This window comes from Elgaria multicarinata, chromosome 1 (genome assembly GCF_023053635.1).
Source record: "Elgaria multicarinata webbii isolate HBS135686 ecotype San Diego chromosome 1, rElgMul1.1.pri, whole genome shotgun sequence".
NCBI classification, from domain to species: Eukaryota; Metazoa; Chordata; class Lepidosauria; order Squamata; family Anguidae; genus Elgaria; species Elgaria multicarinata.
Window position 1 is genome coordinate 70,425,830 of NC_086171.1, and position 72,089 is coordinate 70,497,918.

General features: G+C 42.4%; 1 protein-coding gene across 1 annotated transcript; it reads left to right on the forward strand.

The window, feature by feature from the left end:
- Positions 1 to 3,619: 3,619 nt before the first annotated feature.
- On the forward strand, positions 3,620 to 35,682 carry DCLK3 (doublecortin like kinase 3). The gene is made up of 5 exons (XM_063116178.1): positions 3,620 to 3,704; positions 22,361 to 24,252; positions 30,244 to 30,376; positions 32,303 to 32,470; positions 35,486 to 35,682. The coding sequence occupies exons 1-5, from the start codon at positions 3,620 to 3,622 to the stop codon at positions 35,680 to 35,682; spliced, it is 2,475 nt and encodes an 824-aa protein (XP_062972248.1).
- Positions 35,683 to 72,089: the final 36,407 nt, after the last annotated feature.

The following is a 72,089-nucleotide window of genomic DNA, read 5'->3' on the forward strand; positions in this document are numbered from 1 at the left end:
GTACAGCCAGTGTGCCATCATCACCAGTTATTGTACTATTGGTAGGGTCAATATCACAGCACCAAAAAGGATTAGAGCTAGCTAGCATTCATATTATGTGGAGGCATAAATGCTGCATAGGAAGCAATGACATTCCCACACAAATAGGACCATAGGAAGTTGCTTATACTGAATCAGGCTATTGGCCCATCTAGACCAGTATTGCCAGCACTGACTGGAAGCAATGGCTCTCCAGGGTTTCAGGCAGAATACCAGGGATTGAATCTGGGCCCTTCTTGCATGCAAAGTAGAGACTCTACCACTGAGCTGCAGCCCTCCTAAAAGTAAGCATAGTAGTCCGAATAAATTGGTTTTACTGCTGAACTAAATATTAGGGACACCACTATTACATTTATTTTTATACTTTATTATGTGTCAGGTGTTTGTTAATCAGCAGTACAGATGGTAGGTCCCAGGAGTTGCTGAAAATAACTAGGCTAGCTTTAAAGGAGTGTCTTGCATACCCAGACAGCTGTTAGTGTACTCTACAAATCAAATCAAATCAAAACATTTGAGTCTGGTAACTCTGCAATCTGCTTCCCTCCCCTTTCCAAATAACTGTTTACAATGAGGGTGATCACAATAGAGTGAAGCAGGAATAAGGATGTTCTTGGTTCTCCAGACCACAGGCCTGTTTGTGCAGTAGCTCATCGTTATAATTCTGTCACCCCGTCTTGATTCTTAGATAAGCCTGTCCAATATCTAGGTCATGGTTCTGATGTGGGGTTGGCAAAGGGTATATTCTGTCCTGTGCTTTCACTGTTCTGTTTGAATTCTCCCAACTTTTGATGATGATCCTAAAGAGAGATGTAATTACTGCTTTCCTTAGCCCTCTCTGCCAAAGCAGACTGGGATGTCGCACTAACAAATAAATTATGTCGCTACTTTCATTCCAGCCATCCTTAATGAGTGGGAGGTCACAAGCCAGCATTGCTCCATAATTACAATGCTCTTTGCTTGACAGTATAGTACAGAAAGGGGGAGGAACAGTTAGTCATCCTTGGTAGGAAATGAGAGTAACCAAGTGACCATGAAAGGCTAAACGGAGAAATAGTGGCAGGTGATCACTATAGCAACCAAGTTGGCCTAACAACATCATGGCCAAAATTACCATTCGGCAGAGAAGGCAGCCCACCTCAGATGACAGATTTTTGGAGTATTAAAAAGAAACTGTTTACTACTATTGGTGATGCCATTGAGCTGCTCTGGAAACACTTTTGGGGCAGAACAGCAGTGTATAAATACATGTAAATAAAGTAATGTCTGGATTTTCTACTTCAGTCACAAAAATGTCTTGCATTGTCTCCGCAGCAACATGAAAGAGGGAATTAATTTTTTATTAATATTAGAACTCTATCCCTTTGAGTTCTAATTAAGTGTCTAAACTTAAATATTAAAGTTTTTTATGTGTTAAAGCTTGACTATCATTATTACCTACTCCCTGATTACCAATAACCAGATTCATTTTTTAAAAATCACCCACAAAAATCTCAGTCCTGGAAAATGCTTATACTAGTTCATCCAATGTTAGTCCTACACATTGGGTAGGACCTATTGAATGGGTAGACCCATTGAAATGAAGGGGTCTACCCACAGGATAAACTTTTAAAATGTTTTCTGTATAAGCATTTTCCAGGACTGTGAGATTCTGGATAAATATTTATTTATTACATTTATATACTGCCCCACAGCCGAAGCTCTCTGGGCGGTTTACAAAAGTTAAAAACAGTGAACATTAAAAAGTATACAAAATTTAAAACCATCAAAAACAAACAGTATAAAAACAACAGTATCCATTTAAAAACAACAGTTCTGGGGTCTGTTAAAAAAACAAACAAACATAGCATTGGATACAAGTTTTCAACTGGCAATTGAAAACATTTTTCAAAATGTCTCTCTTTCCAAAATTTTGTAAGAGAAGGATTTGGGACCCAGGGGATTGAAAATATGGAGGTGGTGTGTGAGTAGATCAAAGAGAGCACTTGCACCCAGGAACAATCCATGGGTCTGAGGTCTATGGAACTCTTCCTTCACTCCCATTCTCTTTGGCAATGCTCTTTCTCCCCCACTCTTGGTTCAGGACTGAAGAAAGGCAGTGGGACTTAAATGATGGAGGACTGGAGTGAAAAACAGAGTGATGGTGAACAGGGAGGAACTCCACCCCTCCCATCATTCCCCACTCTGCCTATGAAATTTCACAGACCTTTAGTTGGATGAAGTTTAAAGGTCCTTTCATCATGGTCCAGTGATGCTATCGGGGGGACTTTGGAGCAGAAGTGCAGGACCCCACTCAGCAGAATGAGTAGGACGGTCCTCAAACTAGCATAGCACATTTTGAAGGAATGCACATGATCATCTAAAGGGTATGGATGTAAGGCCACCACACCCAGAGTCTAAAATTACCTAACTAAATAGTTCAAACACAAGGAAGTACGCAGTTCTACTAAATTTCACTTGAGCAACATTTACTTCATTTATTAATCCTTTCATATATATAGGATTTCTGTACTGTGAAATCTTCTGTTGGTCTCATGGTCTGGCATTTTAAAATGACAGCACAGCTACAGAGCAAAAAGAGGGCAAGAGGAAGACATTGTGTTGTGTCTTCGCTCCATCCTGTATCTTTCATGCTGGCAACATGACAGGTAGACACTCAATATGTGAAGCTTCCCCATAACTGCATCTTAACGATGGGGAAGCTGCACTTGCTAAATGTTTGCCTCACACATAGTTCTTGAACACAGGAGCCAATACGAAGTTGCCATATTATTCCCTTGAAAATGGGTGCCTGCCTTCAACCGCTGCATTTCAGGCAAGAATTCCACTTTATTTATTTATTTATTTATTTATTTATTACATTTCTATACCGCTCAATAGCTCTCTGGGCGGTTCACAAAAATTAAAAACATTCAAAGTATAAAACAACAGTATAAAGCCATAATATAAAATACAATATAAAAGCTCAACCAGATGAGAAGCCTTTCCCAAACATTGCATTGCTAGGAAAGGCTGTGCTGCTGACTTGTTGAATTTCAGCCTGCCACACTACAGTTGAAAGATACCCAAAACTTGGCAGGCGGTAAATGATGGCAGTCTTAATGCTTAGAATGAATGGGTTTCGATTCCATCAAAATCCTCTCTCTCTCTACAAGTAGGGATACTTTCCAGCTGCCAAGGGTTTGTGCATGAAGAGCAGGCAGAAATTCAACAGGCGCAGAAGAGCAGCCTAAATCGGGGTGGTGTAGGCTGAGCTTCTGCGGGTAATAAAGTTCGGGTCAAGTGGCGGGAAAGGGCCGGCCGCGTCTGGGAGGTCGAGTTGAGGGCGGAAGGCGGCCGCGAGGCACGCAGGAGCCCGGGCTGGGGCGGGGCGCGTGGGGCTTTGGCGCCACCTCTCCCGCCCGGGCGCTCTGGGGAGCGGACCAACCTCCAGGGCGGAGGAGGCGTAGCTTTGCCGCCGCCTCCTCCTCAGATCCGCCGCCGCTTGCTTCGCCACAGTTGCCAGAGCGCGAGGAGCAGCGGCAGGAGTAGCAGCAGCAGCGGCGGCGGCGAAGAGGAGGGAAACGAAGGCTCCGTGCGGACCATGCCTGCCGCCGCCCCGCCGCCCCCTCTGCGCCCTGCAGCGGGGCCGGGGGGCTCCTGTGGCTGCCCCTACGCCCACCATCCCGGTGAGTGCCCCCCTTGCGCCACGAAGACTTCCCGCTCGCCTTTGATCCGTCCCCTCGGCCGGCTGACGGGCAGCCCAGCGCCTTCCTCCTGGGGCCCCCATGGTCCCGTCCCCACCCCGCTGCACCCCCAAATTTTGCTGCGTGGATTTTGCCCTCGCCCCCCCCCCCCAAGGCTCTGTCTAGGGTGACCATATGAAAAGGAGGACAGGGCTCCTGTATCTTTAACAGTTGCATAGAAAAGGGAATTTCAGCAGGTGTCACTTATATATATATGGAGAACCTGGTGAAATTCCCTCTTCATCACAGCAGTTAAAGCTGCAGGCGCTATGCTAGTGTGACCAGATTTAAAAGAGGGCAGGGCACCTGCGGCTTTAACTGTGGTGATGAAGAGGAAATTTCACCAGGTTCCCCATATATACAAATGACACCTGCTGAAATTCCCTTTTCAATACAACTGTTAAAGGTACAGGAGACCTGTCTTCCTTTTCATATGGTCACCCTAGCTCTCTGTTCCTTACCAACTGCGATGGGAGATTGGGAAACGTGCCGGCGGAAAACGTGCCAGAGTAAATTCCCATCCCGCCTACAGATGCTTTATGTCTTTGCAAACATCCCGCCACTCGCCCCACATTTATTGGTTCGCACACAAGTCCCCCTCTCCCATTTTATCATTACTTCTGATGACTAACCCTGGGGCGAGAGGTGAGGTAGCGCTTGGCAGAGTGTCAACAGGATTCTGAGAAGCGAGAATCGCCGCCTCGGCTTCAGAAAGTGGGGGCGGGCGGGGAGAAATACAAGAAAGGTGTGCGATGAAAGAGGGTAAAGGCGCGATCCTGGGTATGTTGAGACAGCTAAAAGCCCTACAATCCCCTAGAGTTGTAGGACTTTTTTCTGTTTGAACAGGCATGGAATTGCTCCCAAGGAGGGTTGAAGCCTTTTGGCATCCCTAGCTTGAAGCCATGCATGGGAAGGATCCTTGCCTTGAAAGCAGGGCTGTGGAGTCGGCACATAAAACCTCCGACTCCTTTGAGACAAAGTGTAACTCTTGAACTTGCTTCCATCTCTGAGTACTGTGATTTGTATTGCACCTTTTCTGCTGGGGTTAGATCAACTGGGGGGAAGTGACCAGAATACTTATCATCTTTTAGTTCCTTTTCTGGGAAGAACACAGAGTAATATTTTTTTGAAACAACAACAATGCGTTAAAATTATATGACAGGTGCTTAAAAAGTAGTGAGTATTGTGCAATGGGGGTATAAAACTAAATGTCACCCCCCTTTTTGGGGGGCAGTGATGGAGAGAGTGTGGGTATGTTTTACATCTTCTCAGTCTTAGGGTCTAGTGTTCTGTGATATGAGAAACAAAAAAACTCCAGCATTCCCTGATTCTGAGAGCATTTAGATCCCTTTCCCCATCTTTCTTCTCCTGGTGGTTAATGGTGATCAGATATAATAGCTGGCCAGGCTTTGTGAGTAGGTCTGCAGGAGTAGAAAATAGAATATTTGCAGTGGATTCTTGCAAAAGAATTCCAAATCAGGTGAACCTTGATTTGTTCCAGCAAGGTACTTCTTACATTATACAAGATTACATACTACGCCTATCTGCTAAAGAGATCCTTAACATGCACCCCTCTTTGTAAAATTTACAAGATAGTGGACCACGTTGGTTCTAAGTTTTCTTTAAAAATAAAGTATGGAAGACTGAACTCAGCCTACCCCTGTGTTAGATAATCTCTTCTCCACCCCTTCAACCAGTGGGTCTCTTTCTACACCATATATGCATGATAAGGTACCTACCCTTTAGGGCAATGTTTTTCAAACTTCTTGGAATCAGGAGTCTCTTTACCTTTAAATTTACTATATCATCTCTCTCCCCACACTCCCGTACCACCAGCCCCCCCGCTCCCATCTTGACTTCTGCCATCTGTTATACAAGCAAGCATGCAAAGATTTGGTATGCTTTCATGTGTGTGAGGATCTGTGCATTGGGTGTGATACTAATCCAACACTTACATTAGAAGAGAACAGGGAATCTCTGACATGCTTTATATACTGGAAACTTCATTGGAACAAAGCTGCAACGTTTTCCTAAATAAGGTTGGGATAATGGGGCAGTATCCCCACCAAGCCCGTGTGCAGCTATGAGCATCCATTGCTAGGGAATATTCAAATTATCTAGGTCTTAGCTGGAAAGGGTGATGGGGAGGAATACACCTGCTTCAGGATCCTGTCCTATCCTAAAACCTTCTACTTCCCAAAAGAGGGTTATCTCTTTTCCATAGTTTGAAAACCATTGCCTTAGTGGTAGGTCATATGGCTGCAGGGTTGTTCAGGGGTGTGTGAACTTCTGCTGAAACACTCCATGTGCAGTATAGTGGATGTACATGGTACTTACTTCAGTGTGGGATGCAACATATTGGTAGTTGTTCAGGATGTACATTTGAACATAGTCTTTCAACTCTAAGCATTCACCAGGCAGCCTGGCAGCATTCACCTAAACATGTATTAGGACCCTAAGAAGTCCTTTTAGATGTTGCCTCCAGCTGGTTCTTCTGCATTTTAAAAATCATTGTAAGCAACTGTGTTTTTGTTCAGCTTTGTGCTTCCCTAATGAGTTACTTTCTCCAATTATTTGTATGCTTTTTCAAAACATGAATAAAATTAGGGTCTTGCTAATAGTGCAGTGGTCTTCAACTAGTCCAGACCTGAGATCCACCTCACACTCCCAATCTGCAAGATGGGATCCACTCTCACAATTGCCCAATGTGGCAGTAACAGCTTTGCCACAACCCATGTGGATTGATCCCGCGATCCACTGGTTGAAGACCACTGTAATAGTGTTTGGTGAAAAAAATAGCGCTCCACAGATTTGTGACTCAATTTTCATTCAAAGTAAAACTATACACTCTTCTTGTTTGCACAGTTTCTGATGTAATAATTCTTTTAAAATTCTCTTCCTCTTCTTTGTCTTTTGACCCTATCTCCACAATTAACATCAGATCTGAGCCAGGGATGCATGCCTTCATGGTGTTTGAAAACACAACTTAAAACATTGATTGAGTCTGTTATCATAGTACACCTGTCAACATAATAGGACACTAACATATTGGTGGCTTGCGATTTTTTGGGTGTGTATTGGTTGGACCCTTTAAGTAAAAAGTAAATATTTCTTTAAAAAACATTTGGAGGAAAAAATTAATCTGGTTCTGTGTATGCTCTATGGGGACCCATCTTGTTTCTTTAAAATAAAAAGGGAAATTATGAAAGAAGAGGCTTTTAATAAAAGGTTCATTCTGCAGGAATCTGGAGGTGCAAGCAAACCTTAAATAACTTCTAGTTATTTCAAAGTATGGGGCAAATCAGGTATATCTTCATGTTGGAATTCTGTTGAAAATAATCATTTTTAAAGGTATGGCTGATCTCAAATTGAAAGACTTTAAATGAGAATACACTATGCCATTCTCAAATGAGAATGCAGCAAGTGTCGGATTCTACAGGTGGTTTTTGTTTTGATTTTTGGCTATGTTTGTTCTCTTTGCCTAAAACAGCTTCACTCTAGTCAGTTGAAAAATAAGCAAACAGGCTTTGTGAAGTTGCTAGCACCCGCGATGTTTTTTTCAGTCATGCATATCTATCTTTAGAAGAGGCTTAAGTGGTTTGTTTTGGCTTTCTCTAGAAGTTATGTTGGTATTAAATATTGACTGACCTAGAGAAACACTTTGGGGACTGAAGGGGTAGGCCTTACTGAGAGGGAGCAGAGGTGGCTTCTCTGTGCCAGTCTTCCACAACCTGGTGCCCTCTTGAGATTTTGGACTTCAACTCCCATCAGCCCCAGACAGCAGGGCTAATGGCAAGGAATGCTAGGAGTAGCAGTCCAAAATTTTAGGAGGGCACCAGCTTGGAGAAGGCTGCTCTATGCCATCCCAACCCTAGCAGTTTCAGCCTGGGACTTTCTCTTCTCTTTGACCAGCTTTGTAAACTGTCTTTATATTTCTGTCATTGCCCTTCAAAGGTTAAGAAGCAGATCCTCTCCCAGTATTAACTCCCCCATTCCCCCCACTACGTCTAGTAGAGCCAAATCTGGCTGCCGGCTGAATAAGCAGATGCTGGATACCCCATAGTTGTGTGTATGACACCCTTGTGTTACATTTGATGTTGTGACATAAGGAAATTTGTCACATTTTAAATATCACAGATAACTGAATATTAAGGAATTGAGCTATATGGATATGTCAGAATAGTCGGCTTCTTTATAGTAGTTTTTGATTCCAAATACTTCCGCTTTATTAAAGATGTTGAAATATTTCCATTACTTGAAGGTTTGATAGATGTAACTATAAAAATATAATCTGATCAGTTGATATTGTATTTAATACACCAACATGCTTTATACTGTATTATATTGTAATTTTGTTCTTGGGTTCAAAACTACGAGTTAATAGTTTTCTACTCTGGGAACTTTTCTCTCTCTTAGATTATGGGGCTCCTTGCACCTTCCTTAGCATTGAACATGCTGTCCAATTCAGTCTATGTAAGAAATGATTAATAAGCAGGAAAACTGAAATGTACTCGGGTAGACTTTCAAAAAGTAGGTTATACTGTTAGTTTTACCCTACCCTATGCCTGTTTGATGCATTCTCTTCCCCTCCTTATTGTTTTATTATGATTTTATTAGAATGTAAGCCTACGCGGCAGGGTCTTGCTATTTACTGTTTTACTCTGTACAGCACCATGTACATTGATGGTGCTATATAAATAAATAATAATAATAATAGGTAATGCTAATTTGTAAGTAGTGGAATTCTCATCACAGCAAAGTGATGTGATGTATTCTGATCCTATATCTGTCGTTTCTCTTTATGAGCCTCAGTTTTTATGATGTGAAGCTGCTTGTCATTGAAATAAGGATGCTTCCAGATGAGGCTTTTATTCATGGAAGTTTACTGGAGACATGACCTCCTGTGCTCATGACCTCCTGTGCTTTCTTACTGCTTCTTCCATCATTTTCCTTAACGCAGAAAATCTGTTAAGGAGAGGGGGGGAAAGGAAAAGCTGCACGATACCTTTTTAATGCTAGCACTAGGGACCCTCTGTCTAGAAGCCCTCTTAAAATATTCAGCAATCCTAAGAATGATTATTCAAAAGCAAGACCTGCAGAGGCTTGCCACAAACCAGGAAGTAACTAAGTAAATTTGAGCATTTGGCGAGAGAAGTGCTTGACCTCAAGCCTGGTTCATGTAATGCCAAGCTGTGTTATTGTATTGCATTACATGTGAACCAACACTGGCTAAATTTAGGTTTTATGTTCTGATCTTCCAGATCAAAGTGCTGTGAATTAGTGTGCCTCCTCCCCACCTCTTGTGTGCTTATTTCCCATTCCATTTCTGGGTCTTCTAAACCATGCATGGGCACAAAGTAGATCTTTGGACTTCAGTTCCCAGCATTCCTGGCCATTGGCCATGCTGGCGAGGCTTCTGGGCATTGAAATCCAAAACATCTGGAGATCTACTTTCTGCAAACCGTTGCTCTATGGTGTTTGCCATAATGACTGAATCAGACAAACTGTGTTAAATGCTAATGTCGAAACCGTAGTTTGGAATGGGATTGCAAACCATGGCTCGGGCTTTGGAATTTACCATATTTGTCCCATTCAGCTTAACAGCAAAATATGTTTAAAGGAAATCTAGAAATAGAAGAAGGAATTGGCATGGGGGAATGGCGGAAGAAGAGGGATTGTAGCTTGGAGGATCATTTGAATTGGATCTATGTAGAAAACACTTGCTCATTATTACAGCTAGAAACCAAAGATGCACAGGGAAATTCCAGACGTGCACTGGGGAAACAGAAGACCCTTGTCTGATTTCAGGTAACTTACTAGGGAAGTTGCCCTCAAATTCTGGATACCTTTGGTAACAACCCCCAACTTGGTACAAAACGCTGGAAATACTCTTTGATTGTTGGACATACAGTACATGAACTTAGCCTTCACAGGAATCAGATAGTGGATCACACATGCTTCAAGGATAACAATTGTTTACATTATGGAGTCTGATGAAGTCAGTAATGGACTAACTGGGCCATTATTAGAATGTAAGCCTTTGCGGCAGGGTCCTGCTATTTATTGTTTTACTCTGTACAGCACCATGTACATTGATGGTGTGATATAAATAAATAATAATAATAATAATAATAATAATAATAATAATAATGGGCCATTAATTTACTTGGTCAATGTTAAGTTCTACATTCCTAGCATTTGTGCACATTTTTGCCATGGTGTATTTATAATTTTTATTAAAAAATCCAATTGTAGGAATAATAATGAGTTATTTTAAATGTGTAAGCCTAAGTTTGTACTATGTTGCAATATCATTTTATACAAAATTCACTGATTGACTGATCCTCCTGACTGTATTTGTTGCTGTCCTGATGTAAAAAACTAATTATTTTGATTTTTTAAAGTCTAGTTGGACTTATTGTCTGACTTAGAGTGCAATCCTTTCATGTTTAGACAGAAATCTTAAAACTCACAGCATTGCTAGGAAGTTGTAGGGCATTTCCCCATCTAAATAGGCATAGGATTGCACCCTTAACTGTAATCCTTGATTATATGGTTTGTGCATTCTTTTCCTGTGAAGAGATGTTGAACAGATAATTCATAAAAGATGTGACAGCAAAGAAACTGGGAAACCAGGTAAACTATTGTAAACATTAGAGCATATTGGGAACCAAGGAGAAAGATTTACAAGTAAAAAAATTCTGTGGCTCTCATGGTTTCCAAGGAAATAGTTCCTGGCAGTAAGAGGGGTGGGGGAAGAGGAAAGAAGATGGTTGTTTAGTTGAAAAATTAAAAAGTGTGCCTTCACTTTTCCTTCCCTGCCATGAATTTGAGAAAACAGGACCGTCCCCTCTCTATATTAATAAGCTAACTAATTATGATATAGTCCAGAATGACTGAAATTGTTAAGTTAATGTCATGTACAAGGATGCAGAATGCTTTTCTTTCCCACCTTCCCTTCTAGATAGTTTTTGTTTTGTTTGTGCTGTTTCCCTCCCACCCACCTACCGCTTGGCTTCTTTCTCTTGACAGTTTAGCTAGCAACGAAGTCTTTGGCACCTGAAAGACTTACATTTATTGTGACTTACAATTTTGTGGGCCAGAATCTACTAGTCCATAGGAATCTTGAGAATGATTTACTTTCAGATGTATAAATAGTCTTCAGTTTAGTTGGGCTAGGGTAAACATGTGGGCTTGAACACTGAACTCCTTGGAGACAGTGTAAGTCTTTCACTTGAATTTTCAGTCCTCGTTTAAGAAAAGTTTGTCTCAGTCCCGTTTTCTTATGGAGATATAGGTAGTTTTCTGTCCCATTGCTCAGTAAGGAGTATAACTGCTCATTTGGCCAATGAGTGCAAAAGGCTGGAATGATTTAACTTTGTTTCCAATTACCTTTTGCTTTGTTCAATTTAAATTAAAGCACGTTAGACGTTGCATTTAGGTTTTGCTATTTTGTACTGAAATAAGATGACCCATCATACAGAAGTCTGAATGTTTGCTTTCTGTATTGCTTTTGTTAATGAAGTTACCAATGGGTGGGTTTGCAGGTCACGCTGCGCCACTCTGAGCATAAGCCACCATGGGTTGGTGTTCGCTCACTAACCCAACAGACAATTGGGAGCTCTGTAACTTGCCAGGACTTATTCCCCCCCTCAGTCCTCTGGCTGGTTTCCAGCCTATATCCCAGGTACTTTTGCAGCATCCTTTTTGTAATTGGTCTGCTGGGGTTGTCAGCTACCAAGGGAATCCCCTTCCTTGCATCAGATTGCCAAACAAAATTAATTTTCTGAGCCCTTATGAATGCTGTAACACATTTGAAAACGTTTTCCCCCCTCTGTGCCTTGCACTCTTGCGCAAGAGTGCAAGACCACTATTAGCCAATATCCCCCTGGTGTCAATGTCCTTGTCAATTTCATCTTCCCTTTGGGTGAGTGTCTTGCTTGCAGAGACCTGTTTTTAAAGGCTGCTTCATATTCTACTGAAGTAAAGCTCCTTCTCTCTTGCAGCCTGCCAACTGCGTTCGGCTCTCCCCTTTGTGCTTGTTGCTTCCCTCCACTGGTCTCCATTGATAGCTGTCACACATACATACAGGTTACAGAGCAGTGAGTGGGATTGCTAAACATACACAAATTTCACAGCAAAACAGTAAAATGCAGGGGGAAATAGTGCAAATTCCAAGGCAGAACAGTAGAGTGTGTGTGTGTGTTATGCACATTTCATAGCATTGGACATTCACTCCTGCGACTTGCGCAGGACCAAATAAAAAAAAAAATTTGTGAATGCATTTGGGTCACTCTCCAGTTCTATTTGATTTTTAGGAACCTGGGGCAAAGGGTACTGCTAAGGGATGAGGGAGGAGCGATCATGAGGAGCAGCATGGGTTTTCACTGCTTTTGCCGGGTGGCTCTCTAGATGTTCCCAACAACCCATAAGATAGTCACCTTGCCCGGTTTGGACGTCACCTGAAGCTGCCATGGGTATGATCAACCCACCCATGGGTTTTCAGAGTTGGGTATTCAGAGTAGTGGCTTGTTCGTAAAATAAAATCCACCCTGTGGAAACTGCAGAACAACATGACAACTCTGGTTGTGTTGTGCAAACGAGGACACTGTTTCCTTCCTCCCCATATATAGGTAGTTGCATTTCAAATGTAGCTACATATTCCTTTCGTTGTATTGCAAAGAACTGTTCACCGAATGGCAATTCGCTCATAATGGATTGTGTAGGAGGGTGTTGGAGAATTGTTGAGGCAGACAGAAGGTTATCTGATGGAAAAGCAGTTGTAGATTAGTTTACAGATGGCTTTTTACAAATAGCAGTGCATTAACTTGCATCTGATCTTGTTTATATGATCAGAGGATTAAGTGGATTGAAAAGAAGGAGGGAAGTTTATGGAATAAATAATAACATGGTAGTTATCTTGGCTATGCAAAGATGGTCTCTGTAAGGCAGGGATGGGCAACTTGTAGGCCAGAATATCTGGGAGTCCACAACTCACATCAGCCCTAACCAGCATAGCCAATAGTGAGGGATCAAGGAAGGCCAAAACATTCCTGAATAAAGGCTTTCAGTGTAAGGGCTTTCAATTTAGGAAGTTGCCTTATAGTAAGTCAGACAGTTGTTCTATCTGGCTCAGTATTGTCTACAGTTAAGTGGTAGGCAAGGTGGTGCCCTCCAGATGTTTTGTGGTCCCATACATCCAAGCCAGCATAGTCAATGATCTGGCATTATGGGAGTTGTAGTCCAAAACATCTGGAGGGCATCAGGTTGCCAACCCTTGTCTTACAGTAACTGGAGACAATAGGAATTGAACTGAAGGCCTTCAGCATGCAAAATACATTCTCTACTGAGCTTATGGTCTCTCTTCCTGCCTTGTGAATGAAGGTATGTAACCTGGCTTGACTAGCCTAAGTAAATAAGAACTGTTGATTTTAGAGTTCATAGAATCATAGAACAGTAGAGTTGGAAGGGGCCTAAAAGGCCATCGAGTCCAACCCCCTACTCAATGCAGGAATCTACCCTACAGCATACTTGACAGATGGTTGTCCAGCTGCCTCTTGAATGCCTCTAGTGTAGGAGAGCCCACAACCTCCCTAGGTAACTGGTTCCATTGTCGTACTGCTCTAATAGTCAGGAAGTTTTTCCTGATGTCCAGCCAGAATCTGACTTCCTGTAACTTGAGCCCATTGAGTTGACAGCCTCCGTAACAGCCGGATGGCATTAGGCCATCCCTTGTGAGTGTGGCATGGTTTTCCTAAGCCATATTCCGCCAAAACACTAAGAAATGAATGCTATTGCTAGAATCAGTCCTGTTTGTTCTTTGGTTTCCTTCCCACTTAGCTTAAGCACTGAACCTCAGCTCAAGTTTCTTGCTAACTCCTACATGATGAGAAATGATGGGTTTACAAAACAAAACAAAATACTGCCTCTGGTGCCACTAGAGCAAGATTAAATGTAATTAGCTGTGGAACACTGGTGGGAATGGAACAGTCTCCCTTAGAATCTGCTCCTGTTTTAAATCAGTGGGAGATTGAAGCGGTGAATGCTTTCTCAAAGCAGCCTAAAAAGAGCCGATACTTTAACATCCCCCCAACCCCAACCCCCCAGCTTCAGAAAATTGAACAAGCCTAACTCTTTGCTTAGGTTTGTTGCATTATATACAGTTTCCGAACATTGTTTATCTACCTAGAAGTAATTTGGTTCATTGTAAATTAAAATTGAGACCGTTTTCCGACTTCCTTCTGTTGCTAGTATAATTCTATTTTGTCTAATTATGACGCTAATGCAAGCAATTACCTGTACACATAAAGGAGACTTTCAGTAATCATTCTTAAAATGGTCTGTCACTCAAGCAGCTTATGTGCAGAATTAAAAACTCTGAGGTTTTGCAGGAGTATAGCCTGCATTTTAGCATATGTTGGTTAAGCATGCTGGATTTTAGCCATTGCTTAGGGCTTGTGGGTTAGAAAACACTTGTAAGTTGTCAGTGTGAAGCCAGTAGTGTCTAGGGCAAAAGTAGGCAACTCAGTGCTGTCCAGACATTTTGGATAGAGCTCCCATAATCTCTGACCATGCTGGCTGAGGATGATGGGAGTCATCCAAAATATTTGGAGTTGTAGTCAAATACTTTACCTTGCCCCAAATTCCATCACTGCTGCTCATTCAAACAATTTTTGCAACTTTGTTTTCTCCCAAGTTAAGGGGCCTAGGCCAGGTTAGAGCAAGCAATAGATGAGGAAAGCCTCTGACTCTCCATTTGACAGGTGAGCAGCCAATGTCCCTACGCTTCCTCTTATCAGGGCCTCGCTGCCCAGGGTGCAAGTGGAATTGCCCAGTAGCCATCAGCTAGGCAGATCTCTGCAGAGTCAAGTATATTCTGAGAAAGTTGGTGTTAGGCAATTATATGAAAATAATAAGCAGACTGTGGAAGGAAAGGTGGCAGTCTTCCCTCTAGTTTAAAAGGCTAATGCCTTCATGCTACATACCCTGTTAGTCTGCTAAGGAGTGAATCCTAAGTTCTACTAGTAACTGCAAGGCTACTGAGCTCAAGGAAGAAGCAGGCTTGTGCTAAGGCATATGAGGGCAATGGGGGAAGCTCTAAAGATTCAGGGCACTGCTCAAAAAAGATCTGGGGCCCATGTCTAGGTGGTCCCCCTAACACTCTCCATGCTGGCCATCCCCACTACTCAACAGTCTCCCTGCCTGAGCTGAGGTGGTCTCGGATTTGGTATTGAGGACCTCTAGAATGAGGTTTCTGGAGAATCTCAGCTTCAGTGCCAAGGCCTTTCAGGGGCGGTTCAGGACTTCATGACAACATGGATGGAGCTGTCTCAATATGTCATCAGCTCAACACATGTAAGTGGAGACACACTTGATTTGGTTTTCTCGACTAGGCAGGAGGATGGTGATCTGAAAATGGGGGAATTAACATCTATTCCATTGTCATGGGTGGATCACTTCGTATTGAGGTTTAGACTCTCAGAGGCCTTTGTGCAAGGGCGGGGCCCCTATTAAAATGGTCTGCCCATGGAGGGCTAATGGATCCCAATGGATTTCAGAGGGCTTTTCGTGCTGGTATGGCTGGTGCTCCTGTTGAAGCCCAGGTCACTCTGCGGAATGTAAAGATGACTTGGGCATTTGACACTATCGTGCCCAAGCACCCTCTCCCTTTGTGCAGAGCCCAGCCCCGCTGCTTTATATACACCTGTGCAGAGGGCAATGAAGCAAGAGGGAAGATGGCTGGAACACATGTGGAGGAAAACTCATGCTGAGTCTGACCTAACACAGATTAGACCTCATTATCAAGCTGGTGTTGTAGTGGTGATGGTGGCAAAAAGGGAGTTCTTTTTCACCGCCATTGCATTTTCTCATTGTTTTCCAGTGGAGCTTTCTCAGCTCATTCATGGCCTGCTAAATGGCTTACATCCAGGTTATCTGAAGGATTGTCACCTTCCATATATACCTGTTCAGACTTTAAGATATTCTTAGTGGCCCTTCTCCAGGAACCCCTGCCAAAGGAGGTGAGGTGGGTGGCTACGAAGAAGAGGGCCTTTTCTATTGTGGCACCCTGGTTGAGAAATGAGCTTCGCCTGGCGCCTATGTTAGGCTCTTTCCAGCATTGGGTGAAAACATTTTTATTTTCCCAGGCATTTTAGTCTTTCAGTTTCTGTTGTTTCAAATCTGTTAATGTATTTTAAATCTTTGCATTGATGCTAGGTTTTATTGTTTGTTTGTTTTTTATTTTGTACATGTAAACTTTTATGTTGTATCTTATATTGTATTTTATGGTTTTTATTGCTGCAAAGCACCCAGAGAGCTTGGGTTATTGGGTGGTATAGAAATGTAATAAATAAATAAGTAAATAAAAACTAAACTACTGCACAGAGTGGTTGTAAGGACAAAAGGAAGTATCCCATGTAAGATGCCCTGAGATTTTTGGAAAAGGGCACGATACATATGTGATAAACACATTTTAAATGGTCATTGGCTTAGGTAGAGGGAGCACTCTGCTGAATTTAGATGCTTACAAAAATGCTACAAGGCAGTTTTTTTAATAGTATGAATTCCCAGTATTGGCAGATGTGTTTTATTCTGGCTGTCCCTATTAATGTAGAGAACATCTGCTCCCACTGGAAGCAAAATAATCACAATTACTTGTCCTGTTGCCTATTAAGTCAAGCTCGATATCTATATCTAGAAAGGGATGGATAGGTTTGGGAGATTCTTAGGACCACTGTGCAAGTTAATGCATAAACTTGATATTCCTCTGTAAGCCACCTTGTTAGAAGACACTTTATCTGCATCTCCACGTAGGCAACTTCACAGAATCCTTTATTTTGGGAATTTCTTTCAGAGTGTATTTCAGTATTCCCATCAAGTATTGCAAGAATTTAGGTTGCTTTAAGCTCTAAGAACTGGTGCAATTGCAAAACCAATTGTATTAATGCCTTACCTGCATATCAAGTATTGAAATTCTAGAATGATAAAACCTGTCTTCCCAAACTGCCTCCAGATGTGTCAGACTACAACCCCACCATCTCACCCATCATGGCTGTCATGCTGGGTGGGGATGATGGGAGATGTAATCAAACAAAACTGGAGTACAGCAGGTTGGCAAAAGGTGGATAAAAGTGTAATCAGATGCTCAAATTTTGCCTGTGTGCATTTTTCTCTATTTTAATACACCAAAAAATTTACTTCCTCAAACTGTCATTGCCTGTGTGTTTCCACTTGCTGACCCAGAGTAGGAAGGCAGGTTTCCATTTCTAACGTGTGTGTAAACAATGCCAATGTAAAATTCACTTGCTGTAAAAGGATGCCAGTGATCACGTTTTGTTTCCATCTGACTAATTTAATACACTTGTTGTTTACTATCCCGCCTTCATCCCTCCCCCTTTTTGTACAGTCTCGTGCACACACAGTGTACATTGGCCTTGCAAGTAGCCACTGTGAATAATTTACTTTAAGGAACAGGAGAGTGAAGTTAATACAGTTCTTAAAGATTCAAATTACATCCTACAGATAATGGCCACTTGTGCATTGCAAAACCTGGGCATGTTATGTAAGGAAACAACGGCAGACAAAGGACTGCCCTCAATTGTGCTTAGGTCAGGCATACACATATAAGATAGGTTCTTCTCTTTTCTCCCTACTCCTATGCAGTGATTTGTGAGTCTGTCACAGTAAAATCCTTTGTGTAATGTGATTTCCTCCAAGGATCCCAATGTGGCTTACATGATCCTCCTCTTCATTTTCTCTTCGCAACAACCCTGTAAGGTAGGTTAGGCTGACAGTCAGTGACTGGACCAAAGTCACCCAGTGAGCTTCATCACTGAGTGGGGTCTAGAACCTGGGTCTTCTAAGTCCTGGTCCAACACTCTAACCACTACTCCACACTGACTCTCACTGTTAAAGGACTTCACCTTACTCTAATTGAGACTGGATGGCTAATAGAAATATAACAAAGAAGCCCCCCCCCCTACTCTCTCATTCGTCCGTCCCCCACCCTATGAATTGGGAACAAGAGTATCAGGAACTGGATTTCCTGTTTTAAAATCAAATTCTGTATATAGCTTAGAATCATGTTCCTAATACCCTAGTGTCTACTAGTAGTTTTCCATGCTTTCAAATAGGAGTCTCAAGTGATTCAAGAGAGGCATAAAGGGAATTTATTGCATTTATTGCATTTATATGCCTAGGATGCTTAGGATGGTTGCTTTTATAAGACTTCTCTATTGGAGGCATATATTTTTCAGTGTTTTATAGAAATATTCTTCATAGGAAATTGTCTCTCAGAAGCCTGGGTGATCTGAGTTTTTTCAGCTCAATATATGACCCTCTTTCAGACCTCCAGTGTAGTTAGAATCAGCGGGCAGGCTACACACCCAACCCAATGGGTTCTTTGAATGCCTGAAGAGAGATTACACATGCATGATCTCTTCGTGTGTTTAGGGACTTTGCAAAAGGCAGTCTTACCAACTGGGTAGAGTGATCCCTATCCACGTCTACTTGCGTGCCCGCTGACTCTCGTCAAACATGAAATGAACGAGCATAGGTTGGGGTGGAATCTGCCGTCACAGCCCTATTCTCCAGCTTGGGCATTCATTCTGTCCATGCTGAAGGTCTGGAAGGCTTTTTTGCCTTGATGGGACATGTCCTGAAGTAGTTGGACCAAATCTTTTGAGTTGGAGAAAGATTTGGTAAGTCACAATTTGGAAATAGGTTCTGTCTACCACAATATTCATTCTCCTTATGCAAATCAGAGAATGCCAGCTTTTAGGGCATGTCATTCAAACAGGGCTGCAATTGGGACATGTCATTCAAACAGGGATAGGAAGGATAAGGAAGAAACTCCTTGTATGCTTCATAGCAACTGTGTTTCCAATTTGAAAACCATGTCCCCAAACACTTGGCTTATGCCCACATTTGCGTATATTCTACACTAAGCAAAAATCAGAGCTATACAACAACACCAGGTGATTTGACAAGAGAAGCTGAATTCTGCAACCAGTATAAATCATATAGATGAATTTAATCTTTAATCTTTATCTTTTTAACTTTGCATAATCTATTCAGCAGTTTGTGCTGGTTTACACAATTTATTTTGTTGTACCTAGGAGCAATGTTCTATGAATGACGCTAAAGCCCCACCTCAACCATTGGAAAACTTACACAGTAACTTCTCATTTTTCCAGATATTGGATTCCCCCCACCCCCAGATACTGATAAACTTTCAAAGCCTATTTCAGCAAATAGCATGCAGATTTTTAAATATCTGTTTTCTTCTTCGGAAATAAAGCATACATATAGCCCTACTTCTGCCAACCATGTTCTTAAATGTTTGCATTCTGCCCTATTAAATTGGGTTCTCTTTTATCCTGATTTGGATTTGTACGGGATGATCAAATAATGTTGGGTTCATAATATATACTTATTTATAGCTATATAAATAAAAGACCTGAATAACTCTGTGTGTGTGTGTGTGTGTGTGTGTGTGTGTGTGTGTGTAAAGTTACATTTTTGTTGCAGCAACAAAAACATCCTGTAGCAAGAAAATGGCTTTATCACCTTTGTTTGGATTGTTTCCATTCAGAAGAATGTAATATTACTAGTAGTTTTGTGTGCAGGAAACTCACAGCTAGAGATGTACCTGACTTTTTTGAAATCTGAAAACATGCTGGCTTCTGTTTTAAAAGAGTTTCAATTCTATTCTTTGATTTTGGGGAGCGAATACTTTATTTGAATCCCCTCCTTTCTCAGGGAGAAATATATTTCTTTAACATGTTAGTCTGGGCTGATACATATATCTATAAATCACAAGGGCTGCCTCTCAGCAGTATACTTAAAAGTGGAATAAAACACTGTATGCATGTGTATATACGTTTGTATATTTCTTGGCTTGTTTCTCTAAACCATTGTTGTAACTAACCAGTTTGTCCAGCAGGAAGCTAGGTGGGCGGGCACAGAGAAGCCGGCAGAAAGCAAACAAACCGGTCCTGCAAGGCAGGCACAGTGGTACAAGATAGACAAAGACAAATGCTTTGCTGTCCCCTGTTAAGGGGATGCCAAAGCATCTCTCACTGTCTAATGATTTGAACCACTGTGCTTGCCTTCCAGGGCCGGTTTGTTTGCTTTCTGCTAGCCTCTCTGTGCCAGCCCGCTTAGCTGCCTGCTGCCTCTCTGCCAGCCAGCCTGCCTCTCTTGGGAGATCCCCTTGATGTCAAAGGCTGAAACTGCTCAAGGTGCAAGACCCCAAAGAGGAGGTTTTTTTAAAAAAATAATTTTAACACCCGAACTCTCAAAATTTCCTAAAAATCAAGGGATGAATGGATCTGCTTCAAACTTGGCATGGCTAACGCCCTACTTAAGACATATCATGGTGCCAAGTTTCATATCTTTATCTTTAAAAAATACAGAGCTGTTATCATTTTTGTTAATTTCCATAGACTATTATGGAGAGGTTATCCAAAAATGGATCAAAGCTCCTACAAAGCTTTGTTGAAGCGGAGCAGAACTTCTTTGAAATTCGAAGCAGAGCAGAGCTACTCTGCACAGCCCTAAAGGCCACTATTTCCAAAGTTTATTCCCATGAAGAAAATTAATATATGGAAGCTTCTATTCTGAATAACATCTTTCTTGGAATTCAGGCAGTTAGCCTGAATCATAGGGGGGAGCAGCACAGCAACTGTTAAGACAGATGGGAAGGATTCCTAAGGCAGGCCTCTTCTTGGGGGGTCTTATGTGTCTGGTGGATTCTCCTTTCCTTGCCAAGCAGTTGTGTAAAGTGTGGAGGAAACTAGACCATGGCAGCAGACAGTTCTGCAGGTGGGGTGAAGAGGAGGCTGTTAGTGTAGCAGTCATTACTGCAGGATTCTTTACTGCCTAACTGAGATCAGAGCAGGAAACAGGAGATGTAGTAATAATGGTGACTGGGTTCACACAACACTCTAACCCACCATGAGTTATCGTGTTGAGTGAGCGCAGAGCATTTTCCTCAGAGTTGGTTAACATGTTGTCTGAATGTAGTGTGTTTTCAGCAGGATGGCTTGTTAACCATGCAGGGTGGTTTATTTTTCTCAAACAAGCCACCTTGCGAAACCATGGCTTGTTGTTGGATTGTTCAACAAACAACCCTGTGAAAAATGTGCAGTGTTCAGACAACACAAAACTCACCCTGTGGAAAATGTGCTGCGTCAACACAATAACTCACATTTTAACAACAACCCACACTGGGTGGGTTAGCATGTTGTGTGAACCCAGCATTGACTGGGTTCACACAACACACTAACTCATGATGATTTATTTTCTGGAACAACCCTTGATGGGCTAGTGTGCTGCCTGTGGGATGTCCCCCCCCCCCCTGTGAGTTATTTCCCCCAAATAAGCCACCCTGAGAAATCCAATGTGCAGTAAGCATTATTTTACCTATAGGGGTTTAGAATGTTGTCTGTCACACAGTGTGGGTTATGGAGATCGCTTATAGAGCTCGCTCGGCAAGAGCGGCCAAAAACACTGCTGCCACTCTGCTCCTTTCAAACAATCTCTATTTTCACTGCAAAGGAAGCTGGGATGCCTGCCTGGCTGAATGGGAGGACTATAGAAAGAGGGGACAAGGGTGGTGGTGAAGTAAACGACTCTTTGTATCTTATTTGCCTGATTGTCTGATTGGAGAACAGTAGGTTGTTTGCATAAACAGCTACCCAGCGTAGCTTGCCACCCACTATGGGTTAGCGTGATGTGTGAACCCAGACATTGACTGTTAGGGTCTGGGTGCCCAGGGTATCTATGTGGAGAAGACTTAACACAGCACCCAAAGTTGTTAGTCGCTGCACAACCTGTTTCAAAGATAAAGGTCCCTGCCCACAAGTGCGCAATCTTGAAAGCAGAAGGAATAAGGGGGAGAAATGATCCACACCACAATTAGTATGATAGGCTGAAACTTACTTGTACACAAACAACTTGTTTTAGGCTTCTGTGGACATTTATTACCATCCTCTCGTAGATGTAGGCAGAAAAAGCAGGTCTCTAAAATGTTCCTATATATTTCCCCCCTTTTTCCTATTACCACTAGGGATGTCTGGTGCAGGGAAAACTGGCCCTTTTGGGCTTGATGAATTTACTCCCCCCTGCCCCCTGGCTTGGCTTGTATTTATGAGCTGAGTTGTGGGCTCCTCGTCAGAACTTGCACACAGCCAGTGGCAGCAGGCAATTGCAGTGCCAATTGCTGTGCACAAGTCCTTTACTGCCACCGTTGGCCACTGTGCATATGTATACAGTGACCATCAGCAGGAAGGGCAGTGCCACAGCTTCTTCCCTCTCTGCAGCTGCCACTGCTGTTGCCTGCCAGTTGCTCTGCACAACTCCCTCGAGCGAGAGTTGTGCAGAGCGGCCAGCAACGGTGGCAACGGTGGTGGAAACCTGCAAATATGTATTCCTAAGGATGCATAGGGCCATGTTAATTGATATGCATATGCTGTTGCAGGTCATTAGTTCAGGATGTTTTTGTTTGTGTGTTCTGCACTCGCCCAACATGCAGAAAATTTTCTCTAAAAGTTCATGGTGAGAAAACAACAAACCCTCCTTTTTCTCTTTTTCTGCAGAACCTCGAGGATTTTTTGACCACACTTTAAACTGTATTAGCTCAAATATAATGGAGAGGAGACTACAAGGTACTTGTCCACCAATTGGGCGTGGAAGTTTTGGAAAGCCCTTCTTTGGTACAAACTGTTTTAGTTCCCCATTCATAAATTCCCGGACTGGTTTCCACACTATCCATTCTGAGAATAGCCCTGTAAAGCCAAGGATTGTCACTGTAGTAAAACCTTGCGGGCACATGGTCAGAAAGATAACATTGCTTCTAAATCGGCGTTCTGTTCAGACGTTTGAACAACTGATTGCTGACATCTCAGAAGCCCTGGGATTTCCACGATGGAAGAATGACCGTGTGCGGAAATTATATAATTTGAAAGGAAGGGAAATCAGAAGCATTTCTGATTTCTTTAGAGAAGGCGATGCATTTATAGCTATGGGGAAGGAACAGCTAACTCTGAAGAACCTTGAAGTGGCACTCCAAGAACTTTATCCTGAAAACCCTTATGCTCCTCTTACTGGAGCTACACAAAACTGGGATCAAGTAGATAAAACCAAAAACAGGCTATATGAAAAGGCTTCTAAAGCAGAAAACAGCCTTGAGCCTATAGCCACCAAGAACTGTATGGATGTTGTCTCTCCTAAACTAATTAACAGACATGAAGTAAAGGCCCAAACCAAGGCCAGACAAGAGGAGAAGGCAAGGGCCAAAAAGAAATGGCTCAGAGACAACTGGAATGGAGAGCAAGATGTGAAGCCTAGGAAAGCTAGAGAAACTGAGAGATATTTTAACCAAGAGAAATGTCCTGAAAGTGAATCAGAAAAGAGTTCAGACCTGGTTGTCAGATGTGAGAAGTGCCAAAGAGAGAGACAACTCATGCAAAAACTGCAGAAGGAAAGACAGACTGATCTTCCTTTTGACAGCAGAGACTTGGATATGAGAACGTGTCAGAGATACAATGTAGAAAGGCCTGCAAAATTGAGAAATTGCAGGAAATTGATGGAAAATTCAGTGGAAGAAGCCAAAATTACATGGAATGATGCTGGTTGTCAAGATTCCTGGACATCCTCACACTGCCATGTCAGCAAAGATCCTGAGAAGCAAAAGAGAAGCATTGGCAGAGAGCAAACCCTGGAAAACCATGACGATCACGATGAAGAATTAGGAAAGATGAAGATGAAGCCCATAGAAACTCAGCGTACCATAGTAGGAGATGCCTATGAACTAAAGAAGGAACACAGAAAATGTTCTAGAGTGAATCAAAGCTGTTGGCTGATCAAGGGTTCTCAGATGGATGCCGAGAAGCCATCAAAAGCTCAGGGGAAGAGAGAAGAGGTACGGAAATCAAAAGAGGAAACTATCGGAGAAGTGAAATTGGGGCATGGGGAGAGTGAACTGATTAGGCAAGAAAGGGAAGAAGAAATTAAACTCAACAAAGAGGGGAGCAAGAAACGTAGGGCCAGTGACTCAAAGTTGAGACATGATGTCTCTTGCAGAGCAGATGTGGAGAAGTGCTACAAAATTGGTCGAACCCTTGGAGATGGGAACTTTGCTGTTGTGATGGAGTGTCATCACCACAGCACCAATCAGAACTATGCTATGAAAATCATTGATAAGTCCAAGCTGAAAGGAAAGGAAGATATGCTAGAAAATGAAATCTTGATCATCAAGAGCCTCTCTCACCCCAACATCGTAAGCTTGATTGAAGTTTTTGAAACAGATGCAGAAATCTACCTAATCTTGGAGTTTGTTCCTGGCGGGGACCTGTTTGATGCCATAATAGAGAGTGTGAAATTCACGGAAAGTGATGCTGCTCTCATGATGACTGACCTGTGTGAAGCTCTAGTTTATATTCACAGCAAGAACATTGTTCATAGAGATCTCAAGCCAGAAAATCTTCTGGTAAGTACTGAAAAATATCTTGCATCTCTAAATAAAGTGGTTGTTGATGTTGCTGTTGTTCTACACACAATTATGAATATCTTGATCAAAATGTCTGCTAATATTTCAGATGCAGAACAGAGCAGAAAATTAAATCACAGAATATGACTACCTATAGAAGGGAACAGAATTAATTCTTAGCTTTTCAAGGTATACATAGATCTGAATTTTAAATGTATTGTGAGGGCCACATACTGTACGTTTGAAATAAGCCATCAGGCAGTGCCTTGACTTGGGTGTGTTTTTTGGACTAGAATATTAGCAAATGGAGATGCATTGCAATGTGTGAATGGCAGGATAAATCTCTATTTCCTAAAGCATGTTTCTGTAGCGAGAGAGTCGGCAACTGCTCTGAGATACTCATAGGGAGGAACTGAAGCTCAGTGGTTGAGTGCAGGTTAAGTCCCCACCATCTCCAGGTAGGTTTAGGAAGGACTTCTGCCTGAAACCCTGTAGAGTGGCTGCCATTCAGTATCAATAGTACTGTATAGGCCAATGGTCACTTAGGCCGTTTCTATGCCAGCTCGAAAATCCAGGCTGGTCACGGCCAAGTCCCCGTGCATCCAAATGACGCACAGGGACTCCCAGGGGTAGGGGGGATGAGCACAGGTTTCCCCAGGGATAAATAATCCCTGGGAAAACCTGATTCCTCTCACGGTCTCGGGATCATCCTGAGACCGCGGGAGGTGTGTGGGCCCCTGTCCTGGCCCACACTCAGTAGAGGGAAGAAGCCGGGCCAGGAGGAATCGGGGTGGGTGGGTTGTTTTGTTCTTGCACTTACCTCCTATACTTTAAAAAAATGGCTGCCTCAACTCACTTGACGTCCCACCTCCCTTCCAGGATGTGGTGCTGGCCATTTGGACACGTGGGACGATCCTGGAAGAAGGTAAGTCCAGGATCGCCCCCTCCCTCCCTTTACAACCATATGGTGTAGAAAGGGCCTTAGTATAAAGCAGCTTCCTATGGTCCTGTAGTGGCATCTGGAAAGTAGAAAATGAACCAGCTCTCTTTCATTAAGTCTGTTGCTTAATTTACATTGTAATTAGGCATCTTAAACACCCCTTGTGTGGCTCCTTGATTTAGTTTAGCTTTATTCTGTGGTGAAAAATCACACCTGTGTAAGAAGGAGATAACTACTATCTGCAAGGAAAATATCATTAAAGCAACTGCATATGTTACTTCGTATGTTAGAATCTCATTTCTTATTTCTGCCTATGTTTTGAGGAAGGGGTGGTGGTGGTGTGTGTGTGTGTGTGTGTGTGTGATATAGAAGTTTAGTGCTTGCATCTCTTTTCCTCCCACATATCTCCTCCTAAACCCACAGCCATGCTTCTCCTCTCTTCCTGAGCGATTGATTTTAAGCATCCAAGCTTGAAAATTCAGGTTAGCCTAAACCATAAATAACAGATTTACAGCCTCACAGAGAGCAAACGTTTTAGAAAATAAGTGAGCTACACCCTCCACACCCAAAAAAATCCAGCTTGATACATCTAAATAATGTGTACAGATTTAAATGTTTGTTATGAAGGGAGGAAAAGCAGGAAGACCTTATCAGTATCTGGCCCCCATCTCAGCTGGCTTCTCATTCCCCTCTAGCAGCTTTGTACCTGCTTTATTTATTTATTTATTTATTTATTACACTTATATACCGCCCCCGTAGCCAGGGCTCTCTGGGCAGTTTACAGAAATTCTAAAATTAAGATAAAAGCGAGTATACAAAATTTAAAATTCTAAAACACAGAACATACACACATAAAGCATTAAAACCGTTAAAAAACTAAACATGTGGGTGATTAAGATGTGCTGCCATATGCCTGGGCAAAGAGGAAAGTCTTAACATGGCGCCGGAAAGATAGCAGCGTTGGCACCAGGCGAGCCTCGTCAGGGAGATCGTTCCATAGTCTGGGGGCCACCACCGAAAAGGCCCTGTCCCTCATTGCCACACTCCGAGGCTCTCTTGGAGTAGGCACCAGGAGGAGGACCTTAGATGTTGAACATAGTGACCGGGTATATTCACGTCGGGAGCTGCTGATAGTTACATGGAAACTCTGGTAAGGCCCTTCTAGTGACTACTAGTGAGTAATGGGTAAGGTGGTGGTGGAGCAGGAAAAAGGACAAGAGGAAGCAGCAAACTGCCTTCATTCCCACATACATACACTGGAGTGGGGAATAGGGCAGGCTGTAGTCTTCAAAACCTGTCCATGACAGGAGGAGCTATAAAAACAGATGACAGGGATGGGGGACCTTTGGCTTGTGGGCCTAATACAGCTCCATGGGGACTTGTCTGTACAGTGCCTCCTCCCATTGGGAAGGATGCGATGTAGCTAAAGTGGTGTGGATGAGGCCGCCCTGGCTGGGGCTTAAGAATTCCTCCAGCCTCTTCCTCAGTTGGGGCAGCTTTGCTGTGTGCAGGCTTTCCCCAGGCAGGAAAGGAGTTCCAGCCAGCACTTGGGCCAGGGACCAGATCATGCTATAGGCCCTACACCCTAAATGTCACCTGGCCTCCACCCAAAGCTGTTCCCCACTGCTGACAGAGGGCCTGTTCAGACAACACTCTAAGCCATGGTTAGGCCACTAATCCTTTTGTAACAAATGTTTAAACAATGGTTATGTAACCACCATGGTTAGGAATGGTTCACACAACACACTAAATCACGGTTCATAGGACATGCTAAGTCATAATGTTTAGTTCAAAATGCTTAACCACCGTGGCTTAGCATGCCATATGAACAGGGTCACAACGTGATGGGCAAGTGCTGAAGAAGGGTGAATGAGTGGGGGATGGAAGAGTTTCCTAAGAATGGAAGCAAGCACTCAGGCTGAAGCATAACGTCTTTGGAGTCCAGGACACCACACTGATTTCGTTGCCAGTTACAAGATTCCCTGCTCCATCTAGTCGTGCATCTCCAGCTGCCTGTCTCATACTTTACCTCAATGTTTTATTGCTTTCTCAAACTCAACATGCCACAGACTGAATTGCTCATCTTTCCTCCCAAATCTTTCTCTTCCTTCTTATTCTGCACACCCATCACTGCCCATCATCTCGATCAGAGTCTAAACCTTCATTTTATCTTAGCGAACTCCCTCTCCTTTGCTCCTCTGCTGCTCAGGCCAGTGAAGGTTTTGCACTGGCAGATGGAGATTGAAATTAGTATGAAGGATTAAAGTTTTATGTGTCATCAGAACACGCCCCGCCATTGACGAAAGTTCCCCTTTAATTTAAATAAAGGCTACAGCATAGGTTTTTATTTTGTTGAAATCAACGGTCGCAGGCATATCCCCTTGAGACATTTGAGTATCATTTTGTTTACAGCCAGGGTCCAGAAATGACAGAGACTGAGAGAAGGTGTAGGGAGGACCCAAGGCAATTGTGAAGTGGTGAAGACACTCTTCCCAGTCCATTACTAGGAACTCGATCCTGCCACTCTGGGCAGGAACTGGGAGCAGCAGTAGCCCATAAAAAAGTTACAGAGCCATGGAGAGGAGGGGTTAATGAGAAAGATGGGCTCCTCTTCTGATCACAACCTCTTGCAAGCAGTTGGTATGGAAGACAATTGCCACGAGAGGTGCTTCTCCTTGCTTTTCTTGACCCTGCCACTCTTAATACCCGTTTTATAAACAGAGACTGCTCTGAACCTGCCCGAGTTTAAAGGCACGCTCATGGGTGTGGTCTCCCATATCCTAGCCCTGTTCTTTGGTCTCTCTTACTTTTCAGTATTTTACAATCAGGTCTGCTAGTGCTGAAGTTTCCCCGGGCCCCATCTATACTGGAAGTAATTCGTAGGAAACTGAACCATATTGCCGTATGCACCCCAGATCTTTAGCAGTTTTTGCTGTGCACAGAACCCTGGGTAGGATCTGTGCAACCCAGGTAGTTCTCTGAATGTTGTGTATGTAGGCTATGGTGGTGGTTTTTTTTTAATTTCATGGCCTCTTCACACGTTATGTATTTTCAATGTACGCCTAGTATTTAAATTGTGAATATGGCAAGCAAGTCTTCACAAAAGTGTGTGCATGTATTGTTTAGAGTATTTAAATAGCATTTCAATGAAGTTCTTGCACCTGTTTACATGGTACAAAAAGCCGAGTTAAAAAAATTCTAAAATATCTAGATCCCAACGTTTCCATGACAGTTTCCTCTGGAGTCTTGTAGAGTCAGATGGTATTGGTATCTTGTGGCTTTTGAAACTTTCACTGGACGATGCTGTTTGGAAATGTTGGGGGCACAATGTGGTAAAAAGTCCTCTTTCTAGTCCTCTTTGTTGCTGGTGTTGCTTTACCAGAGCCACAGGGGAATTGCCACAGGGGAATTACTCTCCTGTAGAAGTATTACTAAGCAGTAGTCGTGGGTTATACAAGATGCAAATGCCCAAAGGGGGCAGGGGTTTCTCCTGTCATATAGGATAAAGGTCCATTTTTCCTGTTGACTTGTACACAGAGGCAAACTGAGCTCCATGCTATGTTGTAATGTATGAAATTGGTAACATTTTCATAAAATCAATATGGTGGTGGTTCACCTAGGAATCTGGACTGCCTGCATTGATTGAGTTGCCCTTCATCTGGCCAGCCCCATAGCGCAGCCTTCCCCAATCTGGTGCCCTCCAGATGTTTTGGACTGCAACTCCCATAAGCCAGCATGGCCAATGATCAGGCTTTATTGGAGTTGAAGTAAAAAAGACTCATTTGGAGGATGCCTGGTTGGGGGCAGGCTGCCACAGAGAAAGCTTGGGTCACCTTCTAGGGAAAACCAAAAGTCATGTTTTGCTTCATTCAGGCTTGATAATAGTTTTTAAAAGAATAATTTTACATTGGGTTCCCTCCCCTTCCTTCAAGCTGGTCAACATTTTTCACAAAATTGTTGTATGAAAGACAATGCAAAAGGTGAAATATGTGGTTAATTGTTTATAATGGGTTTGGGATTAATTCACAACACATAAACAAGTTTAAAATGGTTGTTTGGCAAATAAATGCTTAGGAGTGGAGAGTATATCTAGGTGCTAATATAAGCTTAAGGGAGTGTAGATAAAAGGATACCAACGCAAAGAGACTGGCATAGTCCTGTTCCCTTGGCTTCATACAGACCTGGGAATGTTGAGAGAGTCCTGTTGTTCCTACTACATGAATGTTCTGAAATAATAATAATGTAGTGTTGCCATCTTGTGTTGCAAGGAGATACAGCAGAGGAAAATGCAGAGGTTCTAAGGTTGATGTCATTCCTGCATGCTTGGACACCTGTACCTTCAGTGAAGTCACTACTGCCTTGCTAACCAAATTAACACATTCCAATGCATGTACACTCATAGTGTAATTTGCCACATCGTATTATCATTTGAGACCTAAATATGAGGACCTGCTTTACATTGACCAATGGCCCATTAGGCAAGTATGGTCTACTTTGGCTGAAATTAATCTCAACAGAATCCTCGGCAAATGTTTTCCCCAACATCCTTTTAACCAGAGAGGACAAAGACTGAAACGGGATGCTTTTATTTGAAAAGCACATGCTTTGCCACTAAGCTATGGTCATTGCTTCAATTAATATCAAAAATATTCATATCTGTACTTGGAATGGGTAGAACAAGAGTTCGTTATCCTCAGTACAGGGGCAAGTTTTTGTAGTTTTTTTAAAAAAATGAATGAAGAGGGGAATCTATTTGTGGACTCCACAGACTTGCACAGAAATTGGCATTCAACCCAGAAAGTTCAAATGTTTTTAAACATTCCATGTCATCATAGTTGCTCAGCCAATCTCTGGCAGGGAAGGACTCATTGGTGACAGCATATGATCAGTTTCAACCTCAATCTATATAGGAATAAATAATCTTCATTTTTGAAAGCTTGCAATCTATCACGCTTGTACTTAATTTTTCAGTCTTTTCTTATGTTCTTGTTAAGCCTAAACTATTCATGTTCTTATACTGCAATTGATATGGATTTTGTTTTTCTGTCCAGGTTCAGCGTAATCCAGATAAAACGACTACATTGAAGTTAGCAGATTTCGGCCTTGCAAAGCAGGTGAAGAAACCTATATTCACTGTGTGTGGAACTCCGACTTACGTTGCTCCTGAAATACTTGCTGAGAAAGGTGAATATACTTTTATGTCCGTCAAATGCAGAATTTGCAAATAATTAGAAAAATATTTGTTAATTAATGACGTTTTTCGTTAGATGCTGTGATCTTCTCATTATTGTTGTGCCATGCTCTGCTTTTATCCAGATGAGAATCTGTACAGCACAGATGGTACTTGTTAAAACATGTGAACATGTTCGAGGGCAGCCTTCTGCAGCCTGGCACCTTCCAGATGTGTTAGACTACAATTCCCATGACCCCAGCCAGCATAACTGCACTGGCTGGGGATGATAGGAGTTGTACTCCAACACATCTGGAGGGCACCAGCCTGTGGAAGATTGTTGTAAGGCAAATGGTATCCTTGGCTTCCTTTTACCTTCTACGTCTTTAACACCTCTCTGACCTCTCAATTCCTTTATGTTGTTAAAGCCGATGGAAAAGCTGAACCAATCACTGAAATACATTTTTTCAACCCGGTCAGCAATGTGGGAGGAAAGACGGCAAAATGGAAGAAAGTTTTAGGGGGTGTCTTAGTAGGGTTGTGGATAGATGGTACGGTAGGGAGGGATAAGGGAATATGCAGTCTCTGTAGAGAATAAATTCAAGTAATTGTATGTATTAATTCGTTTTTTTAAAAAAAAACTCTTCAAGAAATAAACTGTGTTTGGATGATAAGTGGGGAGAAAACACAGAATGGGTTGTTTCCCTTGACCCTCCACGTGCTGGTCATGCAACCAGCATTTCCCTAATTACCCGCACCACGTTGTGGGTTGCCGTGTTGTCCAAATATCCTTACCCAGCCTTACAGTAGGGGTTGTGGAGTGGGTGGGATGCCACCCCTGCTGTGCGCCAGGTTTAGATGACAGGGTAATTAGGGAAATGCTAGGCATGCGATTGGAACGTGGAGGGGCAGGGGAAACAATCCATAGTGCATAATTTCCCCAGCTGATTGTCCAAACATGGCATAGTTTGGGGGGTTTGTGTGAAACCTAGCGTGTTTCATATGTTCTTCACTCTTTAACTAACAAAATATTAACAGAATAACCTGGGGTGGCGGGGAAACAGAAGTGGTAAAACAGTACAAAAATAAAACTAGTAGTAGACACTTTGTGTTGTGCCTTGAAATCACTGAGACAACACCGGTGTAAATTGCTTGCAAATTGTCACTTACTCTTTCACTGACTCTTCTTGAGTCTAAATGTCTGTATTCCACATAAAGCTATGTGAATATAGAACAGTTGTTCTCAACTGTTGATCCAGCCCGTGTGTGTGTGCGCACACACACACACACACACACATGTATGTATGTGGGTTGGTGGGGAGGCATCTGGAGGAAGTGTAGGTTGTGAAATTCCATGGAGGGATAGGATGCTGACACAGGTGGTACCTTTTTCTCCCTCTAGCCAAAACCTGCAAAGATGCCTCCTGGCAGAGGGCAAACATGTTCTAAGGCAGCCTGACTGATCCACACTGAATTGTTTTTGTGTGTGTGTGTAAGAGAGAGAGAGCGCGCGCGCGCAGCATCCATCATCCTGCTATGATTTGGAAATAAGGGAGCTCAGAAAAAACTGCTGTTTTTTTTTTTTATGTTAACCTGTGCAGGGTGTTAGGAGGTCAGATATCCTGGAGCCTTTTTCTTCCTTTGTTAAGGCTGGGGTTGGTATTATTGTCTCAACCCATGGGTCCTTGCATATAGCAGCAGGCTCTCTGCACACAACCGGCTTGCACATTCATCTGTAGAACAGATGATGCTTTCCTGGGAATGAGGGTGGAGGGAAGCAGAGGCAGTGGGTGAGTAAGTTTTCAAGGTGAGCTAAAAAGGTGCTGCCAATTATTTGGCTGAATCCAATGTTTCATCCATGGTTTAAAATATGAAAGCAGCAGTCCCTTACAAATGAATTGCATATTAAATTTTCTGGATTTATTTTTCTTTCCCCTAAGGCTATGGACTAGAAGTGGACATGTGGGCTACTGGTGTAATACTCTACATTTTGCTTTGCGGCTTCCCCCCTTTCCGAAGTCATGAACGAGATCAAGAGGAGCTATTTCAGATCATACAACTTGGGCATTATGAATTTCTCTCACCATACTGGGACAACATTTCAGCTGGTAAGCTACCAAAAATAATCAGCCTGTTCATAGCTGGGGCTGTGTGTATCCCACAATTCTGCCATTGTAAGCAGTGTTACATTTGGTGTTTCATGCAGGATTCTGAGGATTTACCGTATTTCTTCGATTCTAAGATGCCATCAGTTGTAAGACGCACACTAATTTCAGTACCACCAACAGAAAAAAAGCTTTGATTCTAAGAAATAATAAATGACTTGCGATTCTAAGACGCACCCCGTTTTTAGAGATGTTTATATGGGGGAAAAAGTGCGTCTTAGAATCGAAGAAATACAGTAGTTTAATTTTTATTGACAAGATTCTAGCCTGTAAGGCTGAAAAGTTAGGTTTGAAAATGTGTGTCCAGTGCCTGATAAAACTTTAGAAGCTGGAGGAAAGAAGCCAGGGGTGGGGGAGGAGAGGGCGTTTTTCGGTAGTGGGTCCCCCCCCCCCACTCTGGAATGCACTCCCAAGGGAAACGTGATGGGTGCCATCACTGGTGTGTTGAAGCCATGGGGGAAAAAACGTGTTTTATTCCGGGGTGGTGGTGGTGGTGTCGGACCCCCCCCCCCCCCCGAAATTTTTTGGAAAAATTGAAATAATGCAATATTAGCACTTTTTACAGATTTGAAAGTCACTTTGTTACTTTAGGAACATAAAATGTAATTAACTGAGTCTAATCTAAAATAGAAGCAGGATCCTCTCATCTCATTAAAGTCAAAGGGGAAGGGGGAGCGTGTGAATCCAAGATTCACTGCGGCTTGTTCTTAATTGTAAAATCTGAGTGGGTTGTCCTCATAATGCTAATTGTGAAGCAGGGAACTGTGTGGAATTTGGGATATCGTGGTGCAAAACTTGAATATATATATTTTGCATGCAGAGTAAACATAGAATCCTTTATATTCCATGTTGCATTATTTTTATGTAAAAACTCCCCTACTCATATTTTCATTGAAAGTGAAGTTCAGTTTTGTCAGATCATGCTGTAATTTAAAAAAGAAAAAAAAGGGGAAAGATCCACCAACACTCCTGAAGTTGAGCTCACAAAATATAGGGAGCCCAATGTGCTGAGCATATACAAAAGCCTTAACACAATTTATCCTAGCCAGCAATCATATAATGAATGTCAATGGACGTTTAGCAAACATTTAATAAACAGCAAAGTTACTGTTAATTAACAAAGTCAAAAACATGTCACAAACTGGCTAGGATAAATCATGTTAAGGCTTTTGTATATGCTCAGCACATTGGGCTCCCTATATTTTGTGCGCTCAATTTCAGGAGTGTTGGTGGATCTTTCCCCTCTTTTTTCCGTCTCACAGTGAGGGTTCCTCTCTTTTTTTTTGCTTTTGGTAATTTTAAAAAGCAGCATTTTCTTCATTATTCTTAATACTCTGTCCTAAAATTGTGATGAACAATAGAAAACTTTGCCATGGTTTGCCTACAAGCCTTACTTGATTCAGGGTTCATCTACACCAAGAAGGATATTCCACTATGAAAGTGGTATTTATTATTTATTACATTTATATCCCACCTTTTTTCCTCCAAAGAACTCAAGGCAGCGTACATAATCCTCCTCCTCGTCTCCATGTTATCCTCACAACAACAATCCTGTGATGTAGGTTGGGCTGAGAGTCTGTGACTGGCCCAAAGTCACCCAGTGGGTTTCCAAGGCCGAGTGGGGACTAGAACCCGGATCTCCCGACTCCCAGTCCAACAACTTAGCCACTACACCACACTGGCTCTCACTGGCTCTCACACCACACAGGCAGGAGACACACTACTGCTTTATAGCGGTATTGAAGTGCGCTGACCTCTGTTGGGGCCCACTGACACATGCTATATATCCTGTTTGGTGTGGCTCCTGCCTTTTATATACAGGTTTCATAGTGGAATATCCTGCTTGGTCTAGATGAGCCCTCAGTGGAGTTTCCAGCCATCATCTGTTGAATATATTGATGATACAAACCTACCAGCATGTGTCACAGAGCGTCATTATTATTATTATTATTATTATTATTATTATTATTATTATTATTTATTTATTTATTTATATAGCACCATCAATGTACATGGTGCTGTACAGAGTAAAACAGTAAATAGCGAGACCCTGCCGCATAGGCTTACATTCTAATAAAATCATAATAAAACAATAAGGAGGGGAAGAGAATGCACCAAACAGGCACAGGGTAGGGTAAAACTAACAGTATAAAGTCAGAGCAAAATCAAGTTTTAAAAGCTTTAGGAAAAAGAAAGGTTTTTAGCTGAGCTTTAAAAGCTGCGATTGAACTTGTAGTTCTCAAATGTTCTGGAAGAGCGTTCCAGGCGTAAGGGGCAGCGGAAGAAGGAAAATCTCATTTGCTTACTGTTGCTTCTCTGCCCACGCATTCGTCCCTTATTACTTTCTCTTTTGAAAGAGAAAGAAAACAATTTGCACATGGCCCATTCAGTGGGCCGCACACAGCAGGAGATAGCGGCAAGTTCCCTCTTTAAAAATAACTCTGGGGTGTTTTTTTTGTTTCATGAAGAAGGCTAGAAGGGGTGGGAGGCAGATGACATCATGAGAGGGACCCGCGAGAATCCATGAGTGCTCAGTAACAAGTGTGCAATAAAACACTTGTCTGATGGAGCTCCTTATGTAGCCATACACTAACTCTTAATTACTATGCATTTCTGTATTCTTACCCTCCCCCCACATGGGTTTCTTTTTCAAATTTAAGGGGGAGGTTTAATCCTTCCCAGAGTGCCATGGTCCTGATCTTGATTGGGATCACATGTGTTTCCACAAGGAGAAGGAAAAATAGCAGCCCCAGCTATATGCAGTTAGTAGAACATGTAATTTGGCCTTCATGTTAACTTCTTTGTTTTAGGATATTGTACTTGATGGAATATTGATATTTCTATGCATGGAATTTCTTGTTTTTCTTTTCACGATTTGTTTTCTTTTGTTAAATTCACAATAAAAAGAAAGAAAAATAGTAAAAGATACTCTTCTTCTTCTTCTTTTGCCCCTAATAGCTGCAAAAGACCTAATAAGCAGACTCCTTGTGGTTGACCCCAAAAAGCGTTTCACTGCTCAGCAAGTTCTACAGCATCGGTGGATCCATACAGCTGGGAAAAACAGCAGCAGAAACCTCCAAAGGGAGGTGACCATCAATCTTGAGCGCCACTTTCGGAGCCAACGCAAGACAGAAGCTGCCAATGAAGACTCATAAAGAGGGTGCCCAGATACACATAACTTGAGGAATGCACATTTACTGTGGGTGCATTTTGTTCAGATGTACAGTCTTCTTTCAAGGACACAATGCAAAGAAAATCCGTTATTCCCCCTTAGGGCTTAAGTCTGCTGTGCACAGCACTGCCTGGCTGCCTGTGATGTCATGTGGCCTCATCCCTCACCTTCTAGAGAGCAGCTTGGAAAAAGAGAGATTGTTTTTGTTTTTCGTAGAAACAACCTTGAGTTCCCAAACTTGAGGTATGGGGCAAGGGCAAAATATTCGGCTGAATTGGCATTAAATTTGCTAACACTGTATGTCTAACACTGGCTTTCCAAATTTAGAATGAAGCTGGGCTCACCTTGCTGGAGAAATACACCATATCTCCCTTATTTATTTATTTGTTTATTTATTTTTGTACATCTTCAAGCACCTGAAGACTTTCTTATTGTTAATTTAGTTCTCTGTATGCTTCTGCCTTTCACCTCTTTAGGTGTCAATTGTTATCATGGAAACATTAAAAAGAAGAAGGCATTGGATGTCTTGAAAAATGCACCCTGCAAAGACTGCACCCTGCTGTTAGTTAAATGGATAAGACGGGATTCTATTTGCAATCAGTCCACATATCTTTTATATGTTTACATATTGTCCAGGATCCAAAAAGCTATGTTAGGTGTGCCTCTAGGTGGTTGGGTAGAGGAATGCCTAGGGGGATTTTGGGCATAAAGCCGCAGAGTTCCATATCTTTTAAGTTTCAAAGGTAGCTTACCTTGTGGCATAGGGTTGTTGTTTGAGAAATATAAAGCCAAAGCCCTGCTTGGGCGTACAGAATTTCCTGTGAGTTCTTTGGGACCTAGTTATTGAATTCATCCCTGGTGTTACATTTTTCTTTGTATGTTTTATCGATGTATGCCAGAGACTTGTTTCAAATGTATTTAGATGTATATATTCTATTCTGTGTATGTAATAGAAATTACGAGAAAAATAATAATAGGATATTGTGCTAATAGAATGTAAATTATCTTAATAATCGTGACTGATTTAATTTCCTCCTTCCAGTATAAATAGTGAAGAGTTGGAACACATAAGAAATAAGTCCCTCTTCTTTAGCCAGACAGAGTCATCCTGCAGGTTTATTCTGTGACTTTATATATTTTGGTTGCTTCCAATATGTAATCAGATCTTCTTTGAGTTCTAGCCTTTTCTTTAGGGCATCCTATTTAAGCTGCTGTTGCAAACAGCACATATGAGACAAAAGGGAATAGTTAATCTCCTGCCTTGACATATTTTTTAGCAGTGAGCAGACCTTGAATCAGTAGCCTTTTATAGTCCAAATTTGTAACTTTAGCCTAGTAACCACTCTGGGGGGTTGTGTGCATTCGGGCCTCAGGTGTGGAGTAATAAGGAGTGCACAACGTTGGCACTATGAATGTTCTGGGAGTCTGGCCAGGTCTGGTATAAATACTGGAGGCTAGTCCATCTGTCCTAGCCTGACCATCAAGGCAGTAGCTTCTCTGCCTGTTTCATGTGAGGCTCCAGCTCGTGCCTCTGTTTCCTGATGTAGATCTGAGTAAGGTTGTTTGTAGGTCTGACAGCATTGTGAGAAGCAAGTGATAAGTAGGAAGAACCATGAGAGCTGGTACATTGAGGACTATGGAGAAATCAATTTTCCTAGTTTCTTGTTCCAGAATGAAAGGCCAATTTCTGCAGAAAACCTTGTTAATACTTACGAAGGAATATGTGGGAAACTGATCCACATGTGTGGATCTTTCTGAGCATGGAAACAGTTGATGTTCCTGCCACAGTCTACATGAAATTCTCTTTTTCTTCACCTCCAATTTAGGGTGGGAGAAATTTAACTCTATTGCTAGATCTCAACTGCAGATTTGCCAGCCTAGTTTTTATATCTCTCTTTTCATCCCTTGTTTTCACTGGATTGGACTGTAACACTGAGCAAAAAAAATTAAACGAAAAACTCAGGAATGCATTCTCTTTATTTTAGTTTCATTTGTTTGTTTGTTGGTTGGTTGGTTTGGCAGACAGAAGAAACAGACCTCTTTGTTTATGGAATAGTCTGTGAGGAAATTTCATTTTGGGAACTATTGGAAATGAGTCTAGTTAAGGTAGTCTTTTAAATACTACTGCTCTTAACCTGTCCAACATGGATTCACCTTCTTGGTCTCTTACAGCAGTGGAATTAAAATATGTTTGATACTTAATGATAAAGTAACCCTTTTTTTTACTGGGTTTCAATGTTTAATCTTTAAAGAATAAGACAATTCACACTTTCAGGGACAGGGTAGATGTTACAAAGATGTTTGTTTTTCATGCCTGTCCCATTCATGTCTAAAATGGAGTATGGAAGGAGTTTAGTTTAATACATCAAAAAGAGTGTGTGGATGTGTGAGCTGATGATCTTTTCCGGGAATTCTCAGCCAACTCACTTTTGACATCTGAGGTAGGCCAGTAAGACAAGTGCATGGTGAAGTAAAGTGGAGGTGGAGCTTAAACACATGTGAATAAACAAACATGGCTATCCCATCATGTCAGCGTAGGTGTTTGGTGATGAAAAAACATAGCAGAGACAGTTTATGGTGGCTCATAAAGTTATCCATTCCATTGCTCCTCCGAGTTTTTGTCAAGTTCCAGCAAAGTATGTGTGGGGCTTCACATATTTTGCCACCCTGAATTCTCCATGAAGAACCCAAAGTTCGACTTGATTTTGTCTAATTTGAGAAGACATTGCTAAAATGATTGTTCTGCCATGAAATCTATGAATTTGTTCTTTGTGACAAATTAAAAGAGGGTTTCCAGAAATTCTGCAGAAGATATTAATTCTGTGCCATTATAAAAAAATCTGATTGATGAAAGTGGGAGACAGGAGAATTACTCAGCCTTGTTTATAGTGGACAGGACTTATTAACATCGTAATTACAGCTGACATGGCTTGGTCTTCAGATAAACAAGGGTAAAGAAGGAATGATTTTTACAGTGGACGTTTTCCATATGGGCTCTCTGGGGAATAAAGCTTCAAAAGTGGGGATTTGCTAATGTAGACCTGAAATGGAAATTTCTCCTCCGGTATTAAGAGAGGCTTCAAAACTGTCTTACATTTAATCCACACTTAATTAAAGTATGCTGTAGAGTTCAACTGCTGATCAAGGTTCTCAAATCTGTGAATTGATTCTAAAACTTCATTGATTTTTATGCAATGCCACTTTGGATAACAACTTCAAGGATGCAGGAGGCTTTGTGCCATAGTATTATTTTAAAAAGGTCAAAGGTGGATCAGATGAACACACATTTTCAAGTTCTGTGCTCCTGCCAGTCTGGATATCAGGCTGTGTTCTGTTGTCCTTCAAGAAGCAACCTATTGTGATTTTTTCATACTCTAGAGGAAGAGAAGACTTGGCTTATAATCAATTATTAAAGAATGTTCTTTGTATCATCTGCAGGCCAGAAAGGACCCTGTAATTCTCTCTGGCTACTTAACTCCCATAGCTTAGATATGCAGACAAAAGCTGAAGAAACCAGAGCTAAACCTGGCACCTTGCTTTCACTTTCCCCTTAATTTCTCCCTGCCCTCTTGTTCTTTGTTTGATTTGGATGTGACACTACCCTCTCTCACCAGTTTGTGGATTCCCAATATACGGATGACTCCATAGGGAGGTTTATGGCAGCCCTATGTTCACAAATGGGATGTCTCGGTGGGGATGATACAGCTGGCAGTGGGAATGTCATACTTATGTAGGTCTCCTTTTCATGGGCTTAGAAAAGCCTAATATTTACATTGAAGTTGGTCCTGTAATCCTAGGTTGTCTGAAGGCCTGATTTGGCAGCTATGGAAGGAACATCAGTACAGCATATTCTTTGAGCATATAAAGCTGGTTTACAGTGTATTGGGCTGTCTAAAAATGATGTGACTGCAGGACAGTTCTGTACCAATACACCTCCTGTCTTATTTGGGTTGCACTGTTTCAGTGCTCATTCTTGACTGCAGAGTGGTTGGCTGCATAGTGCACTACGAGTTTAACATCTAAGCGGTGAGCAATCTTTGGCATGTGGAGTCTGCTTCTTTAGCATTTTTTAATTTTTGTGAACCGCCCAGAGAGCTCCGGCTATTGGGCGGTATAGAAATGTAACAAATAAATAAATAAATAAATAGCATAAAGAGGCAGCTTCATTCTTCAGCTTATTTGGAACATCTAGTAGAAGGTATAGATATTGTATATGCTTGATCAACAAACAGTATGCTCATAACTGGGATGGTCCCCTTCCACTAAGCAGGTACCCTTGAATGAGATGTACAATGGAGCGGTGTAAGATGGGGATACTTACTAGATCAGTTACGGCAAGACAAATGCTGCAACCAGATTAATGCCAACTTTGTCTTATGACTGTTTAGTTCCATTTCTAAATAAGGAAAGCTCAGTGTGCCATGCCTCATTCTACCCCAACATTTTATCCTTTCAACAACCCTGTGAGGTAGGTTGGGCTGGCAGAAAATAGACTGTTACCCAAGCTTTGTAGGTGAGTGGGGATTATGAACTTAGGTCTTAACTATATATCTAAGACTGAGACTTTGAATCTGACCTTGAATGTGTCCTACTTCTCTCTCTGCATCCCATAATACTGACATTAGAAATGGTGTTCCTGCTTTTTCAGAGACAAAAATAAAATTTAGATTAAGTCTGTTCTGAGTAGCATGGACCTTTCAGATTGACGTCCGAGGCACTGGTGCAGTAACAAAAATGTTGGCAACTTCTTTCAAAATCTATCTAAGTAATGAAGTTAATGCTGGAAGTGATGGAATCTTAACTGTTGCTTTGAAAAGCAGCAACAGGCTTCTGGCATTTAGCCCCTGCTCTATGAAGCTCATCTGGTTTGCTTTGTTGCCACCTTTGCTACTGGCTCTGCTGCTGTGCTTTCAACAGCTATCTGTCATGTACTAATTAAGCAGGTGAAGGAACGGGGTAATTAGACCACATTTCTAGAAACAAAACCACTGGAAGATAAAAATTTGCCTTGGATCGATTTTACACAGTTGTTAGAGATGGCCTTGTCGTTGCATGATGGATTAAGCAGAAGAGGCTCAGCACTTAGGGCAGGCAGGGCTGTGCTTGTCCACCTTTCTGAGCCCACACAGCCTCTCCTGTCCCCTAGTCCTCTGCCTGACCATACAAGTCTCTTATGTCAGTTTTGCATTTCACTCAGCAGTCACATTGGCCTAATCTACACCAAGCAGGATATAGCGGTATGAAAACGGTATATGGTATGTGACAATGGGCCCCAACAGTTGTCAGTGGACTTCAATACTGTTATAAAGCGGTTGTGTGGCTCCTGCCTTTTAGATACTGCTTTCGTACTGCTTTCATAGCTCAATATCCTGGTTGGTGTAGTTCTGGCCTTTCTCTGGCAGGTAGCCAGGCTCTGACCTCCTCTGCTACCTTCCTTCTTGTGCACATGCTCAGTTCAGCTGTAGTCCAGAAAGGAAAAGGGGGGCGGGGAACCCACCTTCCGCAACTCCAAGACAGGTCACTCAGGCACACACACGCACCAACATTTCACTGGTCTGCTGCGTGTCTCAGCTGAGCAGGGTGTGGGTGTGATGCTGAAAAACTGATGTTAACAAAACAGCTAAGGAGGGAGGGGGAAAATGAACACTATTTCTTCTCTCTACACTTCATCTGTTCTCTCTGTCTGTCTGTCTGTCTGTCTGTCTGTCTGTCTGTCTGTCTGTCTGTCTGTCTGTGTATGTAAGCACACTACACCACTAGCATGCAGAGATGATATTACTCCAGGAACACATGAGCCATGGCCTATGTTTACAGTGACACACTTTAGTGTAATGCATTAGTCCTGTGTTTTTTTTAAAAAATATAAATCCGAAGAGGCATCGTTCTGAATTGAAGACAATAGACAAATCATGCGGAAGTGAGCAAAGCTTAAATAATTAGGCGAGTGGCCTTTTCTTCCCCCCAAGATGTCGTTAATTTCTTACATTAATCTGCATCGTAAACAGCCTAACGAATCTTTAGGGAGCAAGATAAAAGAATGTTTTCTTTTGCACAGTTAGCATTCCAGTTGCCATTTGCTAGTTATTTCTGTGTGGCCTTTGGGGAAAGTGTGGTTCTGCATAAACACGCTAATAACCTTAGCATCCCTCCTTGGGGATTACAGATCCCTAAATGTTAGGCGGGGGGGGGGACCCTTAGAAGAAATAAAACTGTGACTGCCCAACCGTATAAATAAATGAATACAGATTCAACTGAACAATGATTCCAATGGCATTTATTTTTAAGTGCCTGCAAAACTGTCTGTCGTTTGTAATTCTCAAAGGACTGATATTCCAAGCAAAGGGTTGCAGCATGAGATATGGAGAAATCCCTCAGGAATGGAAGGGGGAGGCTTGCGACTTGCTGAACTCTGCTTCCAGATGCTCAGGTGATCTATAGAAAAGGAACAGTGGGGGGAAATGGATCAAAGCTGTAGAAGCAAAGCTACTAGAAGATGAGAGAGTCTTCAGAATAAGTGTGAATATCGGGGCAAGGAGAAAGCCGTCATCTTCTTGCTCTGCTTGTGATCTTCCAAAAGCACCTAGCTGGCTGTTGAAGTAAAGAGAATTGCTGGACCAGATGGGTATAACGACATGGCCATTCTTGAAACATAACATGAAAAGGAAAGAGAAATGCAACTTGCAATATAATGTGTAAAAGTAATACACATTACTTTTGCTCCTCTTCTTCACCAGTGCAACGGCTTGTTCATCTGCCTCTTGCTCTGGCCCAGACAATGATGGCGGTACGAAGGAGGAGCAGTAGATGCCACTGCCAATTTACTCCCTGGTCTCTGCTTATGCTTCTCATGGCAGTTTCATATGTTATTGGCTTTTTTTGGCATGTGTGTAGTGTATCATGCCAAAGACTGTACTGTGCTTAAAAGCATCAATTAAAACACATTCCATATGGATCCCTCAGGCAGCAAACTCCTAACTGACTGTGGCTCCTTGCAGCATTTGCCCGACAGGAAGAGTTGTAGGTTTGGCGGAGCACTTACAGGCCCTGTTTGAGTGTCCACATGGATCCAGACACATGGCGGAAGCTGCTAATTAATGGGAGTGTGGCAGTATATTTTCCAGCTTCCATGGCTGCTGAATCACTGCACAGACTCGCCAATTCAGGCACTACTTCCTTCATGGGGCTGTGTCCTTGGAGCAACTTGAGCTACTCTGCAAAAAGCAAACCTCAGCCATCAAAATTTATTCTATGCTACGAGGAATGATGAAGGAGCCTAAGCATATTCAATATACTTAGATTAGACCTGTTCGGGTTGGTGGGCACAGGTGTAATTTTTAGAGTGTCATGGGCACTCTCACAAAATGGCTGCCAGGAGGGGTTGCTCATTCATCAAATGGCTGCCATGGTGATCATAGCCAGTCATAAAACTTTAATTTTCCAGAGGCAAACTGATGAGAATAAATGACAAGTAACTTTCCCAAGAACGTGAGTGTAAGACAAAGGTGCTCTGTTTTCAGTCTCATGTTCATCCAGCCATACTTTAGTCAGTTTGATTGGGCCATTACACACCTTAGCGTTCACTGCAGTCCTATTTATCCTTTTCAAATTTCTCAATGAAATCACAAGGACTAGACACTTAGGGTGAGATGTAACAACATCTGTACATGTAAAGCTGAATGTATGTGTGTGGAAATTCTAACCCACTTCCAGATGAGCTAGAAACTTGGACGCTGATAAGTCTTGCTGTACAATCAACTGGAATATTTAAAAAAACAAACTGATTTTTGTGTGTGTTTAAGTGTTTGAAAATAAGTAAAAACAAATTAGAGGCTTTGGTGGCTATTATACATACAACTCCCAGCATGCCTTGGCTGGGAGATTTACCAGACCCCAGGAGCAATGGGGTGCTCGTGGCCTCGCTGTTGCTGATCCCAGGGGATCGGCCACCCACCCACGCGATCGTGGTTGCGCGAGACCCTGCATGGGCTCCTGCAGGGTACGCGAATGCCACGCAGCTTCCTGCGTCCCTTGAGACCTGCTTCCCTCCACTTCTCTCATGGGAGGCGGGCAGCTGCGGAGCGCTTGTGCACCCCACAGGGACCCATGCAGGGTCTCACGCAGCCACGATCGCACGGGTGGGTGGCCAGTTCCTTGAGATCATCAGCAGAGAGGCCATAAGCGCCCCATTGCTCCTGGAGCCTGGTAAGTCTGCCCTCCTGGCCAAGGCATGCTGGGAGTTGTAGGTGTTTTGTCAGTGGATGCAAGGGCTGAGCAGGCTGAGCGGCTATTCTGTGAAATGGCTGCCCAAGCCTCGGATTTGTTTTTTTAAAAAATTCAAATGCATCCAAAATTTAAAGTTTCTGCCTCATCTGGGAGTGGGTTAGAATTTCCAGACATACAAACAGACACACGTACATTATGCTTTATAGGTATAGAAAAATGGATCTCACATCGCTAAGATAATTAACTCTCAGAGATATATGCAATTTTTAAAAGCAGAGTTATTATTGGACCAGAACAATGTTGGTATATCTACTAGTTTATGGAGAGAGAGAGAAAAGGAGAGCAGTGGGACTGAACCATAGCACTGTCACTTTCCTCTGCAGATGAACCATGAAAAAATTGGTTCTGCAAGTTTACAGCAGAAGTCTTCTGTGGATAGTGAGGTTTCGCTGGCCTTCAGTCCCTGAAATAGTTAGAAAACAACAACGTATATTCCTCTTCCGTCGTATCCATGTATGCACACCACGGTCGAGGGATCATACAGGTACTGTGCATGCGCAGTATGCATAATCGGGTCGAAACAGCGGATTCCGCGTCACTTCCGGTGACCCGGCTGCACCTGAAGTGATGTATTCGAGAAATTCCATGGGTCCAGTTTTTTGGTAGAACACCGTCTCAACCGCTGCTCGATCGCAGCTCGACAAAACTGGTTCAGTGTGAAAAGTCTTGGAAATGTATATTATTATCTTGCGAATTATATATTTTTAAAAATATAAATGAAAGGTTTTCATGAGATATGTTGTGTCCCCATACATTTCGTTATTACAATTTATGTATGTGTCCGTATCTCTTATAAGGGGTTAGTTTAACCTCCGGTTTGCTAGTAAAACTGAATTACTGTGTCGCGAAATGATGCATGTCTAAAAAGTGTGTCACCAACATGAGAAGTTTGGAAAGCTCTGGCATAGAGGCAGGGACAAGACTGACAGTTTTACCAGTGTTTGATTTGCTGGTACTACTTCTATCATTCAAATTGAAGGATGGCTGTAGTGCTGTCTCATTCACTGGTGCTCATGTCTGTCATTCAAATTGAAAAGCCACGAGGAAGGGGCTGAGGGACTCTGTGAGTTCGCTTTTGATTATGTCTGACTTCACCCTTAGTTTTGTTTTTTTGTTTTTAAATGAGAGTCAGTACTAAAATTATTGGGAGGGGAACAGAGGGACCCTGCCTCCCCATGCCTTTTGCAATGCTCCCTCCATAGCTACTATTTTTAGAAGGGTAAGAGGAGTCATGATTTCTTTAAAACTGAGGTAAGTCAAGGGTGGGCCTAAACGATTCCTCCCCCCACAATAATTTGAGCAGGAAGCAGTGTGGGAGCTTGTTTTATTTACCGTATTTCTTCGATTGTAAGACGCACACTAATTTCAGTACTACCAACAGAAACCTCCCCCCCTAAGACACACCCGCGATTCTAAGACGCACCCCATTTTTAGAGATGTTTATATGGGGGGAAAAGTGCGTCTTAGAATCGAAGAAATAGGGTAATAAACACGCCCATCTGTGGGACATACATCCCCATTTACTGCATTAGGCAATATTACACCTGCTGAATACTTTGGAATTTTAGGTTAGCAGTAGGTTAGTATAGCGTAGGTGAAGATTCTCGTCTTCCACAGATTTCTTGGCCCGAGCTGTCGCTTTCTTCCTTACAGTGCTCATTACCCATTTAAAATGGTGCCCAGCAGATGGGGCTGCTAGCAAAGGAAAAGACAATATGGCCTTCTTTCTTTCCCAGCTGAGTATTTCTGTGAGTGCAATTTTTTTTACGAAGGCTGCACTGAATGTTCACCCACTATGATTTTTTGTTGGGGGAGTGGGGAGAGCAGCACTTTCTAAACAATGATGCTGATAACCTTTCCCATCACCCACATTTATTTGCTGCCATTATTCTCCCAATCTGCTATTGCTGTGGTGCTGTCTTTCCTCTTATGTTTACTGGGTTTTCATGAGGGAATAGGCCCCAGGCTGATCCTGCACAATCAGGAAATATATATATTTTACTTTATTTTAATCCTACTTTTCAGACTGATACTACCTTCCAACCTTGCTCACTTAATGCTAATAATAATAATAATAATAGGCACAGATGGGGCCTCTATGTCCATTGTTAAAAAAGAAAAAAGAGCCGCTAAAATAGAGGGAAAAAGAGGACATAAGACTTGCAACCTATTTGCATATGTATGTGTATAGATGCAAATTGAGAAATAGATACTATAACTTAAAATAGAAATATAAAATAAATGACCACCAGTAGCACATCCAATTTATAAATGTATAGATTTAAAAATTAAAAATTTATAGATTTTAAGAAATCTTATATACAGATTTTAAAAGTGCAAAATATATAAAATCTGTTATATCTATCTTAGGGAGACCATATTTGGGAAACCAAAAAAGAGGACATCTAGTGTGTGTGGGGGGAAGCAACTTTCTGAGTCCTGCAGAAAGTACGTTATTCCCCCGCCACCTTAAAGAACCCGATTGGAGTGGAGGAGGGGAAAGGATTTCATTCTGCACCACCACCATCCACTCCAATTGGGGCCTTTTCTATAATGTCCACGAATGACCCACTTTCCCCTTTAAGGCCTCAATTGGAGCTCAGGGTGGGGGAATGATGTGCCTCAAGAAAGCATGTCATTCCCTCCTGCCATGCTAATGGCAGCCTTAAAGGGGAAGGTGTGTCATTCCAGGACATTATTGAAAATTATAGAAAATCCCCCCTGACACCATGGAAAGAACAAAAACCAGGACAAATCCGGGGAAATCCTGACAGTTGGTCACCCTAATCTATCTATCTCAAGAGAGATGGAGAAATTTTTAAAGTTATACAACTTAATTTTTTTAAATCTATAAATTTATAAACTGGATATGTGACTGGTGGTCATTTGTTTTGTTTTGGAGTGCTGTACCGTGAGCACTGCATTGCCTGCATATTGGTTGATTTAGAAATATAATGCATAATTTAATGTAATATATCTCACCATAGTGAGGAAGTCTGTGGGCTAGGTGACCTGGGTCCCAGACTCGCTATCACGAGCCAAAATTCTTTGACTAAATGCAGTTCCGCAGTAGAAAGCTCAGAAGAGAAGAAAACTCCCCCAAATATCCTGCATACAGGAACAGGTTTTTCAGCAGCCTGTCTCCAGCGTCAGCTCCTGAGGAAGGATTACAACAAATTCGAAAAGTCGAGCATTTTGCATATAAGAACTATTAAATATTGTAACCGTTTTCAACAGCACCAGAGCTCGTCTCTCGTTCATTATCTATAGGTGACCTGGCTGCCTGGCCAGTCTGCTGCCCAGGTGCTCACGGTTGATGGACAACTTCAAGGCCCAAATGTCTCTTCTTACAGTTTGTTGACTTTACGCAGGACGGACAGGCAGCCCTTCAAATAGATGATGCTGTCAAATAGAGGACTATCCTCAATGACGAGGAAGAGGGCCAGGTAAGCCACCTTAGGTTTCTTGTAAGAGGAAAAGGTGGGATACAAATGCAATAGCAAAATAAATAAAAATAAAATAAAAAGTTAGACACTGAGCCACCCTAGAGACAGGCTGCATGAGAGTGGGACGTATGGGCATTCCACCAGCCCTGCTAAAATACTTAATTTCTGCTTTCCTCCCATGACCTTTTCCTTTTCTGTCATATCCTTTTAGACTGAAAGTCTGCAGGCAGGGACTCCCCTGTTTTACTGACTACATGTAAGCCGCTTGAGACAGTGGAGGCTGATGGCTCTGATTTTGGTGGAGTTGTGAATCCTTTCTGGGTTTCAGTCAGAACCAACCAGAACTCTAAAGGAGCTATCCAAAGTGCTGAACCCTATCCTCAAAATGGTTTCAGCACCTTTGGAATTCTGACTAGTTTGGACTGGATGGATTTACAGCCCCACTGAAATCAGACCCGCCAGCCTCCACTGGAAGCCTTTTTAGCTGAGGAACACCTTAAAAAGCACTTTAATTCAATCAATCAGGCTTACAGGCTAAAAGACACCCAAGGGAAGGGGAATGAAGGGGAAAGTATAATGTAGTGAACAGATGCTATGTAGCTGACTGGATTTGACTACATGATAATGTCATTGAGGTGAGGGCCATTCCAGCAGCACTGCTTAAAGACTTAATTTTCCCTCCCTCTTTTCTGACAAAGTGCCCAATGGCAATGACATAATCTAAATGGGTGAACACTTTTGTCACAATGCTTGAAAAATACTCAAACAAAGGTTGATGTGTTATTATGCTTACAAGTGGTTGTACCAGCTCTGATCCTCTAGAGCAGCCTTCCTCAACCTGGGGCGCTCCAGATGTGTTGGACTGCATCTCCCAGAATGCCCCAGCCAGGTGGCTGGGGCATTCTGGGAGTTGTAGTCCAACACATCTGGAGCTCCGCAGGTTGAGGAAGGCTGCTCTAGAGCATGGGTTCTCAACAAGGGGGGAATCCCCGCCAGGGGGATTTTAGAGTTTCGGGGGGGGGGGGGAATTGGGACCACTAGCAAAATATGATGTCCTGTAGATTACGTCTTCCTACACATTATTAAAAACGGCTCAGAAAAGTGTCATGGCGTCTGCAAAAGTCAGGCCTTTGCTCTCTTTTCCCTCCCTCCCTCACAATCCTAGAAGTTTCAAGCTTCCCATTTAAAGGGGCAACGCAAAGCATGGGAGCTGAGAATGTAAAAGGGGCCCTGCGTTGCATTGCCCCTTTAAATGGGACTAATATAGAAAAAAATAAAAGATTTTCAATATTATATGCATATTATTTGGAATGCACCTTTTGAGTTAGACTATCTTGGGAAGGGGGAAATTATATTCAGAACAATGGTGGAAGGGGGGAAAGGAGCAAAATAGGTTGAGAACCACTGCTGTAGAGGAATAGGTGCTGGGTTTACATGTTTTGAACAAATATATAATGCAAAATGCACACAACTACTAATTTATAATAAATTTCAAAGCTGGGGGTAAGAGAATGCTTTTAACATATATTAATTCTTAAATTCTATACATATAATATTGCTGAAACATGAAATAAAATTGATACAGTTTATATTAACAAGCTGACACAGCCGAATAAGGAGTGTTTAAACAACAGTTAAGCAGTCAACGATAAGGAGCAAATGCTAAATGGAGATATTTTATAAAAAGTGAATAAACGCTTTTTACAATGTTATTTATAAAGAGAATAAACAAAGAAATAAAAGCATCCGGTTCATTTTCAACCTGTTTCGCGAGTAGCTTCTTCAGAAAATACTGATCATCATCATGAAAGCTATTACCGTGGATTTACAATTCTGGCTGGGACTTCAAGTGAATTTCTATATGGAGTTGAGGAATAATCCCTCCATTTATCCATGGCAATAGCTTTCACCTTGCACACTGACTTTTAGTGGCTGGAGTCTTATCTCAGTGGTACATTTGGCTTAGGGTTAAGACTCAGGTTAAGGTTGAGGAGGCACGGCTCCCTGGAGAGGAACCAGGGCCGTGGAAGAAGAGCCTAGTAGGGTCAGACAGACAAAGTGGGCCACCAGGACACGTTGCAGACTGATCTTTAGTGGGTACATTAGGGTTAGGGTTAAGTGTCAGGTTAGGGTTAGAGTTGAGCAGGCAGGGCTCCCTGGAAAGGAACTAGGGCTGTGGAAGAGCCTAGCAGGGCCAGACTGAATGGGCCACCAGGACACCTTCCAGACTAACTTTTAGTTGCTGGAGTTTTTCCCAACCTGTATGTCTGTTGACTACAATTCCTGTTTTTCCAGCTAGCCAATATAGCTGGCGAGCAACAGCTAATCTGCATAACAGCCTTTGTCTTAGTCTGAGACACACCTCAAAGTCTGGATACTGAAGAACTGAAAGCACAATATATTTGCTCTGAGCAGTTACATCCAGTCAAAATCATTGTACATCTTGGAGAGCCTGTGCACTCTTTAATTGGTTCAGTAACAGGCACTGCCTCTCCCTTTTGCGCGTGAAGCTGTAGCCGTTAAGTCAGCTAGTACTGTCCACAGTGTGCATCCCAGGAGCTACGCAATCATGGCTGTAATCTGGTGAAAGCAAAACAAACATTTTAGACACAGGCCAATGAGCCAGCCAATATATCTTCCTGCCAGGCAGAGTTTTATTTTAGGAATGTCACACAAAACGTTGACGGTGCTTGCATATAAGAGGCAATGTATTGAGACTTTGTCCACGGGCCAACCAGTGCAAAAAGCTAGCTGGTTTACAACAATACCGACCTGTAACCCATGTTTAGAACTCTTTCCAATGAGCACATCTGCTCTGCCTTCCATCCTAACCCCTTTATGTGTCCTGCCGTTGGTTTGTTTCCGAGAATACATTCGGCTAACAGCCATACCTTGAATGGACATTCCTGCCAATGACTGTGAAATGAATGAGGGCAGAATAAGAAGAGTGTCAGCACTGGGAGAACACTTTGCTGTCTACATGTTTTTTGTTCAAAGCCCAGTCTGCTGTCCTCCAAATAATATTAAGCTGCCAGTGCCTGACAGGCCTGGACAATAGCATTTGCTGTAATGAATTTGAGGCCTTCTGTTTCTAACAGTGTACATGTGCTACTCGTTCTTATCTTTTGGTGGCAGTATCATTCTATTGTTGTCGCGTATGATTTTCAGAGACTCTTCTGAGCCGTGAATTTAGGTGAAAAACAAAACCAAAGGCCTGATTCTTCTCTGTTTTCTGTCTTTTACCCCCTAGATCATCTGTCCTCAACCTGGCGCCCTCCAAATCATCGCACAGAGAGCGAGAGAGCGCGATGCATGGCTATTGCCTATGCTGGCTGGAGAAATGGGAGCTGTACCCCCATCACATCTGAAATCTGACCTAGACAAATGTATGTGAGAGAGGCTCTGACCAATCCTTCTTAGAGCTATTTCTTGTAGGCTGAGCTAAGTATGTCAGAGAAATCTGCAACAGATTTCTGATTTCTATGAATCCAACCTGCGGATTATGCAATGGACTATTCCCTGCCCCCCTGTTAGATCAATGTTCTTTTCACCCAAGGACGAAATCCAAACAGCCCTTAAGCACGACTCCACCATTCCAGCGACAGAGGGTTCAGAAGCGCTTTATTGATTAGTAATCAAGGCCTGGTCTCTTCAAAGGGAGCAATCAGACAAAAGACATAGGGAATATGGTACAGTATTTGAGCTTTCAAGGGGCAGGGCCCAGTAGCAGCATTAACCAATCAGAACATAACACTGGGGCATAGCTAATTATGCTAAACAGTTCTGTAAACAATACCTTTGGCCTGACAGTAAGTTATAGAAGTTAACTTCGACACAGCAGCACTTGGAGACAGCTGGAGCCAGGATTCTTGTTTATATTAGATAAGAAGGATGCAAGGATGCACACAAGGAGACATTCTCATACAGGGCATCATGACATTCCTGTGTGCCCAATTCACACAGATTCCACGGGCTTGTGGACTATTTTTCATTTTGAGGCAGTGCTGGTGGTGTTACACTGATTCACATTAGCATAAATTCGCATAAGCGCTAATGTGCTAATGAATGAAATTCTGGTTTTAAAAAATCCAATTCCATCAATGAGCAGATGATGGAACAATAGGTTCAGCACCTTGAATAGCTCCTTTACAGTTCTGACTGGTTTTAATAATTCTAATAATTTTCTAATAATTTCACCTGCTTGACTGAACAGCAAAGTTTGACTGTGAAGTGGGTTTGTTTGACTAGAGAATGTGCATCTATGTGGGGTTTGTATGATCCATTATTGAATCCTAACAATTTCTTGATGGGGGTGGATAGTATCTGAGAAACTTAAAAAAACACACGTATATGGATAAGTCAGATGATCACGTAATAAGTACTTTAACATTCATGGATATATTGGTCGACAAGGCTGCATCCTTGAGAATGTTTCAAGAGCTTTGCACAGGCTTTTGTTAAAATGTCTACAATGAGAAGACAGCTACATGTAAAATGGAATTTACTTTCTAAGCCTTTGGGAAGAAAAAAAAATGCTGGAACGTTTTGCAATCCAGATGGAAACTCTCAGAAGCAGGCCACTGCCACCTGACCTGACAGGGATATTATTATTATTTTTTAAATGACCAAAGCTAACCTGCAAGACATCCCATGGTAGCTTTTTGAAAGCATTTTGCATCACTCCCATATGTTACCTGATGAAGCTGCCATTGGAATTCACAAACAGGGATCAGGCTATACCTATAACTGGTTCTGCATTTCCGAATTCAAAATGCGAGGTTGAGCTAACCAACTCTCTGATAAGAATTTTCTTTGAAGCTTCAGGTGACTTTTTCTGTTCATAAAAGAAAATAAGTTCCTCTCTAGGCAACCAGGGTTATCTTTTTACCACAGGAACACACCATTCTAAAACAAAGAAGTCCTAGCACATTTTATATGGACTTTGCTTCCAGAGCTGGGCAAATTGTGGCCCTCCAGATGTTTTGGCCTACAACACCATCAGCCCAAGCCAGCATAGCCAATGATGAGGGATCATGGGAGTTGTAGGCCAAATCATTTGGAGGACCACAACCTGTCCTCTGAGAGTGTGAACTCCCCGCCCCTTCAGTTGTTCTGGAAGTGTCACATATATTTCTGTTTCTCCAGTCCCTATAGCTTAGCTTTGCTGGCGCAGTTGTAGTTGGAGCCTTCAACCAGCTGGACAAATTTCTGATTCGAGCGGCCATTCCCCAAGTGACATGTTTAGAGGAAAGCCCACAACTAAGCACAAACCCGCTTTTAACCCAGAGGCTTATGGGTAGCCCAGCTATTCACCCTGTTAGTGGGGGAATCAAGTTTTTTTTCTTCAACGCCAATGGATACTTCAGTATTTTAGTCACATTATTGTAATTAATGCCAGATTATAAATGCCATAATGGTCATTATAATCCCATATTTTTCAAGAAAACAAGCCTATCAATTTATCCAGTCAGTTACCATAGCAAACAAATAACCAGTGATTTGTAATTGGTATGAAATTTACTAGTGCCTTATTGGAAATAGCCTGATATAACAAAATTCAGATAAAATCCATCCATACTTTTCAGACCTTTCAAAAATATGTCCAATCAGTCAAAACTTTGGACATGTGGGCAAACTTAAGCTTATTTACCAGTCTGCAGCTGTCCATATTAAGAGTAGCAATGTGGACTAAGCAAACCCAAGTTCTTAACATTACAGCTCGATGGGCTATTAGCAGCATTAGGAGAAGCATCTTGACAGTAAGAGCAGTTCTACAATGGAACCAATTACCTAGATGGGTGGTGAGCTCTCCTTCACTGCACACCTTCAAGCAGAGGCTTGACAGCCATGGATATTCAAGTTCTGTATTTCCTGCATTGAGAAGGAAATTGGACTAGGGGCACAATCATGTTTAGACAGAAAAGAAGGCCTACAACTCCCAGCTATGCCCGCTGGGGCGTTCTTGGACTTCTGGGCCTTTTTTTTCTGTTTAAGCATCTATAGGATTGCACTTTAAATGATGGGAATTATTTGGTATTGTTGCTTCTGGTTAGAAGGGCAGTTTGCAGAGAAAAAACAAAGGCAGAACAGAATGAGTGTTTACCAGTTTCACATGCTCACAAGGCAGAGAGAGAGAGAGAGAGAGAGAGAGAGAGAGAGAGAGAGAGAGAGAGAGAGAGAGACTACACCCATCTTTAGTGAAGAAAAAGGTAAAATGGTTTAATCGTAACATCCTTGCATAAAATGCAGGTACAGCGTACAGTTTCAGAAAAGAATTTGTTGAGTACGTTTCTTTGTGTTCTATAACACCAGCAGGAAAGAGAGCAAGCAAAGTGTTTCCAGAAATGGAGGAAGGTCAGAGAGAGAGGTGGGGAGGGGGAAAGGAAGGGGAAGAGTGGGAAACCACACAGTAGGCTACAGAGATCCTAAGGCTAGCTATGCCCAAATTTCCATGACCTAACTGCAACACTGCCCCCTTCCTGTAACTTGCAGATGAGGCTGCACTATTCTTAGCATTAAATGGCCTATAAAGGCTTCTCCAACTTTATGAGTCTATGACTCTCTCCGATTACTCCATTCCAGGATTTCTCCAAGATTGGCTTTGGCTACCAAGATCTTAAACCTGGTGGTGGTTGACAAATTACCAGATAGCCAGTTTTCAGCAAGCAATGCCTTTCTTTTCTGTTTGGCTCTGCCTTCAATGTTAGACAATGGGCCTTAAAAAAACAAAACACACACACACATACACACTATTTAAATAAATGTCAATAAACCATTCTTTAAAGCTCTGGGACTGATTGAAGCCATATGAATGGGTCAATACTACACATCCTATAAATAGTAGATCATACTTTTCTGCCTTGCCTTGGTCTATCTTATCTACTCTGGTGGAAGCATCTCTCCACAACCTCAGCCATGGCGGCTTTCCTATTCTTGCTACACAGGTTTGTTGTCAGTGAAAAGCCAGGGACTGAACATGGGATGGAACCAGTGGGGGGCTGGTGGCTCCAATTTTGGTGGGATTTGTAAATCCATTCTAGGCTTTAGCCAGAACTCTAAAGGAACTATCCAAGCTGCTGATGCCTGTCTTCAAAATGGGTTTAACACCTTGCTCCTTTAGAGTTCTGGCTGCTTCTGGATAAAACCCGGACTACACCAGCCTCCAGGAGTGGAACCGTCTGCCTGCAAAGCACATGCGCTATCACTGAGCCATGATCTCTTCCCAGTTCCAGTGGGATAATTTTAAATAAATCCAAGATTTGTAGTATTGCTGCGCCAAGTGTCCCCCATCTTGTAACTGTGCATTTGGTTTCTATTCCCTAAATGTAGAACTTGGCATTTATCCCTATTAAATTTCATTCTGTTATTTTTCAGCCCAGCACTCCAGCCTATCAAGATCACTTTGAAGTGATCATCACCACTGTTAAAGCTTCATCACCACTGTTAAAGCTGCAGGAACTATACTAGAGTGACCAGATTTAAAAGAGGGCAGGGCACCTGCAGCTTTAACTGTTGTGATGAGGAGGAAATTTCACCAGGTTCTCCATATATACAAATGACACCTGCTGAAATTTCTTTTTCGATACAACTGTTAAAGATACAGGAGCCCTGTCCTCCTTTTCATATAGTCACCCTAGCATCATCGCAATCTTGTGATGAGGGGGGAAGGGTCTTGAGACATTCAAATAAAGATTTAGCAGGTGATGTGTTGGTTTCAGGTTTCACCTGGAGTTGCCCCTAGGACTACTGGGCACAAGAAAGGCAGAAAAGTTTGATCCACCTATATTTGAAAATATATAATCCAGCTATTACTCACAGATGCCTCTGTCTTGGCTGAAGCATGCAATCTCCATTTTCAGTGGAAAACAGAGAGAAACTAGGCAGTATTTATATTCACAAATCAAGTGTGATGTTATCAATATTGGTTTTGAAAAGAGTCCGCAGTCATAAATCTGAATTACTTAATAAACAAGCTTAACATCAAATGTTGTTTCTAAAAAACATTCTGCAAATGTTACATCTCCTCTTCAGTTGAATAATGTCCTGGATAATCACTTGGGCTCTGTTTAACCATTTGGTAAGATACAATAGTGTGCCTGTTTATGCTTGGAGCAACAAACCTGCAGAAGTGTAAAACATTCATGCATAGAAACTTCGGTTTCCAACGTTGTGCACACGATGGAGCTGCTGAGTTAAAATTGGAGATGGCTGGGCGGGGAGAAGCATTCGCAATGGAGGCACTGTATTGACCCTGTGTAACGTAAGTAGAATTACTGTTTATGTAAAAGTGTGTGGAAAATTTAGGCTCTGTCCTTGTGTAGCTCTTAGGGAGCTTTTCTGAGAGATCTATCTACAAAAGGGTGTAAAGAAGAGTTCATTTTATCTCCAAAGGGTAAACCTCTGAGTCAGGTCCATTGGGATATGAACCTGTGGTCATAGCTACTTAACGCCTAGATCTCCCATCTGTTCTATTAATTGCTTCTCTCTATGGGATGTATTGCTAAAGCTGTTGCTCTCACTGAACAGGGAGTGGTGTTTCTGAAGCCAAAGGTCATGAGATTGATTTCTCCTGAGGGGAAGCGTTGGTACTTTATGTCACATTATGGGACCCTAAATCTGAAGATTTGTAAAGAGGGAAATGTCCCAACGCTATTGAGAATTCTTTTGTTTGTTTGTTTCAAGGCCTGGAGTCTTTGCTTTTGGATTCTGAATGGCCCCAGTTCAAGTTCCAGGCTCTGATGACCAATTAGCTGGCAGGACTGTTTGACGTTGTTTCTACGGTAACTGAAATTTATTTATTACATTTTTATACTGTCCATTCTCTGAGGCTCTTTGAGCACTGCACAATTAAAAGCATAAAATACAACAGTGTCAGATATACTTTTTTAAAAGGCAATATATTGTACTCTTCAGTTGTTTCCTCAAGAGGCTGTAATTGCACAGGCCTTAGTGAACCCAGGGGACAGACTTTGCCACCAGAGAGCAAAGTGTTTTATGCAATTCACTTCATCCATGGTGATATAATAAGGAGAGAGGGCAGTGCTGCAAGACACCATAGGTGCCACCAGACAGAGGGCTCTTGGCACTATTAGAAAGCATTCTGTAGCTATTTCATCTTTTTCTCCTTAACAGATTTGCTGTGGTAAATTAGCATCTCCATCTGCCCATAAATTCTTCCTTCAAAGTGCTCTTCTGTGTTCACTTTATGAGGAAAGATGGGATTTGTGGGGCCAGCGCTGCCATTGGACAAATGTACTCAATGTTCCAGAAAACTATCAAGTAGGGTGACCATATGGAAAAGAGGACAGGGCTCCTGTATCTTTAACAGTTGTGTAGAAAAGGGAATTTCAGCAGGTATCATTTGCAGCCCCTGGTGAAATTCCCTCCTCATCACAACAGTTAAAGCTGCAGGAGCCCTGCCCTCTTTTGTATCTGGTCACTCTAGTATAGCTCCTATAGCTTTAACTGTTGTGATGAAGAAGGAATTTCACCAGGTGCTGCCTGTATACAAATAACACCTGCTGAAATTCCCTTTTCTGTACAACTGTTAAAGATACAGGAGCCCTGTCCTCCTTTCCATATGGTCACCCTAAATTATTATGTAGCAGAATCCACTGGTAGTACCATAGCTTAATGTGGACACCTGCTTAGCTTGGTTAACATGCAAAATCTATTGGTCATGGTAATTTGAATTCAATTAAATTGCCTCCGCTTCAGCCCTTTAGGGAGTATGCCTGTTTTGAAAGCTTTCAGCTCACTAGATTGCTTAATCACAGACCATCTGCACATATTACTTGAAGTAGAGTTCTTTATCGTCACCAGAAATAAGCAGAATCTTCCTCTGTTGCTGGGTTCCTAAGTATGATGAGGGCTACTACAAAGATTAACTTCTGTGCACCATCACTACTGAAAATATATACAATTTCCTGGAAGTCTCACTCACTTGCAAGAAAGAGGGAAACTAGACGTGAGGGAAACACCATATTCCCTATTCCCAAGGCTGGCCCAAGGCATTCTACCTTAAAGATGTGAAGTCCTGGACAAAATGAAATACAACTGGGGGGGAAATCAGAACCACCCCTATGTTTTCCCCAAGGAATACTTTTTGTCCCCCCCGATTTCCTCCATTCCCCCCTCCCCCAAGCCTTTACATCTCTAAATGCAACGCTCATGAAACTTTCAAAAATAAACCAGTTTCACTGAAGATCTCAGGTCCTATAAAATCCATATTCTAAAGTAGAATACAACAATTTATACTTCCATAAAAAGTTAATTGCTAGCTCCATATCATATTTTATCCACTGTATTTCTGTTGTTGTTGTTGTTGTTGTTGTTTACATCCCAACATTTGGCTTGTAACATAACATATTTTGGGAGATAGTTTATATTGCTGTGAGTCCTGCTGTGCCACTGCATGACGTCTAATCCCTGGGCTGGCATGGTCCAATAGTAGAGAGTGAACCAAAAGTGCATGAAAGAGCCATTGGCTATTCAAAGCATATGGAAAACAAATCATTCCCATCTGTCAAGGTGGGGGGATCAAATCCGTTTTGCCCAAGTCCAGAGAAAATGCTCCAGGATAAATGAATAGAGCCAAGCTTGGATTGGATAGGCAGAAGAAGTTTTGAGAATTCTGAGATGCTAATGTTTTGGGGAGATGTGCTCACTGGTGCAGCTAGGAAATTTTAGACTCTGGACTTAATGGTCTTCTGGAGGCCTCCTTTAGATGGCCATGTGTATTTTATTTATTCAGTACATTTCTATACCACCCAGTAGCTGAAGCTCTCTGTAGTATCATTGCTTCAATTATGAAGCACACCACTAACAGTTCTCTTACTCCCACAACCGCAACCCCATGCTTCACAACTGCTTCTACATTCCTGATATGTTACAACAATGACCAAACTATTTGACAGCCCTAATTAAAAATCTTAGTACTGCACTTCCCCCCCCCCCCCACACATATCATCCTGGGATTTCGCCCCGTCTAGCTATGGCCTCTGTCTGCTGCCTCCAGGCTTCTATTTGGCGCCATCACAAGGCCTCCTGTGGCTACTAGAGCATCAACTGCATTTGCTTTTTCTTCCATTTTGGCTCAATCACCAGGTCACAGTTCCTCTCCAAGGAATCACAGTCCTGCTAACACCAGTGCAACATGCATTCTAGTTCTCCAAGTGAGGAGATGGAACAGGCACTTACCTGCATCTGGTTTCCTTTGGAAGGAGGTCACTGGAATCTTGCTGGCATTTTTTAAATATTTGTGTTGATAATATACCGGTTGAGCAGAGGTGGAGGTATAGCATTAAATACTCTGACTGAAGTGCCTTACTGTTCCCATATCAGATTTCTAGGTGGAGAGGCAGCCAGCAACCCAAGATTGCTTACCAACTCAGCCCTCTGTTTGTTCTCAGTCTGCCTTTTTCCAAAGGGCATTTCCCCCCCCCCCCCCCACACACACACCTCTAGGGCTGCAGCAGCTTTGTATTTGGTCATCTTGTATAATCACATTAAGCCAGAGGTGGGGAAACATATCTGTTCTGGGGGCAGGATTCTCCCCAGATCTTCCCATGGGCTGGATGATGTCAGGGGGCGGAGACCAAATGGGGAGGTGGAACAGCAGGCTAAGTAAGGGGAATCCCCTTGATATGTGATCAGAGAGAATGCGGGGCTGGGGATTCTTCTTCATGTCACTTGCCGTCCCAGTGTGTGTGTGTGTGTGGTGCACTAAGGAAGATTTGTTTTATCTCTGATCAAAGATTGGAGGTAACAAAGGGATTCTTCTCTGCATCTCCTCCCCAAGCCTCTGGTAGCCCCCTGGGTGGGGCATGGGGAGAGGAGTGTGTGGGGACCAAAGAGGAAGCCCAAGCCCCTGTGGATCAGACATTCTCCATCCCTGCATCTCTCCCACCCCCATACCTGCACTAAGGTGATCACTAGTTTCCGTTGTTCTAATAGCAGGTCCTGCAGGGTACTGACCATGGAAGGGTTTTTTTTTTTAGATGATGGATGTCTTTATAGTAAGTTCTAGAAAGGGTATAGAAAGGATTATATACAACGTCAGACAAGTGGCACCTATAAAAGGTGTTTTTAATTGCTTTCCTATGAAGCCAGGATCTTTTCTTTATCCTGACATTTCTTAAGAGGTTCCTTCTCACTGCAAGTGTGATATAAATGAATACTCTTAACTACATTTTCTCATAATAAGACTTTTCTCTGTATTGGTTAAGACGCACATTGTTCGATGCGCTCAGCGTATTTTTAGGCATTAGCTGGGGATTTGTGGAGACAAATAGTGTTGTTCACAAGGAGCTACTTAAAAGATAAGGTCTGAAAAGCCTGCCTTTCCCAAACGTGCAGGATCAAATCACAGCTCAAGCTCACTGTGGTAGCTCAATAAAATATGTAATAAAATTCTACAGACTTGTGCAAGGAGGCATTCTATGCAGCAGAGCCTTAGAAGTATCTGAGAAGCGGAGCTTGTTCATAATCCTAAACAGCTTGTAATGATGAAGATTCTCGTCTCCTTGAATTAGAATTTCCAGAAGGAAAAAAAAAATCAACTTCCCCCCTCCGTCCTATACTTGTACTCTGACTTTAGCTTAGAATCTCAACAATATTGTGAAAACAAGGGGTCTTGGTGAGCAAATGTGTTATGGCAGGGGTCGGCAACTTCAAGAGTTGTGTGGGTCATTTTTGCATAGACCCTGTTCTTTCAGTGGTGCCGAAAATAATAACAACTTTAAAAATGGCATCTGAAAAGGGTCAAAATTAGCATGTTTGCAAGCTTATTTTTACCCTTTTGGAGCTCTGTAGGAGCCATGGAATATTAAAAGGGTAAAAAAGGGATCAAAATGGTCCACTCCAGGCTGTGACAGATTTGTCCTTGTCTTAGGGAATTTATGATATGGGATTTCTCTATTGACCTGGATCATGGATCAGCATGTAACACATCCTGTCCCATATTCTAGAACAAAGTGTCACCATGGAATTTGTAAGTTTTCAAAATTCCTGATTTTTAGAGTATTTAAATGTCTTTTTATCTTTTATTTCAAAATCATAAGCAGTTTCTATAAGATTCTAATTTGATATAAGAGCATGGAACCTACAAAACATGTAATTGTTACAAACACAACACATCTTTAAAGTATTCTCAGTTCAATTCTAAGAGCATTGCTTTTAATGTAAAGAATAAAGTTTCTCATCGCATTTCTAAGCTGAAGCAACAATGGAGCAGGAAAGTCAATGAAACAGGTACTCTCATGAGTACAGGTAATATCTCCTGGTGAGAACCAATGTTTGATTCTGAAATTCCTGTATTTTGCATTACATTTTAAAATGGTTTCTTATTAATGCTGCTTATGTGATACTTCACCCAATGGAAATCTCTCTAAGAATTATTATTTCCCCAAAATTTCCACCTATCACTTTGGAGAGTAGTGTATTTACTTCATACCTTGTCAGTTTTGTTGAAACACACTTCCCTTCAAAACAGGATAACATCTGCTTCTCTTCCACAGATTTATTGTTTTCCCCCTATTTTAAATTTGAAGTGTTTCTTAGTTCTTTTTACTTTTCACAATATTTTATGTTCATTTATTTGTGCCACAAGCAAAAACTTGTGAACAATATCCAGTAAGTAGTTTTTCTTCCTTCCTTCTAATCTAATCTCATATTTCCTGATTTTAAGCAGGAATCCTTGCTTTTCCTCAGTTTAGCTGGGACAGTAATTCTACCTTGCTTTTCTCATGTAGGCAAGCTTAGAGGTCAGTGAAAAGTTCAATGAAAAGTTACAGCTTCGTAGCCTGTATACCTCTGTTAGAATTCTTTGCCTAATTCAGGAATATGTCTTAATACATTGGCTTCTGCATGAAAATGTGTAGCAATTTATGAGAGAATTGTGGAAGACCATTAAGTTTGTTTTGGATAAATATTTGCAAGGTTGATGCAGGAGGCTTCTGGCACAAATATTTGGCATAAGATGCAAAGGCTTCTGGGGCAAGTATTTGTCACAAGTTGCTATTATCATTATCATCATCATCATCATCATCATCATCATTATTATTATTATTATTATTATTATTTGGGGGTGCAGTGGTGGGGGGAGGGATTGCAGTGAGAGGTAGCAGGGGCTATATTGCTCATTCCTGTATTGTGGGCTTTCATAAGGTTTCATGGGCTAGAATTCACATTGTGAGTTTCTTATGCTCCAAAGACTCTCTTGAAAAATTGCTGCAATCTTCTGTCCCCTGACCAGGCTGGATCAAGACATTTTGCTTATTTTTTTATTTATTTAAAATATTTTTTGGTTGCCTTTCAGAGCAGAAGCCCTCCCAAGGCAGCGTATAGTAATAAAATACATAAAAACAGTTAAAACATTAAAAGCAGTAAAAACATAAACACAATAAAATAGCAATAAAAACAACAATATAAGCCAACAATAAAACCACCAGCAATAACAATGGCAATAGTAGCAATAACAGCAGTCATGTCAAGAGAAGACTGTGGTAAAAGAAGATGTTTTCAAGGCTTTATTAAAAGCCTGCAATGACAGAGCATGTCGGACCTCCAATGGCAGCTTGTTCCAAAGGTGTGGGGCCACTGCAGAGGAGGCCCTCTCAGGCTTGCTGCAGCTGCCTCTCAGCATCTGCCATCTCAGGCAGTTGTAGGGTGGTTAGGTGTGCTTTCTTACAGTGGACGCTCCTTTATTTGAAGGTCTCCTCTATTTGAAGAGGTGCCCAGTCCAAGTTTGGTTTAAAGTCAAAGAACCATAATGAGGGGAGAGTAGGGGCCTTGACGGTGCCCAAAGTTAGCACCTGGACAGTAGGCTGAGCAGGCAGACAGGTCTTCTCTACTATGGTGAGATATATTGCATTTCTATTTAAATTATAGTTATTGTTTCTTAATTTGCACACACACAGACAGACACACAGAAAGGTTGTGCAAATTGTTGTCCTCTTTTGGGGTGATGCATGTCTTCAGTTTTAGTAAAGCTTGACCCTATGTTGCATGTAGACCAACTAAATTCTCCTGGGGTCCAAAAATTTGCTTATATACTAGCTAATGTGTTTCTTTTATTTTTTAGTTGAGATGGTTGTGGGGTGTGGGGGGAGGAACTCCCACACTCAAGAGCTGCTTCACAATGCAGCCAGTCTGTTTAAGTAGGAGAAGGTGACATGGCTTCTTAGTCAAACAGATGTGCTGGCAAAAGTGAACAGATTTCACCCACTAGCTGGTAAAGTGCTTCAGCTTCAGTGGCTCTGAAGTGAATATGAAAGAAACTCCTCTTCTGCTCCCAGGGGCAGAATCCCTCTGAGGGGAAACAGCTTTTGTTTTATTCGGAGCCATCTCTCTCCCATGAAGGACAATGCTGGCTGCAAATCCTGATGAATATGAAACACCCTCAGTGGAGAGAAGGCTGGAAGCAATATCAAAATGGATGCTCTCACTCTGTTCTGAAAAATACACTGGGTTACACAAACTAATTTTGGTCTGATCTATATTCACATGTTGCAGAATAAGGCAGTAGAATGCCAAGTTGGTAGAATGAACTTCAGACCACAGGTGGGGAATGCCATTTTAAAGTTATTCCATGCATTAAAAACACACACACCTCCCTGCAAGTTAAAAAGTAGCGCCTCAGAAGTTCCATGCCAGTTTGCTTCCTACCATGCTACTTTTCTACTTGCAGGGAAGCGTAAATATATTTTTTGGATCCTTTACCTGCTTCCAGTAGTACTGTTCACTCTATCACCTCATTCTGCTGCATGTGTAAACCAGGCCTAATTTTCTTTATTTTCTTCTTTAATAAATCATAATGTGGATGTATTACCAAATATATCAAACAAAAACAAAGCAACAACAACAAACCATAAATAACTAGACTAAAAAGCCATCCTGAGGACAATGCTTTTTCTAGGCATCTATATGGAAATAAATGCTTATTTTAAGAGAGATGTTGCAGGATGGGTGATAGTTACTCTGGAGCGCTAACCTTGGGGTAGATGTATCTTTACTCCTATGCCCTGAAATGGTCCTTCTCTCCAGCATTAGCAGAGATTCTCACTACTGATGCTTGGGAAAAATGCTGCAGTGTAGGCAGAGCTCAATCCAGATGTGGATATTTTCTCTGGGGCTCTGCCCAGGATGCTGATGTATCTCCATTCCTTTGCTACTTTTAATTGCCTCACAATCACGCCTTCTAATAGCGAACTTAGGTGGCAAGTGCTGAGGGCTAAGTAGCCAGAAATGGGGAAACTGAGAAACAAGACAACATGAGGTGAAGGGAACCTATTGGGAGTCATCCCCCACCCCACCCCAAGCAGCACATTGAGAACAGAACATCCTCACTCGTTGCAAAATGTGGCCTGACCCTTGGAGAAGGACTCAGCAATGGTGTGTGTGTGTGTGTATGTGGAGGTAGAGAGAACGGCCTGTATTCCTTTTGAGAGGAAAGATACACTGTGGGAGGGGAAAGTACACTTTTCTGAGGGAAGATATACTTCCTTTTGTCCCCCTACTTGATTTGTGGAAAGCAACCTTGCTAGGCACTGGTTTCTTGGAGAGAATTTGATGGATTGGGAGATGTTGCTCCCCTCTGAATAAAGCAAAGGCAAGTAGAAGCAATGTCTTTTGAATTGAATCATCTTGAGAATTTTCATAAAAGGCGAATGTGTGTACTTGTTTATTGAGGGAATCCTATCCTGACTTTGCTCCCCACCCTGCTATCTCTGCTACTGTTTATAGCAGTTCCAAATGCTCAAAGCCCTTTCCAGTGATAATTCCACTTGGCGTGTTAACGGAAGTTAAAAGAATGCTGTGTGGAGGAAGGCGATGATGACACACTATTGTGAGCTTAGCTATTTTCCTGGGTCAGACAAATGGTCTATCCTCAGGAGCCACATACGTCTAAGAGCGGCAGCTGGCTCCGAACAATTTGGGGAATCTGTAAAGGGCAGCTAGTGATGTGATTGGTCCCCTGCCATTCATTCCCAGCTTTCAACAACTGGAGGCTTAATGAGCAAAAGGTTGCATTCCTGAACAGCCTTGGTTTATTGGTACTACCTCCATGAGTTATAGCAACTGCATCCAACTTCATGCAAACCCAAACAAGATTTTTCAGACTTGTGCGCACACACACACACACACGCACACACACACACTCTTAATAATATTAATCCATATATTATTCAATAACATACCATTCTTTTATTATTTAGCATCCCTCCAGTGTCTGATCTACACCAAGCAGGATATAACACTTTTAAAATGGTATGAAAACGGTATATGTAATGTGTCCTGGGCCTGAACAGTTGTCATAACTATTATAAAGTAGTGTAGTGTAGTGCAGTAGTGTAGATCCTGCCCAGTTATCCCTTCCAGAAGTCTGGAAACAAAGCCCTATGAGGAGAGACTGAAAGAACTCGGCATGTTTAGCCTGGAGAAGAGAAGATTGAGGGGAGACATGATAGCACACTTCAAATGCTTGAAAGGTTGTCACAGAGAGAAGGGCTAGGATCTCTTCTGGATCATCCCAGAGTGCAGGACACGGAATAATGGGCTCAAGTTACAGGAAGCCAGATTCCGGCTGGACATCAGGAAAAACTTCCTGACTGTTAGAGCAGTATGGCAATGGAATTAGTTACCTAGGGAGGTTGTGGGCTCTCCCACACTAGAGGCCTTCAAGAGGCAGCTGGACAACCATCTGTCAGGGATACTTTAAGGTGGATTCTTAAAGTATGGCCTTAAAGGCCCCTTCCAATTCTACTATTCTATGATTACTATATTACATTACTAAAATTGCAATATAAATAACAGGTTAAACAGCTTGTGTCCTTAAAAGGTGATCACTATTAAAAACAAGAGGGAAAGCCAAAAGGCAGAGTGTATAAAGGAAACAATATGGGGGGGGGGGTGCGCGTGTGCGGAAGCCACGTTGTGTGTGAGTGTGTGTGTGTGAGAGCGAGCGCAAGATGACCCTTTTACCCTTTTAAGGCACATTGTATGGTGAGAGCCATTTGTCCATGGAACCAGAAACCTAGTGGGAGGGGAGGCTCTCTGGCTCTCCCTCATCGGAGGTCTTCAAGCTGAAGCTAGACAGCCTTGTGTTCAGGATGCTTTAGCTCTGCATTTCCTGCATGAAGCTGGAGATTGGGCTACAAGGCCCCCTCCAGCTATATGGGGCAGTTCACACATCATGAGTGTGAATTGTTGTTAAGCTGTGGGCTAGCGTGCTGTCTGAACCTAGAACAGTTTCTTCAGGGTGGCTTATTAACCATGCAGTGTGGCTTCCATGGGTTCTCAATGTGAGTTGTTTGAGAAAAATGAGCCAAACTGCATGGTTAACATGAGGGAAATGTCTTGGATTCAGACAACACACTAACCCATGGTTCAACAAACCCATGTTTCAGCAAAAACCACACTCAACCACTGAGTGTGGATTAGCGTGTTGTGCAAATCCAATCTATGACTCTATATTCTTCTATTTTAGAGTCTCTACTAATGAAAAGAGATTTGGTAGTTGCTTCAAGTTAGAGGTACCACATAATAATTGTGCCTGTTCCTATCTCCGCTTGAGACAACACATCTTTTTCTATAAACGCAGAAAATCCAGTGGTAGTTGGACTCATGTGAAATGGTTTGAATTTAGAGGGGCATTGGAATGTGGATTTGTGTGTCTATCTAGAGATTTAAAAAATCATTGCAGTAATGTACTCTGGAGTCCAATGCTTCTTGGGCTCTTCACCCTTGGGGAATCCAACAATAACTAGCAGAAAGTTGGCAAGCTCTGCATTGAGTAGATTTAGGCAGGCTCTGTTGAGAACTTCTCTGTTGAGAACTTCTCTGTTGAGAAGTTGAGAACAATGAAACGAAAAGTTTGTTACAATAGCTGAAAAAGTTTATGAGCTCATTAGCTCTCAACTGGGGGAAAAAGTGACATGTTTATGACAGGCCTAACTCAAATGGTCCCGGCATTTTGCCTACCGAACCCACTTCAGCTTTTCCAGCATTAGCACTGGAAAATGCTAATTAGATGTCATACAAGTTTGTGAAGTCCATAATTTCTGACAGATTTTCAGAAGGAGTGGGGCTGGAAGGGATAATTGCTTAATTTTCTGCCCTTTGCATAGGATGAACATACACACAGAGAGACACTATTTCATCTGCATCATTTTACACTGATTAAAGTGAATTTTGTACTGAGCCTGGGATATCTCTGAGAACTGTGATGACAGAATGATAGGGAGCTCCAACACACCAACATTTTAGCGCACTTTTGTCCTGCCTTGATTACCATTTTGCCCCTTGAGCCGCAAATGATGTCCTTGTTCTGCAGTCATCTTTCCTCTTCCCCTCAATTTCCCATGTTTTCCTGGGACGGGGAAAGTGCAGCATTTTTCCTCCATGTAGGATAAAACTGTCCTTCCGTCCCCATGTATTGCCGTCTTCACACTATGTCGCAAAACATCCCTTCTTGGGGGCGTGTGCATTCAAGGGTGGTCTTGCTGATGAAAGAGGAGGGCGGGGGCAGTTCTCCTCCGGTCCATAAAACCGCTCAACCGGGAAGGGGAGGGACAGAGGGCGCACGAAGACCCCGTGCAGAAAGGAGCATCTCACCACTAAAGGCAGAAATGATGCCAGCCTATGAATCGCTAAAATGCTAGACAACAAAAAGAGAGGGTGGGGAAGGCGCCCACGCCCATCACAATGTCCATCAGCCACAAGAACTAATGAACTGGAGGGGGTAGGAGAAGGGGACGTGGTGGGGCAGTCGCAGTAGTGGAAGAGCAAACAAGTGAAAAGAGATTTCGCTGATACAGTGGCGATACCAGGAAGGCACATGAAAGGGATCAGCACTTGATGCGCTAATGAAATGGAGGTGGAAACCACGGATCATACCTGGGGGAAAAAGTAGGTGTGATGGACCCCAGGGTTGCAATGAATTTTCAAATGTGAATGATTTTAGTTTGAAAAGGGTTTTTGGGGGGTGGGGTGGGGGCTGAGATGTTTTTTGGAGGAGCCCTCAAACCTTACCTTTTAGGGCAGTGTCACTGCTGTTCAGTACCTTTTCGGGCACCTTTTAAAAAGAAAAGAAAGGTTGTCCTCGTCCTGCTGACTTTGACATCACACATATTGAATCAAATTTGGCTGTGTGATGACATCATGAGTGCTAAGAAAATGAAGACCCATTTGAAAGAACAAATGGCACCAAAACAGAGGCTGGAGGAGGCTGCAAAAAGGCTAATTCTGGAGTGTTTTCTTCTGAAGTGTATGAGGTTGCACTCCCACTGGGAGAACCTGTTGTTGACTTTCATTGCCCCCACCCCAATAACACTAAAAGTCTCTGTGTGTGTGTGTGTGTTGTAATGGGAGAAAATGTGAAAATGACTCCCACTTTGGCTCAGTGCTAATTCTGGAATATGTGCATTCTGGACCATTTGCAAATTTGTGGGTGTTGAAACAGCTGACTTGTGGGGTAGGGGAGCGGAAGACGTAACTGTTCAAATCCAACAAGCTTTTGAAAACGTGCTAATGTGGTGTTCAAAATAACTTGCTATATATTGACGGATGATCATGGCCAATATAGGAGAAATCTATATTCGGATAAAGCTTGAGCTCAAGCTGTTGTGTTAGACCATGCTGCAGTATTTTCTATTTAGTTCTTTTTTAAAAAAAATATTTGGGGGAACATTGTATCCTTTCTGGAAAATTCCAAATGCAATATAGTTTACATCACTATTTCCATGGATTCCTCATACTGGACAAAAATACACAAATATTAATTGCTGAATACGTAAATCTGAGCCTAGGTAAAGCGGAAAGTGGTAAAAAAAATGGATCTCTTGTCTGAACCCCAAATGTTGTAAAACAGGGAACGATACATTGTTGCTGGGAAAATCCATTTTCCTTCCAACTAGTGTGAGGATTGCAGCTAAACCCAGAAAGAAAATGGTGTGTTGGACAAAGGAGTGCAGAGAGTGTTTGGCAGGGTGTGTGTGTATGTATGATTTTGATTAGCATCCCTGCTAATGCCAGTGCTGCATCCCTGCTTCCCTCTGTCACCACTTTGTGATGGCATCCAGTTACAGCGTTGGGGCTTCTTTGTCCATGGAAAGGTGCTCAGTAGCAGAAGATGGTCGCTCTCCAGGACTGGCCCTGAGGTGCCAGAAGGACCATGAATTGTGGATAATTTCCAGCTTCACTGACCTGTAATTCCCTCTTTTGACCAGCAGCTCAAGCAGTGAAAGCATTCACACCTACTTAGGCCTTAGCTAGACCTACCGGTCTAGCGGGATGGAGGGGTGAAGATCTCGTGATATTTTTATCGCAAGATCTCCCCCTCTGTTCTCATCGGCGTGCGACGACCTCAGAGGGAGAGACATCATGCCTGCCATTTTGGTTTTTTTTTTTCTTAAAGGAGAAGATGTGTATGAGCGCTCATGTGCAGAAGGTAAGTTTTTCTTTAAAAAAATTCCCTGCTCCCTCCACCCCACCCCAATGAGCGCAGTGCTCTGGAGGAGCTCTGCGCCACATGCACGGGTCCTGGCTCCTCACGAGGAACTGGGACAAAGCGAGATGCCCGGCCACACATTCTGCGGTCTCGGGCTCAGCCCAGGACTGCGGAAAAACCGGTCCCAAAGGGTAGGGCGAGATCCCGACGCAAGGGAGGGATCATCCCTCCCTGATCCCGGGATCCCCTGTGCGCTATGTAAACGCACAGGGACGATCCCAGGGATTGCCCCAGGATATTGCCCTTGGATTTCGCCCTGTCTAGCTAAGGCCATAGGAATGCTGAAGAAATCTGCAATGGATTCAAATGAGTTCAGATGTCTATGGGTAGAATGCAATAGGTGTGGTGCTTGTGTGCACCCAGTCCAGGTCCGTATGCAGCCATAACATAACACAAAAATGCTTGTTTCTTGACCTGCCCTTTCAGAAATCAATGTTTGCACGCACGTCAGGGCTTGCCCCAGAAGTGTATATCACAGCTATGTGCAGTAGGGGCTACCTGAGGACTTGGGCTGGCAGGGCAGGGTGCGCATGGACTGCGTCCCTTTTGGATGCGTCCCTAGGAATTCAACCTGCAGATTCCGCAGCAGACCCCAAGTTGTGAGAATTCCGTGGACTTGTGGACTATTTTTTAAAAACTCTGTTGAGGGTGGGGGGATTTGTGCAAATTCACACTTGCACTAAGGCACATTTGCACACGTAGAACGAAATTCTGGTACATCCCTCCAAAAATTCTGATTTTGTGAATGAATGGGTGGAAGATGCCTGACCATCTGCGAAACACAGACAGAATGGATTTAATGAAATCTGTGCATCCCTATACATAATCTACAGGGCTCCCACTTTGATCTCTGTGGCACCCGACAGTGTTGCACTCCTTGGGGATCTGTGTTGCAGGTTGTCCATATACTCTAAAGTACGTCTATGCTATTATATTAAAGCTTTAAAAGGTGCCCGGAACAAACCCGGCTCACTCAACAGACTCTTCCTGAGAAGTGCAATATTCCTTATGTCCTAAAGGGAGAGGCCAGTCCTTGTTGACAGCCGTGATTTATGGATATCATTTGGTAAGCGTGGTACATTGATATTATGGTTACCATACCAATTTCTGTTTGGGGTAAAGGGCTTGGAACGCCCTAAACTAGGGACGGCAATATTGCTATTCTGGAGAGGTTTCAGCACATGAACTCCATCGCCAACTTTTGTAGATTAAACAGAATGTATAAAGACCTGCAATGAATGTCAGTAGAAGTTCAATGTTTGTTTATTACCCTTTAGAAAATTGCTTCGGCAAATTTATGCAGGTAGCTTTTCTGGCTGGATAAACATGGCAATCCCACTTGAAGTAGCCCATCACATTTCTCACTTCAACGGACAGCTTTCATCTGCTTTGCGTGAAGCCGCGTCTGAAATGTCTGGGCAGTTAAAGCAAGCGACAGCTTTTACGGCCATGTCCGTCTCCTCAATGCACGTCACTCATTTGCCGCTTAAAGCCTCTGTTGCCGAAGAGCACTTAGCCCACAATGGCAATCTAGACATGATCAGAAATAGTGTTGATTCACAGCGGAGATGATGTATGATGGGTAGGGAAGCATTACTTAGCTACCCATTGAACGTGCAAGAATGAATAGTCTGTGGCCTCTTCCTCTGTTGCGCAAGTAAGGGGGCCAAAACTCGCCTAGAACATAATAAAGACCGATGGTTCAAAGTTTCGATTCCCTTTCCCTCCTTTTATTTATTCCTACAAACTTGATTTATAAATGAGAACACTTGTTTCATTATAGAAAGGAATCTCTCTGCTCGATGCCCCGACAAAATGATTTGCTTCTAAGCTGTTCTGCCTGCTGCTACGCATTTCCCAGCCACATTTGTACACCAGCTTGTCAGTTCCATAAATCATTACAGATAAGTAAATCCTTCTCTTAACCTTTCGGAGTGATAGCGTGACTAATATTTTCTGAAAAGTATTACTCCCAGTCTTGCCTGAAGAGATAGATGTTTAGGGGCCCAAACTCTGCATGGCTGTATGACAGAATCACCTAGAAGAATTGGGCCTTGCTCATTTCATTGGTCTTTGCAGTTGGCACTTTAACCCTTTCCCTAAAATACTGTAAAATAACAATGGTTAGCATTCATGTTGAGATGCTCCATCAAGTGTTTAGACAATGAACTGTTCTTATTTAGCTCACCATCTACGGGGATTTTTTTTTTTTTTGCATGCCACTTCTCATCCTAATGTGATTTATATTGTGATGTATTGCAACTCAAATTGCAATACATTCCCTCTGACTACCTTCTCAAGCTGTTTATCAGGATATTTACCACAGTCAATCAATTGGTCTATAATAATAGTTTTCAAACTTGTACCTTGAGCAATCCTTTCCACATTGACTTGATTGTTAAGGAACTGGGCATGTCTGCCCCAGAATCTTTTGCCTTGCAGAGGATTCTGAGGCATATCCTAGGCTATAGAGCTTGAAGCGAGTTGGTTAGTGAGTGAAAATGCAGACTTCACAGAGTTCCTTTTCATCACAACTGTTAAAGATACAGGAGCCCTGTCCTCCTTTCCATATGGTCACCCTACCCACTGCTGATGCAGGAAAGCACACATGCTGCTGCCACCACCTCACCCACACAACCACTTCCAGCTATCTGGAGAGCTGGAAACAGAAGACGTGGCTGGTGCAGCTCTAGTGAGGATTCCCTCAGAGGGAAACAGGGCAGGCAGGTATGCGTGGAATTGGACTGCTAGCAAAGATAGGAGAATCAGGCTTGAAAGGGAGTTTGGCATTTTCTGCATGGCAGTAGTGAGTGCCAAGTCCAACACCGGCCAGGCAATGACAAGAGCTTCCGTATTAGTACACTGAGGCCCTGGTCAACTTGTTTCTACCTGCCACTAAGCATGGCAGTATGAAAAACAAGTCCTTGGGGAATGTGAGCAGTGTAAAGAAATGAGTCTGATGCATAAGGCAAAACGGTTAACGATACAACTCTGCAATATTCTCCCTGGAGTAGAGTTGTTTTTATTATCATCTTTTACTCCAGAGAAACTCAGGGAGCACAATTTTTTCTCATGACAAGATGCAGCTGAAATTGCCTGTTCTATACAAGGACCAAAGCCTTGGGTTCTTTTGCAGTTGGCCATCCTAAGCAG

What these genes read in the sequence shown, in the direction of transcription:
- DCLK3 (XM_063116178.1), top strand. Translation starts at nt 3,620, where the DNA reads ATGCCTGCCGCCGCCCCGCCGCCCCCTCTGCGCCCTGCAGCGGGGCCG. An exon ending in TGAAATACTTGCTGAGAAAG is followed by an intron (nt 30,377 to 32,302) that starts GTGAATATACTT and finishes CTTTCCCCTAAG; the next exon opens with GCTATGGACTAGAAGTGGAC. An exon ending in CTGGGACAACATTTCAGCTG is followed by an intron (nt 32,471 to 35,485) that starts GTAAGCTACCAA and finishes TGCCCCTAATAG; the next exon opens with CTGCAAAAGACCTAATAAGC.